Consider the following 72089-nt stretch of genomic DNA (forward strand, 5'->3'; position numbering starts at 1 on the left):
GTTTTTACTATGAAAGGCAGGAGCTGTAGGGATTCAGCAGTAAATTAAATGGCACTGTTTGGTCATAGACCATTTGAATTCATTCCCTCATGCCCATAAGCCATCCTCTTTAGATGAGCTGCCCCAAATTTACACTCCATTAGGACTGTTTTCTTTGCTGCCCTCCTCTCACGTTCCCTGCCCACAGCAGCACTTCCCTCCTTGCCCATTGTCAGTCTGCTGAGTCCGAGGGAAGCTACCCAAAGGACAAACTGTCCCCAAATGGCGAGCAGAAATGGCAGGCTGGTCTCTACAGACTGCAGCAAAGCTCTTATCTCCTCCCGCACTGAGCTCTGAGAACAGAGACGCAAACACAGACAAGACCAATGAACACTATTGTGAGGGGATGGCGAGTTGACAGTAATGTCACTCCCTGTTTGGACCAAACTGGCTTACCTCTCTCTCTCTCTCTCTCTCTCTCTCTCTCTCTCTCTCTCTCTCTCTCTCTCTCTCTCTCTCTCTCTCTCTCTCTCTCTCTCTCTCTCTCTCTCTCTCTCTCTCTCTCTCTCTCTCTCTCTCTCTCTCTCTCTCTCTCTCTCTCTCTCTCTCTCTCTCTCCTGTTTTTCTCCTTCTCTTTGCTCTCCTTCTCGGGTTAAAGTAAAGAGGGCACATACAGAATTAGGTGCAGCTGTTAGTAGCTCAGTGCAGCTGCTCTGCTGGTGGACTTAAAACAATCTGTTTACCAAACACTGACAGTATATGCAGGAATATACACTGATTTTTCTTACCAAGTGTTGAAATTCCAGCTGCTATTAATGCCATGCCCCCCTCCCAGTGAGTTCAGCTGTCGTGTATATAAACACATAGACTGACTGAGTGTGTGAGTGGCAGTAAACACTGGCATAGCCATCTGGCACCTCCACCTTCCTGACTATCGGGTGTATAACTACAGACCATCAGCAGAGTATACTGGCATTTAAGGCATGTAACCATGGAGACAAGCCTTCACTGTGCCAGCGTCGCTCAAATATGTAACGGCGGCGCTAATTTAACATCAATACTGAGGCAGACAGCAGGCAGACTCAACAAGTCCAAGGACTGGACTGGAGCTTTGCTCTCTGTGTGGCTCAATAGGCCGTGTGAAAAGCCCATCTTTGTGGTCAGCTTCGCTTTCATTATGAGCTGTTTGCGAACACAAACACCTTCTGTCAAAGGCGTGATTGGCATCCCTCTTTGCTTGGCCACACGGCATGCGTTCTACAAAAGCAAAAACTGTCTTTTTCAAGACAGACTCATTTATCTTTCTGTATCCATTTATTTATTTTATTTATTTATTCATTAGTTCTGCGACTATTTTAGCAAGATGGCTGGTTCATGTTGATGACAGTGACAGTGTACAATGCTGAAGAGGAAGTCTCGCTTGTGGTGCTCAAGTGATGTGCAGGACCACAAGCCCTTTGTAAGGGAAATGTATTATTTACACACTGTACGGTGCAGCTTACATCAGTACAGTTATATTTTTGACACATTTTAGGCATCTTGTTGAGTTGATGCTTTACCGCCTATGGACTGGTGTTGAAAATTAGCATGTGTGCTTGCACCCAAGCAAAGCATCTGGTCTGTCCACTGGGACATTATCAATGTAGCCTACTTATGATGTCCATATCCTTTTCCACATAATGTGAAAAACACTATAATAATATATTTAAAGCTCATAAGAGAAACAGGTAGACAATATAGAAATATGTGTTTGCTTCTGCAGATGGTCAAGGTAAAGAAAAGAGCCAAACTAAAAGGGATCATTAGTACAGCAGTGATGGGCTGACTGTGCTGAACAAGAGCAAATGATGCTGCTTACACCAACTGACTCCACAGAACAGGGAGTAAGTGGGTGAAATATTTGCTCATGTGTTAAATGGCAAAGTTGCTTCATCTGTCAACCTTGTCGAAATTGAACACGTAGCTGTGGAACACCAGGCTGAGTCAGACGGTGTCTGGACAAAACATGACTGCCTCTGCACCGTTTTCAAACACACGAGTAACCCAGGCAGGTACTAGTCTGCACCGTGCCTAATTATACTGTGTATTATTGATGAAACTGTCCTGGTTGTCAAGAATGAATAGAATGTCCCTGTTTTTCATCACACAATCATGTCATATATCTGCTCACTAGGGGGTGTTGTAATATTAAAAATTTAAAAAGAGTACATTCAGTTGATTCAGTTGATGTTAATATATCTGTGTTGGTCAATAAGGTTCTTTCCTTCAGTTAAACCTAATGTTTATGCTGTGGTTATTTACTATTAGCTAGAATCTCAAGCGTAACTCAATACATCATTCAATGAATTTACTGTATGAGTGCATTTTAGATGTACGTGGTTGTTAACATACAAAGAAAAACCTGTATATTGGCAGAAAATCTCATGTTTCTGGCTGAATACTGTTGAAGGCAGCTCATACAGGCCACAATACATTCTGCCTGGAGTTCTCTCTGTTAGAGGGCTCTCAGGCTCTCCATAAAAATGTGTCCTGCCAAGGGATTATGACGTATGCTGATCTGTTTAAAGCGTTAACACACCAACAATACAAGACAAAGAAACAGCTGATTCTCTGTGTTCGAGACAATTTGGTTTGCACAGCAATGTTTGTACTGTCGCATTCAAATTTCAGAAAGGAGGATAGCGGTCATGTTAAAATGCTTAAATGAACTACAAGCTTTACACTTCCAAAGTAGTTTTATGTTGTTCTCATCAGTGTACATGCAGACTGTATAATCTGAGTTGTGAGTTTTTGTCAGTAGCTGTTTGTCCTTCAGAATGGACACCTGGAGGCTCAGCCAGCCCACATTAGCTCTGAATTGAAGGATCAATGGATATGAATAGGAATGCCAATGCAATCTAGTGCTTGTACGGGAAGCATTAAAATTGACTGGACACAATTGATGCAGGTTAAAATGCCAATATTTTTTTTGGATGAGAGGGAAATGAAATTCATAGAAAAATAGCAGATCTCAGATGTGACTTTGGCTCGGTCTTCAGGCTGTTGTTTACTTATCGCTGTGTGTCCTTCACAGTCTTTCTCCTCTGTGGTGTGCAAATGTGCATTTTGTTAATACGCTTAATGTACATGTCAGAATTCATCTTTTATCATGATTATCAGATGTAGTGAGCAGTAGGAGTAGGTATTGCACTCCCTTCAATAAGCAAAACCAGAACATATTCATATTCATCACATATGCATAGCAATAAATAATGCATTATGCAGTTATTGTGTTCTTGTTTTAAGGCACGCTACATTTTGACTTGTCTTGGCAGTCTTACTAATAACATTTATCATAGTGCTGTCCTATTCATGTGTCCTGGGAAGCCATGACTGTGTAACAGTGAGCCAGAATGCACAAACTCTTAAACTGAAGCAGCTAAGTGAATTCAGCCATAATTCATTTCATTATTTACACCTGTGATTTTCCTACTGTGACATGTCACAATGTCTAAAGAATGCCTATTGCCACAGCCAGCACCTATTTTCTTTGGTGTGCATTTACCAGAGAAGCCATGCTGAGTTTATAATGTTTTGTGAGCATCTCTGCACCAAAGAAAATTGCAATACATTTTCCAGTCTGTTAACATTGTGTACCTTTGCATGCATGTTGCTGTTTTATTATTACTCCTGTCTCCATTTGCCCTCTGAAACATTCTTCATAAGTAATACATAAGGTAGTAGGAGCAAGCACACCATCACCAGCCATTAAGAAGCACTGTATTTATTGTAAATGTATCATGCATGAGCCAGTAGGTTTCTCAGCTCCTGACAACATTTGGCCTACATGCTGCTGTGGCTGCGTGGAGAGAACTCTCCAGTTGATTCTGCAAATTGCATCCATGGCACGCCTCATGACTGTTGATTGAATGTAATTAAGTTTTCCTCTTCTGCAATGAAGGGATTTTCTTACTCCCATCTGTACACACTTGGTAGGAAAGAGTAGAGATTTGTTTTGTGTGTGTGGTTTGGTGGTATCAAAATATATGTTTCTTTTACTATATCTATTTCAGTATGTAATAGACATTCATGTGAAGGCTAAAATGATTAAGGGTCCACTGCCATGGCTAAAATGGCAGCTTCTTTTAGTCAGTGCTTTCGAGAACATACTGGAGAACCTTGAGCAGCCTCCTCAGATGAATAATGCAGAGGCTATCGCTGACAAAACGTGTTTGAGTGCTGTACTCTGGTCAAATCATGATGACTTACCGGGTTCTAAACACTGTTTTCTTTTTGCGTCTTTTGCCTAGGAGAATGAGCTTCAAGATTTCCTTCAGGAGAACAAGCACCTGAACCTCCAGTTGTTCAAAAATAGCCACAAGGCATCTGAGTATGAGAAGGTAAGCAGCAAAAAGCCATACTGTATACATTTCAGCATTCATGTAGTGATTGTGCACATACAATAGGTTCTGAAGGTCTGAGAGTCTTAGTATAAGTTAAAGTATAAGCCTTATACTGTATATTGTTTCATCTAATATGTATTATTAGATGGAAGATACATCTAAAAAATTCAATGTTAAACCATGTTAATGGCTCTCTGGATGACAACATTGGTCTGCTCATGCTCAAATGTCGTTTGGTCAGGCACTTTGGTCTCCACCGAAATATGTTAACAATTATTGGATAGATTGACAATAAGTGTGTTTCAAATTTTGTGACAGATGATGAATCACATCAACTATGGTGATCCCCTGACTTTTCAACATAAGGGGGGGGGGGGGGGGGGGGGGGGGGGGGGGTTGCATTTGCACTGTGCAGTTATAGAATAGTGATTTTTGTTTGAAAAATATAAAATTGATATCATTTTTGTTATAACGAACACAATCCTTATGCTCTGAGAAAATGAGCTATAGGGAAGCAACACGACACTTAAAGTGCAAACAGTGCACAGCCATGTTGTGACCAAACATTGGTTATGTTGATTACATTTTGATTAATTGTGAAGCTGTTTGTTTCATTTATAGCCACCATCAGATCAAAGTTCAGTTGTGTCAGTACAGTACTCTGTCTCATGACTCGACTAAACAAGTGGCCACTAGCCTTAGTTATTGCCCCCAGTCACTCTATCAGATGATTTTCTTGGTCATACTATACTGTATCTTACTTATAATAATACAGCCCGAGGATGCTAGGTAAATGAAACCGTTTTCCACTTCGTAGAGTATCAATGCATGTAATGAACCCCTCATACTACTGTCCTCATCTTCCTTATAGGCCCAAGACCTTAAAGGCCTTAGAAACTGATAACACAAAGTCAAAGTAGATCAACAAACAAGGAGCACAAGGCTTCTTCATGGACAGAAAGCCAATTTCCTGCAGGAGCTGATTGGCAGGTAGTTGCTGTTGGGGTTGAAGAAGGGCATAATGCTGGTTATTGATGTCTTATCAGTACTGGGGTGTCTCTTGGAGCAGCTATCCTGAACTGTTATCACACTGACGGATATGAGAGCAGCACTCTGCAGGGCAGTGCGGATATTAGCCCTTGCTTCCACCCACGTGTTCTGATCCCTATCGTATCTGAATGAACTAGGAGGGGCTACAAACACCACCTCCCTATGCCCATAATAGACTATTGACCTGCTTCTGCTGAATCCAATACAGTTTTGTTTTATCTGTCCACATTAGTTCTGACAGTCGCTCCCCTCCGTGCAGGTAGTGTTTTACTGTATGGAGGCGGGCCGTTCAGAGGCACGCTCACTAGTTTGCTGTTTGTGTTTTGCTTTGCTGGTGTTTGTTGAAACGCCCTCCTGGAGGAATCATTAGTCATTCATGGCTGCTCGGAGGAAGGGGCTTTACCACATTATAGCTGCAGGAGCCGGTCATGTCACTACCGATTACGGCTTTTAAGAAGCTGATTGAAAAATACTGCCTCTTAAGAAACAATACAACCAGTCTGTGGGAATGATTACGAAGAACATTAAGAAAATGCAGAAACAGAAATAGTCACATTTTTCAGACATTGCTCATAATGGCAGGATAGACCTCACTGGTGCTGTATTGATGTACAATATTAATAAAATGTGCAATTGCTTCATTCTGTTGAATGCTTAGTGCTCGGTTAACAATGAAGCATGAATAATGTATTAATGTTTTGGTCTACAGCTACTGGAGTCAGTGAATTATGTTCCTCTTGAATTATAATAACATTTAAATGCTATTATCGCCAAAACCAGCCAGCTCCCATGTCTAGCCTGTAACAACTTCTGCCTGTTTTAAAGACTTGCTCTGGTTGGCATTAAAGCAAATCTTTTTTTTATACCAGGATGCTTAAAATCAACACTGAATACCAGGAAAATAGTAACAGCTGCACAATGGAAGTCAGTCCAAAGCAACAGCTCTACTTTACATTATATCATGTTCAGTCATAGTTGATATTGTATCAGATATACTGATTCAGTGTTGTAGTCAAGTGGGAGACCATGTGGTGTCATTGGACTAGAAGATTATACTGAATGGTGTTCCCGACAGTTTCTCCACCCTAGAAAATGGGAAAAGTGGAAAGCTGTTAGTTGAACTACTGCTGCAAGTGTCACAAGTGAATCTGTCTGTATCATTTGGCATCATTTAACAATACAACACAGGTGGGTGTATGACTAGTAAAACCACAACCTAACAAATAGTTCATTTTGTGAGCTGCTGACTCAGTGACACTCACTCACTTCACCTCCAGGTCCTCAGTTTGAATCACAGGATGGTTTTTCCATTGAGTGTGCCATTTTGCTCTATTGACTTTTTCCAGCACCACCCTGTAATGATGACACTTTTATTATAGTCTGCAGTTATGCATTCAATTTAAAGCTGTTGACATTGGTTTCCATCATTCACAACATGGTCTGATTAGATAATGGTAATGGCACAGATTTTGAGCCACACTTATATCCTGTGGTGTTTTTGATGGATAGTAGCAATGTTTTGATGAGTGAGTTGCCATTTGGATACAAGCACTTTGACACACACACTCCTGCTAATGGGTTCACAACATTACACTGAACACCCAGTGTCAGTGATGCACCAAAATAAGGAGAAAGGCACCAGTGGAATGCAGGAAGACGAAGACTGCATGTAACTAAGGCTCCACCCCACTAAAAATGGCTTAGCAAATGTTTTATGAAGAAAGAATATGTGTGTTTTGATGAGGAACATCAAACAAAACTTTCTTTACCTTTTTTCTCAATGCAGCAAATACCCACGCCGGACACCTGCACTTAGTAGTAGGTAGTTAAAGGGATAGTTCACCCAAAATTCAAATTTCACTCATTATCTACTCACCCTCATGTCAACTAAGAGCTGTGAGAATTTTCAGAGTCCTCCGTGCCTTCTCGGAGTTACAGGGGGTCCGCGCAGCAGTATTTGTCCATATAATGGTTGTCAATGGATACCAACTTTCTTCGTCCAAAAAGACACACCAAAAAACATCCAAATACCTCCATACTGCTCGTCTGTAATGTCCCTCTTGTATTGAACCCCCGACATGAGAAATTGTTCGGAAAAAAATTAAATAAGTCTATATTTTAAGCTTGTTGTTCTCATGTCGGGGCTTCAATACAAGAGGGACATTACATACTGTACAAGCAGTATGGAGGTATTTGGATGTTTTTTGGTGTGTCTTTTTGGACGAAGAAAGTTGGTATCCATTGACAACCATTATAGTATAGACAAATACTGCTGCGCGGACCCCCCCGTAACTCAGAGAAGGAACGGAGGACTCTGAAAATTCTCACAGCTCTTAGTCGACATGAGGGTGATTAGATAATGAGTGAAATTTGAATTTTGGGTGAACTATCCCTTTTTAAAAAATTTTAAAAAATGGAGCAGTAAATGTGCAACCATTTATTCATTTTCTGTGTTAAAATTCTCATCTGTGTCAAGAAGGTGAACAGTATGTGTTACCACAGCTTCACTGAGCAAAAAGGAGCGAAGCCTCATTAAATCTGTGGGTGTCAGGAGAAAATGGGCAGGTCAGGAAAGTGTCGCCTTTCAATACAATCTCTCTTATATCCACCTTGCAAGACATGAAGCTGCTAGTATTCCTAAAAAAATGTTTAAAGATCAGTGAGGAAATGAATAAGTCCAGCTGCACTCTCAAACCCAGTCACTTTGCTGCTTGCTTGTCCTGTCTGCACAGGTGAAGTCTGAGTATGCCCAGCTCAAAGAGGCCCTTGGTGCTGTGACGCAGGAGAGAGATTTAGCCCTGTGGGAGAGGAACCAGCTCCAAGGCAAACTGGAGAACCTAGAGCAGGTGCTCAAGGTGAGGAAGCTGGCTCCGAGGGTGGACGCTCTCTGTCGGGCCTGGGCGCATTTCCTAGTTCTTGTAGTCCGTCTTTCCTGGGATCCTTATTCAGGTGTTTTTATGGAGCCTAACCCTTTGCCAGTTGCCCCTTCTCCTACCTGTGCTACACTGCTTCCATCTGGTTATCTTCCACTATACTGTCTAATGTCCCTGACATGTCTGTTGCCTTCCAGTGTCGTGTTGGGAGTTCTGACCAGGAGCTGTGAAAGAGTAGAAGCTTGGAGCAGTCTGCCCCACTTCCCTTTCCTATTCCACCCTTTGATGTTCTCCTACCCTCCTTAACCCCCCCCCCATGCCTTCCCCCTGACCCCCTCTGCCCCAGCTAGGTTTATAAGGTATCACTGCTATGTCCATCTGTTAGGGAGCAGTCCTACTCAGTCCCATTCTGAATGCTTTCTGTCCACCTCAGTGGCTGTGCTTATCTCTCCCTTTACCCGTGGGCTGCTTACCAGACATACGTATGGTCACCTGGCTATATGACCACAGCACTGTGGAATGTAACTTTTGCATGAGGCAGGACAAAGAGTTTGGCTTTGTGACAACTGGGAGGGGGAAGGAAGAAGAGATCTAGAGAGTGGGTCACCCTTCATGATGATAATGTCACCCACAAGTTTGATGACATTACCTATCTTAGACCTTAATTTTTACTGGCATGAAAATGTCATTTGCTTCTCTCACCTGACAGTGTTGCAAATACTCACATATATTGGGAGCAGTGACGTGACTGGATGACACGGGCATATTGTATTATGAAGAACCTAGCATTCAGTCCCTTGTATTGTATGGCTTCTTTTGTTGTTATGGATGACCACAGACAAGTGAGCACGCTATGGAGTTTGCTCACCCTTTTCATGTAACTTAAAACCCTGTATTGATCATGCAAAGACACATCGCTGAGGACAGCTTTTCAAACAGTCCCAGTGACCAGACTTCTAACAGGTATTGTGTTACCTAAAGGGGGCAGCAAACCTGACTGTGGATTGATGTTAGTGTTTTTTGTTCACACAGCAAAGCATCTCTAGTCCTCATCCATAAGCACCTTTGTGCAAACTTGAGCTGATCTCTCCTGCGGATCATTTGACATAAACTGTTCTCACATGGCATTTTGCTGTGGCCTAGTTTATGTCTTGGTGTTAAGGGTTTAAAAGCTCAGTACACTGTTAACCAGCCTCTCTGTATGTGTGATGTGTGTGCACATGTAACACCTGTGTTGTCTCTGAGTGTGGGGGAGAAGACTGGAGATGCATTTTGTGTTGGCTCAGTGCCGTTGGATTTTAGTTCCACTAACAGCAGCCCTCTCTATGCTCCCCCCCCACAACCCTCCCCCCCGGCTCTCCACCCCTGCACCCCCTGCGGACAGCATATGCGTGAGGCTGCGGAGCGGAGGCAGCAGCTAGAGTTGGAGCATGAGCAGGCGTTGGCTGTACTCAATGCAAAGCAGCAGGAGATTGACCTTCTTCAGAAGGTAAGGCAACTCAGGGTAAATCACACTCGCAGCACCAGAGGGTGGGGCTTTCTTGTTTGCCCAGCTGGCGCTTGTGCCTGTGTCATGGGTCAAAGAGCTTTTTTGTCGAGCACTGGTGCGATACATACAGTGCAACAAAGGTGAAAGTCAATTCAAAGACTATACCATAGAGAGCAGGGCAAAGAACAGTGCTTTCTACAGGCCACAGCACTCGCTCCTCTCAATATTCTCGCCGCTTTCCCAACGCATCCTCTCAACCCCATCGCTCAGCTGTCTATCATTCTCTAAACCCTAAGTGCTCAACATTTCAGGAGCGCTCTTGTTTGTTACAAGTGAGCGAATCAAACGTTCAAACCCCAGAGTTGATATGACACTTTTTAGAGGCTGGCTTAAACAAAATGCTGGCCCAGGCCCACGTGATGCTCGGTCTTCCTTCTCTGTGCACTGGAACTGACTGTAATGTCAAAGCAAGCCGAGCAAAGGCTGAGATTGCTGATAGTGTGAACGTGATAGGAATTGTCACCAATGCCTTCTTTAGAAACTGTGTGTGTGTACCCCAGTGTAGCTGTTGCTGCAGTGTTGCTCTAACTTCACAGTCAGCCTTTCACAGGCCGAGTTCTCAGCTTCTCATTAACAGAAGCTCATTATGCCTTATCTTCCTTCAGACACTGGCTGCTCTCTGCATTCTCCTAAATTAATTGCCTGCAAAGTAGATTTATGAAATTGTAAAGTCCACAGATGCTGCCATATTCATGTGGAACACTTGTTTTTCTCAACAGATGTTTCTAGTTCCCATAAGAAAAATGGGCTGTATTATGCTGTGTTTCTGTCCAGTGTTATGCTTCTATAATACCAAACCTTATTTCTCTTGAATTCACTAGTCTCCTCATTGATGCAACACAATTTAAAATTCATTCAAGATTCTTTCATTTGTCACAAGGCCACTTTTCTTAGCTTCGACAACCATTGACACAAAGGCGTGACAACATGTTCATCTTTTTGAATGACCATGTACAGTAGGTAACTTTACAGAATGATACAACTGAAGAAATAATTGTGGGAAACAAGTGGATAAGCACATTGCCCACACTTTAATAGTCAAAAGCCAGTTTGTGTTGCAGGTGGTGATGTAAATGAAAGGATATGTGTCTTTGAGGAGACCAGAGTAGAGAGAAATGAACCATACTGAATTTTAAAATATGATTCCTCTATGGCTGCATCTGACTCTGAAGTCTGTAATAGGACACCTTTAATTTAGATGTAGCCATACAGGTAAGTGTGTAACCTGAAATATAAATGCTTCCTTTATTATATTAGCTGTCTTGCATGCACACAATTGTTTGATGTTGGATAACTCACTGTTTTAAGGAAGCTTAAAAAACACAAAGCATAAGAGGTGAAAATGGTGTAAGAAAAGCCACAATGTCTAAAGCTGGTTGTGAGCTGAGTTTAAAGGAATTAATTTCCACTTAAGTCAAGGCACTGCTTGCAAATGTTGAATATAAGGAAAAGAAATGTACTACCCGTAGTTTCATCCTTCATTGCAGCTTCATACTGTGTGGACAGATGAGTAACTTTCTTTTCAACCATTTTCACCCTCAGCACCAGTGAATGAAAAGCTTTTTTATTATGTTTCTCAAGGCCTTTCATTGGTGTTTTAAACTGAAACTAAACTGCAATATAAATGAAAGTGAACTGAAACACTGCACCCTGTGTTTCCTAGGCTCAGGTTGAGGCTAAAAAGGAACATGAGGGCGCTGTCCATCTGTTAGAGGTGAGCGTCTGGACTCGGGGGGGTGACGTGACTGTGTGTGTTTATGTGGCTGCTGCTGGAGGAAAAGAGACTAGACAGCCTGGGGGCAGACCTGTGTATACTTCCAGCCATTTCCTGCTCTACTCACTTCTTGAATCTTTGTGCTCCTGTTTATTTTAGTTCTCTCTCTTTTTTTTAATTATGAGTCTTGGGCTGAGTATATACGGTAACACTTTACTTGAATAGGTACTCATAAGATTGACATAAAACTGTCATAACCATGACATAACAGCTGTCATAAACATCAATGAATACTTATGACAGCTGTCGTCAAGTGTCATTCGGTAAGTTGTGTCACTTTTGATGCAAAGTTGACATTATTTGAGATGTCCTTGTTATGAGAACTTAACATAATTTTTAAAGTTTGGCAATTAGGTCTGCTATGACAGTTTAAATTGTCTTTATGTCAAGTTGTCAGAACAAAAACATCTCAAACAATGTCAACTTTGCATCAAAAGTGACATAACTTACCGAATGACACTTAACGACAGCTGTCATAAGTATTCATTGATGTTTATGACAGCTGTTATGTCATGGTTATGACAGTGTTATGTCAATCTTATGAATACCTATTCAAGTAAAGTGTTACCGTATATTTTATAGTTTCACAATATGTTTAAATTGTCATGTGAAGTTCACCTGCAACCCTTTTTTCAGAAAAGTGAATAAGTCAAACACATACTGTATAGTCTATTATCTATCTTTTATTTAATCTTTCTGTTAGCCTTGTAATTGGGTGAAATGTACTGTATATGCGTGAGTGTCAAAGCAGCCTGTAATTTTAAGAGTCTTGTGCTTTCAAGATGTGTACGAGTGATCGTATTTGTAATTGTGCTTTATTTCTTTCCTACATCTCTGTTCACTGTACGGGTGTGTGTTATGCTTATACAGAACCACTTGGACAGCATGCAGGTATTTCAGAACTGCTTTTATTGATATTTTTACACCTTTCCCAGTATTATCAATATGGTACAGTCCTCACATGTTTACTTTGGTCCAGGATGTCTGACGATCTAACCGCTCATTGCAAAACAATCGTTCACCATGATGCCAGTTTTAATTGATTTGAAAGGTGGTAGACAATAAGTAAAACAAAACAAAAAAAGAGTCAGAATTCAAGTGCGGTGTGTATTGCTTGGTTGCCAGAACATTTCCAAACTGCTTCTTGGGCTTTACCACCGATGTTTCACATTTCCCATCACAGCAAACTCACAAGTGGAGGGCTCTTTGATGACTGACAGCAACAACTGGAGGTCTTTCTGAGTTGATCATAAAGGAAAATTCAGCTACACTCACTTAACAATTGATGACAAGGTTCAGAAAGTTTCAGTATATGGATCGACTCCTGTTAAAGATAAATGCCTGGGGCCTTGCTGACTGACCTCATTTCCACATAATCAAAGCCCATCAACACTGAGTCATACAGATTTAAATTCATAAGACCAGACATGTCTTTTTAAGTGTGTGTTTAGATTTGAAAAAAATACAAATATGACTACAACAAAGAAATGTATTTAATTAGAAAATATATTTAACCATCAAAATAAATAGGAATAAGAAGTCATTGTGTAAAGCTGATTTTAGTACTTTATGTTATATTAGTAATTGTATTTCTATAATAATGTATATATTATTATCAGACTGTATTGACATCAAAGGATCACATTGCCAAACGGTGACAAATGTGATCCTTTTCTGTTGTAGCTTTGCATGTGTGTTATCCAGCATGTTTTAAAACCGGTCTACCTGCCATACAGCTGAGTACTGTATGATGCTATTAAAACTAACGCCTCTTAATTTACTAATTCTGTTTTACAAACGCAGGAGTTCCTTTGTCGTCTTTTCGCTAACAGCATGTTATATCCAGCAACAACCGGTCTGCATGAAATGGACGAAGTGTTTTATCAGAGGAACACAGAGAGTGGTGCTGCAGCGGGTGTTGCTGTGTGTTGGGCAGTGCTACTGAAAAAAATTCCATGGAAGCTTCAGTGTCCTCTGGAGTATCTCTGGTTCAGATTGTTGTCAGTTTCAGACTGAGAGGTGATTTCTGATGCACTGCATAATTCAGCTTGAGAAATCACACTGTAGCACCTGGAATTTCCATTACTCCTGCCCAAACAAATGTTCAATCTGTCATTGATCATTTGTGCAATGGAGTTTCCTGCTCTTAAAGTGTGGCTGATGATATTTTATGTTTTGCTTATTGTTGACAAATCTCAAGAGAAGACCATTCCTAACAATGTTCAGAGGCAAAGTCATTTCCTAAAGCACCTGGGCCACTGGGAGCTATTTTCAGTTGTGGAGTCAAACACATTTGACGCCTCAGTATTTACAGTAGCAGGATCATGATGAAAGCGCTAGCTCAGCAGTGTGGCTCAATGGCTACACCATTTATTTGCATTATCGATTTTGGTCTTTTTGTGGTATAACTTAACAATAAGTAAAAATATAAAGTATCATGCAGCCCATCCTCTCCAACACTGTGCAGTGTGGGATATGCATATGGCCTTAAAGCGAAAGGGCTTTATTTTCAGTATTATTAGCATTAAATGTACTGCATGTGATTTGTATACTGTACTGTCAGTAGTAGTTAAAAGGTCATTCCAAGAAGCTTTTCTCTGCAATGACTGATCCAAATGTTATGAGTGCTTCTGTAAAATTTCATCCCATGTTCTATTTGTGTGTTGCCTGTAGAGGTACAGTATACATTTGTATCTATACCTACTGTTTATATATGTATATGTGCGTACTCAGTATTTGTGTGTTCAAAATGTTCAGTCCTGTATTCTGTGGTTTCCTTATTTTTATTTTGCCTCTTTCTTCTTCCCATCCTGTCTCTCCTGTTCCCCATCTGCCTGCCTGTCTCTTCTTTTCTTTCTGTCTATCGCTCTGCCTCCGTCTCTCACTCCTCTCTCAATGAATTTCCTCCCACACCATCGACAGGCCAAAGTGCGTGAGCTGGAGGAAAAATGTCGGAGTCAGAGTGAGCAGTTCAACCTCCTGTCAAAAGAGCTGGAGAAGTTCCGGCTCCAGGCCGGGAAGTTTGATATCCTCAGCACTGAACCCTTAACTTTATGTGAATCTCCCGGGTCACCCAACAAAACCTTGTCCCAGCTCCTTAATGGACTGGCTGCCCCCATAGGAAAAGGTATGTGTAGGACCTTATTGATGCGCAGAGCTTTAAAAGCAAAAGCAGACATTATTCTTTTACATTTATTTATGTGTCTTATACTGTAGGTCAAAGCTGTGATCACATTTCTAGCAAAGAAAGTAATATCTAGAGTTAAGAGGCCACCAAATGAATGTCAGATTAAAGTCCACCATTGCCCAGGTGCTGTGCATTTGTAACCTCTCTATCATATGAGAGTGACCACACTTCATAGAAAGAGGGTAAAAAAAAAACTTCCTGCTGAAACTTGAAGTCTGCGAGGCTGGGCTTCCAACTTAATCTGCAGTAAACACAAACTGCTAAAGAAATAATCAGTTACAGTGTAGTGTATAGTTTGACTTGAATATACAAAGGCCTCACTAATTACAATAGTATTCATCACTCAACTCTTCCATTAATTCTGTATGTTTAGAAGTGATTGGAAGCTGAAGACTATTATAGTACAGTGTGACATTTACCTACACAGCACCTGTTTAACACAACTATTGGTAAAATTACATCTACAGTATGCAAGTGATATGCTATAGTACAGTATGTCCTTATAAAAGAGTATATAAGGTACTGTACAGCAGTGATGGCTCCACAATGACAGTAACACAATGAAATGATGTGTGAAACCCATGACCAAAAATAGGTCATTGCTGTGATGAAGCATCGAGAAGCAAAAAATCCTCCAAGATAGGGACCCTGGGACAAAACATATCAAATTGGTGTCAGTTTGGTCCTTGACATCAAATTGTTCAAGAATCAAAACAGATGTGTATTAGATTGCGGAGGCCATTAGTGCTGTTCATTTGAATTCTTTTATGTTCCCTGTCTCCCCTTTTGTTTGTCTCTCACATCTCTGAAGTGGACATAGACTTAATGATTTTTTTCTGCTTCATGTTTGACACGAGTTGACTTGTATTGTGATGTGAGGATCTGATGAGAAAAGTTTTGTTTGTTCCACAGGCAATGAGGCTCCAACAAGCAGATCTTTGATATCTGAGTTCATTCGACCACTCCAGATCAGTGGAGACAAGCCCGAGCTCCTCTCTGTCAAGCCAACATTCCTCACTCGCACTCGAGGCAGCAGCCCAGCCCGGGCTTTCCTCTCTGAGGTATCTGATCATGCCCAATTGTGTCCCATGTGGCTCCTTTTTTATTGCAACTTTCTCATAGCTACACAAGGCAAGACTCTCTAAATATCCTGAATGACAATGAGTGGCTGCAGTGTAGAAGAACCACCAATAATTTATAATGATAATAATTTGTAACCTAAACACCATTCAGTGACCTCAACCCGCTGATGTTAGATCTGTTACCCCTCTCATACCTGTGTTATGCTTTCGTACAGACAGCACAGAAAAAATGCTGCTTCATTTTAATCTAAGTAATGTGCTTTGGCTGAACAAGAGAAAATCCACACAGCAGGGATGCCAGAGGCTTCCCGTGTCACTCGTGCAGACTGTTTGGGACTGCTCATAATATTTTTAGTTCGTCAGAGGATATAAAAAAAAAGAAAAGAAACATGTTTATTGCGAACTTTAAAAAAATAGAATTAGTTTGGAAGAAACGCTATGGCTCTGAACATGATCATACAAAATGAGTTTGAGAGTCATCCTAGGTCGAATCCTGTGAAAGCACAAAGAAGGAGCATTTGATGTTTATTTGTATCTTGTTTTGCCTTCTCTAGATGGACAAAGAGCTCCGCTCAACCACCAGGTCCAAACCAAGATTCACAGGGAAGGTCCGTCTGTGTATTGCTCGGTACAGGTATGTTTATACAGCACACAATTTACCTGTAATCACAGTGTACACGGTCTTATTTCTTTTGAAACATTGAACATGTTACGATAATCTAAAGCATCACAATGGATTTGGCAGATCAATATTGACAGGTTTCAAGTCTTTACAGTGTATTAAAGTTCAATGGGCGGCTGTGGCTCACGAGGTAGAGCGGGTCGTCCACTAACCGGAAGGTCGGTGGTTCGATTCCAGGCCCGATGCGTCCATTGGGTGCATGAATGTGTGTGAATGCTTAGTTTCCTGCGCTATGCCCAGTGCTGTATGAATGTGTGTGTGTGAAAGGGTGATTTTCAAAGTAAAACCAGACCAACGTGATGCAGTATGAACATAGTTACAAGAGAATGCTAACAAAGAGAGTTGGGCAAAAGTCCTTTCCATCTTTACAATAAACTAAACCCTCTGATCTGTGGATACAAGTTCTGGTCAAATCTTGCTGAGGTTATTTGCTTTCTCTTGCAATGTTTTAGGCTGTGGACTTAAAGACAATTCAGTGTTTCTGTCTCTAAATTAACCTCTTAAATACCTGTACCGAATAATTGGAATCCTCATAGCATAAATGTGCGAAACAGAGCCAGAGCTTTAAACCCACACTGACTTCAACGCCGTCATATTTGAACCAAAATAGATAGAAGTAGAAACAAACTTCATATTTTTCAAAGCAGCACTCAGCAAAACATTTTACTTGACATACATACATTATTGGAGATGTTCAGTGTTTGACATTAAAACAAATCTGGCACTTGATTTTATTCATTTCTGTTTTTGCTTTAGTTACAATCCTTATGATGGGCCCAACGAGCATCCTGAGGCAGAGCTCCCCTTGGTGGCAGGAAAGTACCTCTACGTTTACGGGACGATGGATGAGGATGGCTTTTATGAAGGTCTGAGTTGGCTTGATAATTGTTTATTGTTTTGACCCTCACATCACCACGATAGCAACTATGTCTTGTCCGTTCCTCAGGAGAACTTCTGGATGGACAGCGTGGACTCGTCCCATCCAATTTTGTGGATTTTGTCCAAGATGAGGGGAAACCCTCTGTCCAGCACAGGGATACAGTGGCTAAAGAACCTGGCTACCTCAACCACAGTAGCCTGGGGTCTCAGAGACTGGGTGTAGGCACAGGAACAGGGACAGGATCAAGCATCAGCAGCATGCTGTCTGACAGTAAACTAGACTGCCTAAGCACCAGCAGCTTGGGCATGGACCTCCTGGGCTCGTCCAGCAATGGGACTGGAACCCTGGATGTCAGCATTGACGAGGTCGGTGAAGACATTGTGCCTTATCCCCGCCGCATCAACCTGATCAAACAACTGGCCAAGAGTGTTATTATTGGCTGGGATCCTCCCGTGGTCCCACCAGGCTGGGGCTCCATCAGTGGCTACAATGTCTTGGTGGATAAGGAGGTGCGCATGAGTGTCCCCTACGGGGGCAGGACAAAGTCTCTTATTGAAAAGCTCAATCTTGCCACCAACACCTACCGCATTTGTGTGCAGAGCATCACTGATCGCGGCCCGTCGGACGAGCTGCGCTGCACTCTGCTGGTGGGAAAAGATGTGGTGGTGGCACCTTACTACCTACGAGTGGACGGCATCACACAGGTCTCTGCTGAGCTCTCCTGGATGCCCAGCAACAGCAACTACAGCCACACTATCTTCCTCAATGGTGCAGAGTACGACATGGTCAAAGCCGGAGGCTACAAGTACAAGTTCTTCAATCTGAAGCCCATGACAGTTTACAAGGTGAAAGTTGTGGCGCAGCCACATCAGGTGCCTTGGCAGCTTCCAATGGATCAAAGAGAGAAGAGGGAAATCTCAGTGGAGTTCTGCACTCAGCCTGCAGGTCAGCCCCCGAAGCATAACTCTCATTCACACTCATGATCCTCAGTAAATGGAAGTAGGAATGGAAATGTTGGTCGACTGGTTATTCTGAACGTCCACCATGTTGGTCCAGAAATATTGCCATGGGATTTGATTCAGATACCCACAAGGCCTGATGAAAACCTCAGAGATGTAAAACCATTCCCATTATTCTCAGCTGTTTTTTTGAGTACCAATGAGTAAATATGATAGTTCACTCTACACAACTTGCTGACCTGAGAGTGGGCAGCCTTGAAGTCATGTAGAGTTCATGAGTGACACAGCATTTCACCCCAAACAACATGATGTATGGTCTCACTCGATATTTAGCATGCTAGATTTCTAGTCAGCATATGTGACTAGAAAGATGTGAAAGATGCTGACGACGAGCATCTTTGAAGAGTTCACACAAAGTGAATCATGTTCACCCCTCAACCACTGACAAAAGCTCTCGATCAGAAACCATCAGCGTTGTCAGAATCAGGCTTAAAACTGTGTATTCTGAGGCAACTTGGCAACTTGGGGGTAGTGTTAATTTGTTGAGTTGAACCTTTGAGAAATTTGTTACTTTTTTCACTCTTCAGACCCAAAGCAACATTGATATTCATTTGGAGGCATGCTTTTAGCCACCTTGAAGGTGTAAATCTCACACGCAGTCTCATTTTTTTAAAATCTTATTTTACCTCCTTTTAATTTCTAAAAAAAAATATCTGACTCAGAAAGGCACTGCAGTATGTTTACTATCTGGTTGCTAACCTTGTCTGACTGCTGTTCGGGACTGAGCAGGTAGTATACTTCCTGATATGAGCTCTCAGACTGGACCAAACTAGTCTTACTCATTTTGGTGTCTGCAAATAGTTTCATGCACCGTGTATTTATGATAAACTCTTGTCCCCCCAGTGTGATTGCTGTTCTAGCTTCACATTCTGTTATGTTTCACAGTCAATGATATTTCACATGGAAAGCCATCCGATAATTTACATTCAACAATCAGTCATCAATTTATTTACTCAGCCACACGCTTCAAGCCCATTACATTTACAAACCTGACAAACATCTCTGCCATTTTCATTTTCCCCAGCCACTTTGAGATTGCCCTCCAGGATTTGTGTGTGTATTACTGTGATAACACACATGCATGGCGCAAAAAAAAAGAAATGGAAAGTGCAGTGAGAAAACGTGAAAGAAGCATTCGCTGAACAGAGCTACACGAGACTGGAAACGAGTGTCTCTGGAAGCCAAGCTAGTGTAAATAGTTAACGTAGATCTCTGGGATTTCTTCTCCCGTGAGACTCGTTGATGCTTTGCTGTTGCCAGCATTAACTTGGGCCTCACAGTCTGGCTGTCTTGCTGCAGGAAATCTTTTCAAGTGAGAATGTCATAAGAGTGAATCTCTTCACAGTCTGATACATTTATGGTGCTATTTTTTGTATGTGATATAGCATAGGAACAGAGGAATTAGCCAATTCTGGGTGCAGACTAGAGATGTCACGATTATAGATTTTCTTGGTACGATTATTGTCAGAGAAATAATCATGGTATTGCGATTATCACGATTATTATGCATCAATACATTTCACAACACTATGAATGTGTAAAATCAAATATAGTCAAAATGTAATCACTTTGAAATATTTAAGTCATTAATTGTCATCTATACCAAATGTTTAAGTTTATTTTGATATTTTTTTTAAATTACAAATGACACGCTAACATTTAAATTCCTACCAATTCAGTGTTATGTTAGGTAAATGGACCAGTATCTGTGCATTTTCTTTTACTGTGGTGCATATCTGCTGATATGGTTCCCATAATCTATTTTAGAAAGTGACGGTATTTAGGAACCTTTCCGAACAATTAATTTTGGCGTTTAATACCACGATTAATCGTGTCACGTGCAGACAAAACGTGCAGACAAAACATCTAGATTTACATTTAGTCATTTGTCAGACACTTCTATCCAAAGGACATGGCACAGACATGTCACATTAATGCTTTTTCTAACTAAGTGCCCAGAGTAATGGGATTATGATTATTTAACCTTTAGTTAGTTAACAGGGAAAGAGACCAAGACCTCACTTGTGAGGTCACTAGGATAAGATGAAACCTGTTTCGAAAATTAGAGACAAAAAGGACATAGCAGAAAGATTATGTAGTCAAGTAATGAGTTGAACAAAGTGCAAGAGGAGATACAAGAAGGACACAAAGGGTCTGAGAGAGGAAGAAGGGGGAGGGCAAAGATAGAGTGATACTGAAGTTTGAATTGACGTTTTCTGTTGGCAGCTGACGATGGAACATGCTGAGAGTTCATTAAATGATCTGTCTATTGAACATGTTAATCAGAGGCGTCTAAAACACTACGGTTATCGGTGGACCACTCAATAAGGAGGGCAGTGTCTGGAGGAACTATATTAGGCTTTCGCACTCAGCATGTGCTTCTCAAACAAGTGACTTCATTAGCTCTTAGTGATGACAACATGTTTATTGGTATTAGTCACAGGAAGCAGCCCCCAATAACCTGCCTGTGTCTGCTGTTTGTACCCAGTACCAGAGGAAGTGACTCCACTGAAACATTCAGCTAAACGCTCATCTCAGTTCTCAGAGGAGCTTGTTGTTTATGACTGGTGTAGTTTTAAATATGAGAAGGGGGGATGAAATCTCCAAACAGCCACTGCTGCTGTTCCAGGACTGTGTGTGTGTTGTCAGCTGACAGTCAGTGTAGAAATGTGATTAAGATTGTGTTAGACCCACACACACACGCAGCTGCACGTTGCAGCTCCAAGATACTGCTGACTGCATCTGCTCACTCTGTCTCACTGTGTGACTGCAGGGGAGCAGCAGCGCTGCACAGATGGGTATGTTGTTTAGTGTGGAGGCAGTGCTGACAGATTGTGGAAACAGCAAACTGTGTTTTTTTTTTTTTTTGATGTTCCATAAAATATTGTCAGCGAGTATCTGGCAACAGGATATTCCTATTCATGCAGTGATGGCAACTGCTGGCAAACTTGGCTTTTTGAACCAATGTAACAAATTTGCCCAATGTCCTACAAATACAGTACATTTGGGGATACACACCACAAACCTGTACAGAGATGTGTATGAATATAAAAAGTCATTCTAAAATATTGAATTAGAAGAAATACTCCAATGTCACTGACTCACTGTGCAACCGAAAATGCCACTGGCAAATGACATTTCAGAGAAATTGGAAATGTTTAATTTATAATAATTTAGAATTCAATTCATATGATCTTTTTTGATAGAGGTCTTTGTAACAACACAAGGTTATGTTGTATGCATTCCTTTAGACTGAGACATATAGCACGGCTCGCCTTGTATGAGAATAATCTTATTGCATAGCACTGTGAAATGGTTCCTTAATGTGGAGTAGACCCATAGTACTGAGGTCAGCACATTCATTTGTGATCAGATTGGCAGAAATGGCTCAGCCACTGTTGAGCTGTGTTTTCTTTTTCTCTCCTTATCCAGTGTGTGTGTTGTGCTCCCCAGGGCCCCCTCTCCCTCCCCAGGAGGTGCAAGTCCAGTGTGGTCAGACTCCTGGTGTCCTGCAGGTCAGATGGAAGCCGCCGCCTCTGACACCTTCAGGAACCTCCAATGGGGCCAGTGTGATTGGCTATGCCGTGTGCACAAAGGGACAAAAGGTATCAAATGTCAAACAAGACGTTCTTTCAATATAGTTCTTAAAAAACGTGCGGCCTTGCCTTCCTCAGCAGGGACTCCTGTGAATAGTGCTCTATTGCCATCTCCTGGAGAAATGATGTAATGTTGATATGGAGCCCCCTGGGGCAAGAGTTGCTAAAGATGTACATTCAACACACCTTTATGTCATGACAATATGGAATAAGCAGTATCGTCCAGTCATTTTTATGAAAAAAGGTTGAACAAATTGCAACAGAAGCAAACTCAACTGATTTTGTATCCTCAACATGTCCTGATAGTGAAGAATCCCATTGGGGGAAATTTTCGAAAAAGACCAAAATATAACTCATTCATACGCCTATTAATTATTTTTCTCACGTGACTAAGGTAAACATTTTTAACCTTTAGATATCTCCATGAAAATTACCCAGTTGATTACTTACATTAAGACAAACAAAACATTTATTCTTTGTCAACATGAGCAAACAGTGCATAATCTAATTATGTATGGATAATTTGCATACATACAACACCAGATCTAAACATTGGTTATAGCAGGTGAAAATGTCTTGTTCCATCTGGTTGACATATTACAGTTAGGCACACTGTAGCTTAATGAGCTAGGGCACTTAGGCTACCATGTCAAACCAGTGCTTCCTGCAGCAACGGGTTCGAATCCAGTCCACGTCCTTTGTTGCAAGTCCTTCCATCTCTCCATCCCCCTTTCACAAATATCTCTCTACCATTAAAGGTGAAAATGGCAAGAATATATATTTTTTAAAGAACTGTTGGATCAAAACAACCGTCAGAAGACAAGTGTCCTTCTGCTGGAGCTCCCTGATCTCAGCAGCTTCACCTCCTTAAGAAAGGAGCAAGTCATACCTGCTCCACTAAGGTGGCGGTCATCTTGAAAAATTGCAGCCATCTTGAAATTTCAAGTGGTTTCTTGTTAAGTGGCCGATGGAGTCAACTCATCCCAATTTTCATGCTAGTATCACCACAGCACCTTCATATCCGTGCAGTCAAAATGGTGGAATTTATGCAAATGTATGCAAATTTGCTCATGTTAACAAACAATTTCAAAAAACTTGTAATACATTTTTTGTTCGTCTTAATCAACTCAGTAATTTTCATTGAGATATCTAAAGGTTAAAATTTTTACCCTAGTCACATGAGAAAAATAATTAATAGGCGTATGAATGCGGTATAATTTGGTCTTTTTCAAAACGTCCCCCTAATGGGATTCTTTGGGGCTTTTTTTTGTCACTCAGGACATGTTGAGTTCATCAGTTGAGTTTGCTTCTGTTGCAATTTGTTCAAGGTTGACCCCCATTTTGGCTTAAAATTACTGGACTAGTATGTCTCTTAAGTCAACAGATATAAAGAGCTACAAGTGCATGTAGTTATGATTTTATGATGGTGTGGTTAAGAGTATGTACTTTTGCATGTCTACGTTCTTAATTGCCCTTTGGTAAGGACTCTCTGGTTCCTCTGTGAATGCAGATAGCAGAGGTCTTGTACCCCACAGCAGACTATGTGACCGTGGAGTTAAACAGGATTCAGTGTCTGGAGGCGAGAGAAGTCATTGTAAGGACGTTGTCGACACAAGGAGAGTCCCAGGACTCGCCCGTGGCCATCATCCCGCACAATCTCCTGGGATCTCCACGTCTTTCCCACAGAACGACCACAGCTCCCCACCCCATCCCTCACCCGCAGTCCCATCCGGTGCACTCGCAAACCCACCCCCCTTACCCATCAACGTACCCCCCAAATCACCCTCAGCCCCAGATGCAGCCTCTGCCTCGAGCTCAGCCCCACACACTGCCCCACTCGCAGCCGCACTCTCAGCCCGTCTGCCACCCTCCTCCTCCTCCTCCTCCTCCTCATTCCCAGCCTCATTTCCAGTGCCACCCCATGCCCAAGTCCAAGACGTTAGTAAGTGCCAGAGACCCAGAAACCAAAGAGCATGAGGTGAGCCTGCGGTCGTCCCAGCCCTGGGAGCGCTCCCCCTCTCCGCTGCCTCCCATGCGCGGAGCGAACCTCGAGCCGCCGCACTTCCAACCGCGGCGATCGCCCTCTCCTCAGAGGATCCTGCCGCAGCCTCAGGGAGCCCCCATCTCCAACACCATCGCCAAGGCCCTGGCCAGGGAAGCTGCTCAGAGAGTGTTTGCCGAAGGGAACCGGGTACGTGGAGACTTCAGTATAGAATAGACTTCATACATAATCTAGTGTAGAGGCTGGAAATCCTATTTCTCATCATGCTAATGGAAATACCTGTCAGTGTGATAAGATGTTTTCTTGTTAGTGTCATTTTTGTCACTAGTGTGAAAGATTTTAAGAATGTGGCACTAAATTATTTGAATCCTTTTTCAGTCTAAACCACCTCATATTTCTCTCATCAGGTTGAGAAAAGGAATATTTTTAGTGATCGGGGTAACGCCTTGCATCCGCTTAACTCAGATGAGGAGGAAGATGGCTACGACTCTCCTCATGCCAGGAGGAGAGGAGCTTCTGTGGATGAATTCCTTAGAGGCTCAGAGTTGGGCAGACAGGTACTTTACAGAAAACACAGCAAACTGCTCAAACTGAATCAAATCAAGTCCTCTCAAATTTTGTATTTTTTTTTTTTTTTTTTTACATCTGTAGACTATAAAGTTATGATTTCTACCTCTTAGGTTTGAACTTTCTCACTCTTGTTGTTTCTTAGCAGCACCATCCTTACCACTACAGCCACAGTGAGGAGTACCACACGGAGAGCAGCCGGGGCTCTGACCTGTCTGACATCATGGAGGAGGACGAGGAGGATCTTTACTCTGAGATGCAACTGGAGGAAGGCCGCCGACGCAGTATCAACTCTCACAACACTCTTAAGGTACTTACTGCACACCTCGAGTCTGTAGTTGCCCTGGGGGAGGACAGAGGAGGGTGGGGAGAAAGACAGGGCTTTAGGGTACCAGGCTCTACAACCAGGCCCCTGGTGGCTTTGATTGGCTGAGCCCCCCCCCCACCCCCACCCCCCACAGCCTGCTCCTCCACCTCGACCCTCCAGCACCGCTCATTCATTCAAGGCTGAGCTCATGGGAATGGCTGTGTACACATTACAGCATGAGAGAGAGAGAGGGCTGTGAGCACTATGTCTTTTATGGTTTTCACTGCATTGTGATGCACCGAAGCAGAATTACAAGGGTTAAAGTCGAATGTTAGAATGTGAGATTGAAGTGTAAATGTTAATATATTATACTGTATCAAAGGGTCATGACATATCAAGTGCATATGGGAATCTCATTTAAGTGAGTACTTAAATGGAAATATTCACTTTTGTTTATGTCTGTCACGTCCTGATGTTTAATTTCTCTACTGTGGATGTAGATGTTAACATTGTCGGTACATGATCCTGTCTTCATTTGGTCTGTCAGTGGGGATGTGTGGATATTAAGCCAATCTGCCGTGTTATGAGTGAGAGGTACTGTAGTTCCTGATTGGTCCTCTGTATTATAGTAGAGCCGGAGCAATATCACTGCAGATTTGTTTAGGCTATCTAATCCCAGTGTTTTTGTTTAGTAATACCTGTACAGTAATGTTGTGTTCATGGAGAGTACTCACCGGTGTATTATCTTCAAATACACCAATACGGCATCTTCTTTTCGTCATCTATCTGTAAATCACTGTTACACATTAACCATCCCCGTCTGTAAAAATATTACTGCACTGTATAGTAAAGCTACGTTTAAGGGAATAGATACTGACCAACTGTTAAATTTGCTTCTGCCATTGTTTTCTGTGAGCACGTAGAGGGAAGTTCTGTATGTTTCACTTACTCTGAGGTTGTTGCTAAACAAGTGTCCTAATGCAGCTGATTCTTCTACTTGCTTAGCGTCATGGTGTTTTTTGTCTAGGTTTATTTTTCCATTTCATCCACAATGATGTTTTCATTTATCCCTCACCCATGGAACTAACTAAGCCCCGCAATTACTTTTTGTTGGAATATTTCTGATTTCCCACGTGCAAATTCCCTTCTCCACATTGAACCTCTGTGCCCACGCTCAGTTTATCACTTCTCACTCCATGTTTGAGCCTTCACAGATTCCTGTTCAGAGCATGCCATTTCCTCCTCACCGAATGAGACTGCATGTCTTACTACATTGCCTCAAATAACTAATTCTGTCTTTATTTTGTCTTTCCCCCCCATTTGTTCTATTCACATTCTGTGTTGTTTCCTGCCTGTTCTAAAAAAAAAAAACCTTCGAAAAACTTTTCAACCCCTCCCCTTCACAAAAATCTAAACTGAACCTTTTGAATTGAACTAACTGAACTGTGAAATTGTGGAACTTTGCCTCCTGTGGTCACGACTGAAGGCATATTACAAGCGTCAGGACTTAGCGGAGGAGAGGGACTGCTGGGACCTGCAGCGGGAGGTGGTCAAGCAGAAGTCTCTGCGCAGCAAGCGGCTCCACAGCATCCCCGAGGTGGCCGAGGAGGAGGCGGACGGCGTGGACGGCATGGGCCACCAACGCCTGTGCTTCGAAGACGGCGGTCGGCCGGGAACGCCGCGCACTCAGCGGAGGATGTACCCCCACCAGGACCCCCACATGCACAACCACCTCACGCCCAGCAAGGCCTCTCGCCACCTGCAGCGCCAACGCTCCTCCCCTCGCTTCAGCGACAGCCGCCACTGCTACAGCGCCGACGAGCGCAGTGTGGGACGCCCCAACCGCCAAAACACCAAGAGTCCAGACAGCGGTCTAGACTGTGGCAGCGAGGAAGAGGGCTCTCTAGGGCGGGGGCATCGAGGCTACTATATCCACGGGAGCCCACTGCGGGGAACGGTGCTCATTCATTGCGAGGGCCCGGTAGAACGGCGGGCGCTGGCCATGGGGCGTAAGAGAACTCTGACCCGCCAGTGCAGCGTGGAGGAGGAGTACTCGGACCTTCCAGCCATTTCAACCAAGTCGGTACACACGGGTGACTTTAGGAACAGGGAGCACTTTGGGCCTGGTCGGGAGGCCGGGCCACGAAGCTACTCCAGGGAGGGGGCCCTGAGCGAGGGCCGGCTGAACGAGCTGGACAGGGTCTATTACAGCCCCCACAGGGAGGCTAGGGCCCAGTCTTTGTCCAGGCTGAACCGGGACCAGCCGCTGGTGTGTGATTCAGACTTTCTGCTGTACTTTCCATCCGCAAGCTGCAGCCATTCTGTTTTCTTAATGTTGTTTGTTTTTCTTTATAATTAAACCCCCCTTCCTTTCATTTGGCATTTTGTTTTTCATTTTACGAGAAATTATCACACGTTCATGGTTGGTCTGATTTGATGTTTTATTTAGTGTGAATTACTTTGCTTGTACTCAGACTGTCAGGTGGATTTTTAAAGTAAAGCTTTTAATTACCTAAAGGCCATTTAATGAAGTTTTGACTTCTCATGTCTTTGAGGGGAAAGGTTCCATTGAGAGGAAAGTCACTGTGCACGGTCTTACCCCTGCTCTCTCTCTGCCAGCTGCTGGCTTCACATGTCGCTCTCCATGCCTCACCCTCCACAGCAGCAGACAGCGCTCCACCTTGTGCTTGGAGCTTTATTCCAGCATCCTCAGCCTCTCATTGCTTCATACAGAGCCAGGCAGATCCTGACTGCTGCAGCCTGCTGTGATTCATCTGGCCTTCAGCCCCATCTCTTGCTTGTCTCTTTCACTTGTCTCAGCAAAAAAAAAAAATCTCATCATGTTCATTATCACTTTCACATATTAAATGGGTTAATTGTTGTTATGCAAAGCCCCAGGCTGAGAACATAGTGGCTTTGCCCATCTAACCACGGCTATCCACTTTCAATTACACTCACAATCTGCTTTTCTTCATTTTCTTCTCATCCTCTCTTTCTGTCTCTGTTTCTTTATCGTCATTTGCTTCCTTTTCTCATCAAGGAGCTGACATGCACAGAACAAAACAAACCAAACAAATGGTCTTTAGCTAAACATCTGACCCTTTCTAACCCCCCCTGTCCATGTTGTTGTGTTGGGGGTTGATTTGATTTACTTGTTTTGATGGTTTGTTGTATTCCTTTATTGTTTTTTTTTATTATTATTTTACCTCCCTAAGGACAAATGGAAATCACATCATTTGCTCTTATGGTTTTCAGTTGTTTAAACAGGATTGTGGGATTGTTTTAGATGGTTTTAAGTGTTGACTTATCTTTACATGGCAGGTGGTGTGTTGTTCTAATCTCTTCTCTTCTGTTTTTTGCTCTAAAGATCATTGGGAACTCAGCGTCACACGAAAGCGCTCAACGGGACTACTCAGTGAGGAGGCCGGTTCACATCGGCACCCCCCCTCAGCGACGACCCATTCCATCCATTGGTTAGTGAGGTCACCACATGAGGAGGCGCGCCCCCCCCCCCCCCCCACCTGCAGGGCCACTGATGTTTGTGCTATTTATACCATGTGTTTCCCTTTACCCATGTGAGCCGAGCTGTACATCTCTCCCATAGAGCTTAAACAATCCATGTAGACCCCTTTTTTATGGGGTGTTTGCACACCCTGTAGCTGTCCATCCTCATGAGCTGGATTCGCCAAATGTCCACACGCAGTTTTGCAGGAAAGTTATCTCAGATCCGCCCCCCTATGCCTGTGTCTACTGTGGGTTAACATGTTTACATGGCCACCCCCCAATCTGACCTCCCTGCAACAGTAAATGCATTGCTGTTTTACACCCAGTGACTCCAGAGTGAAACCTGTTGCCTTGCACACCCAGCCACCTCAGGGCAACGCCATCATGATCCTACTGTCTCAGCATGAGTGAATGGGCCGTGGGGTAGAGCAGAGTGTGTGTGTGTGGGGGATCTCTGACCGTAACGTTGTGATTGGTGTTTTCTGTAGAGATCACCATGGACAGTAACAGTGAGGGGAGTGAGGGGAACCTCTCACCCGTCAAGGAGGATGTTTACTATGGCAGTGTAGCTCGGCGCAGGATATGGCGATCTATGTCCTCAGACGATCAATATGGTATGTGACGCAGCTTCTCTCCAAGATGACAATTCACCTTAACAATGCCAGCAAAGGCCAAGAGTCGTTGTTGAACACATGCAGTGATATGGTTGGTCTTTTGTTCTGTGCTGGTGCAGTTAGCTGCTTTGTTTAGCTTAGCTTAGCATAGCTGAATAAAGCTGACGGGGGAAGACAAGACTGGCCACTTTTCCCGTTGCTGGAGAATGAAAATCCTTTTCCTGTCTGTACCCCTACTCCCTCAATCCCAAGAAACCCCAAACCACCCACTCTACCCATTCACCTTCCATAACCTGGCCCCTCCCTCTCCCACCACAACTAAGCCCACCCTCCTCTTCCTAACCTATTCCGCCACCTCTTCCTTTCCTTCTCCTCCTGCCTTTATGAGCCAGCAGCAGCCGGTTTTCGTTTTGCTAATTTTGCATGAGCTGTTTACAATGCAGTGAGAAGGAAAGACACATTACTGGAAGAGTTAGTGCATTTTTTGCCTTGTTGGTATCACTCGGTTGCACATTCATTTACTCGGCTGCCATCCAAATCAAACATGTTCTACAGTCGAAGCATATTTCACATCTTCCAAAAAGCATAATCTCAGTTGCTTAGTTGGTATTGGTTGCTATATCTCCTGAGCCATTATTCAGACACTCTGCCATTGAAACATTTAACATGGTGATCCATGGGAAGCATGGAGAACTGATATCAGGTTCACCCCTTCCCCCCTCACTGTCCCTGATATCTGTGTCGCCAGGAACTGCTGGGACATTTGATGTATTATCTCCCCTGGGAACATGCCTCCTTTGCCCTTTTACGCTGCACACTGTTTGCAGATGTGGTCTGACATTAGCATGACATTACACCTGCATCTGATGTAGGAATGCTCCCCTCGACATGTCCAGTCTCAGCAAAACATGCATGTTAATCAGCCTCTGTGAGATAAGGCAGTGAAACAGCAATGAACAATAGTGCTGTGTTACTTGTGTCATTCAGTTTCCCTTGCACCCTACAAACTGCTTGACATGTGTTTCCTGTCTGTGCTGTGTTGTACTGTGTCCTATGTTGTATGGTGACTGTCACGCCAGCAAGCAGAGATGTGTGAACGAAGAACCCTGCTGTGCTACGATTGTACCGAGCCCTTCTTGTAAAAAAAAAAAAAAAAAAAACGTTGTGCGCTTCTAGTGCGTGAACACAACAGAAGAAACGAGATTAAAACTAAAAGTATAACTATTTCATTCGATCTCTGGCTCTTTTTTCACACATGAATCTCATCGCCCTCTCCCCTGTCAGCTCTAACAAAGAGACATCTTCTGCTCTCATTGCCTCTACAGCCAGCGTGGCTGTATAAGGCTGGTAGTAGCAGCAGAGGCCTCCTCTATGTTTCAGACGGCTATGGCGGGCGCAGGCACGGGCGGGGACGGCGTTCCCCGGAATACTACGAGGAATCAGAGACGGAGGAGATGACCCGCGTGTTTGTGGCTCTGTTTGACTATGACCCCCTGTCCATGTCTCCCAACCCCGATGCTGCTGATGAGGAGCTGCCATTCAAAGAGGGCCAGATCATCAAGGTGCTGGCTTAGACTGATACCCAACTAAAAAAAAAAATCCACATTGCTTAAATGCTGTCTTAACTACTCCATTTAGTGTTCCAAATCAATTGTAGTTATCTCTATCAATCCTAGTTGCAGCTTTTATGATCTGTGTCTTTTGTCTCTGGCTGTGTGTCTTTGCCTGACGCTTTGGTGTTCCTTCAGGTGTATGGGAATAAAGATACGGATGGCTTCTACAGGGCACAGATCCGAGACCGAGCGGGTCTGATCCCCTGTAACATGGTCTCTGAAATCCAAACAGAGGATGACCAGATGATGGATCAACTCCTCAAACAGGGCTTCCTGCCACTCAACACTCCTGTGGAGAAGTTAGGTCAGACATCGCTTTCCCGACAGAACCCCCAAGACTTGTTTTTTTTCCCCCCTCTTTGACCATCTACTCTTTACGTCTTTCTGGGCGACTTTATGTCCTACTGAACTGTCTTTAACTGACACATTTCTCCTTTCCTCCACTCTTCTCACTTAATTATGTCTTTCTGCTTTCCTGTGAAGTGAACTGCGACCGTTTCAAAGATGGCCGCTCAATAAATCGCAGGTCCCGAAAGTCCAAGAGAGGTCTGTGCCCAGTGAAATGCTCTTCTTCTCCCTGCTTCATCTTTCCTGCTTTTTTCACTCCTGACCATTCTTTTTCATCTGTGAACTTTTGACTAATCTCTCCTATATTTACTTTTCATTAAGCATCCCCCCAGCTACTAACATAGTTCACTTTGAAATCCTGATGATCACACATTGCAAAGACTGATGGAATTGTGCGACGATCATGTACCGTCACTGGTTCATCATTTTATAAGATTACCTCTGAGTACCCTTAACTACTTTTCCTCTTTGCAGAGAGGAACAGGCGGAGCGGCCGACAACACCCGATGTCAACACGGAGAATGGTCGCTCTGTACGACTACGACCCCAGGGAGAGCTCCCCTAACGTAGATGTAGAGGTACCGTCCTCCCGTAGCTGCAGCCTCTCACTTTGTCTTGACCATTCTCTGTCATCATCATCATCATCATCATCATCATGTTAGCAGATGCATAAAATCACTAAACATTTTCAGGTGCACATGCAGTGAGATAAGGATGTTCTGTTTGTCAAATAAATAGTTTGATGTTGTGAGACATGTAGTTATTCACTCTATAGCCAAGAATTTGATGAAGATGAAGTTCTCTCTAACACTAATGTCTGTCTGTTATAGCGCTACAGCAGCTGGTTAGCTTAGCCACGCACAATGACTGGACATTGGGGAAATAGCTAGCTGGGCTCTGTCCACAGTTAAAAAAAAAAAAAAATCCACCAACCAGCACTTCTGAAGCTGATTTATTAATTTGTTACATTTTGTTTGAGTGAGTGTAAAAGGGACAAGTTGTGTTGAATTCACACATTGTCAGAAACAGGAAAACCCTTCAGTGTTGTGATCTACTGTATGCTTAGAAATAGTCTACTCTTTTGGAGCGGTTCATTAACAGGTTAAACCACATAGAAACTAACTGTAAAGATGCTTTTAAATTAACCGAATAAATTTCCATTAATGTTAGTATTGACTCTAATTTATATGCAGTACCTCTCATGGTGAGAGAATCCCAGTGTCTACAGCTCAGAGCAGCACAGAGGTTGACATGAATGGGTTTTCTGATACATGATTTCAGTCTAAATGGTAATAAATGATAACGTCATGGAGATGAGAGTCTGGCACACATAAAATGCAAAAACACAAATTGTGACTTCTACACTTTATTTTATTTATTTTTCGTCTTGCATGCATTAAACAAACAGAATATGTTTGAATAAGTTAAATCAGCTTCAGAGGAGCTGGACAGTTTGACTGTTCCGCCCTTGTTCCAGTCTTTGCACTTGGCTAATGGTTTTCTGGCTCTAGCCTTTTATCTACCAGGTAGAGATCTGCTATCTTTTTTATCTGTCTCTCGACATGACATGATGTGACAAACAACTGATGTAAGTTGAGGTGAGGGCAGTGTGTGCACAGGTGAGATAGAATGAGGAGTTCCAGTTAAAACTGTGCTAGCTAGAGGATTGAAAGTACTTTCCCGTGCTGTTCTTTTGGCCCCTCCCCCTGGTTTCACTTACTCTCACCTTTCTATTGGCACTGCCACCGACACAGTATGAGGGCCACAGACTGAATGAGGAGGTGAGTTGAGGGTGAGGAGGGTACGGTACTGTTCTGTGTGTGTTTCCTCCCCCATTTGTTGGAGTGCAAATAAGGAGGTGGGCAACGGATGGTGGGCCATGGCCCTCTGTCCCCACTGGCCATGAATCCAGCCCCTCATACATTGCCTGAGCCAGCATCTCCCCTCCTCGGTTTGGTCTTTTGTGTCGACCTGTCTCCTACATACTGTACTGTACATACGCCGTGTTTGGTTTGTGTGTTCTCAAGAATCCCATAGGAGAGATGTGCTCACTGTGTTGCAATCCCGTCTTCACAGTTCCAACATTTGATGCATTAACAGTTGCAACAGTCCATCTACTGGGACTGGATTGACACTTGTGTTTTAAAATGCATCACATTGATTTGGAGAAGGAAGCACAGCATTTCAAACTCATCAAAGCCCAGTAGATTTGATGTCTTTGGCAAACTGCTGTAAACAAGAACAAAAAAATACAACAGACAAATGTATCTCTTCTTTGACAGGCTGAACTGACTTTCTGTGCCGGTGACGTCATCACAGTTTTTGGTGAAATAGATGAAGATGGCTTTTACTATGTAAGTTCTAAACATCTCCAAGTCCAATGATCAGCTGTTAGCTTTTTTGAGTACGGTGCAGGAGGCATGACTTTAAATAAAAACACATCTGTGCAAACTCAGTCATAGAGTTGTGGGAGGATTCATTTTGGGTATCCAAGGTCCTTGACTTCAAAGTATTTCTGCAGAGGGGAAGTTTAGGAAACAGTTTGAACACCACCACTATCAGTGGAAATTCTCAAAGTTCTCTGTGTTGACTCATCAGTAAATGAGGCGATGCGATGTATGAGCAGATGAATAAAGTATGTGGGCAAAAGTAAAACAAAAAACAAAAAAAACGAACAACAACAGCAAAGAAAACCTGTGTATATAAAGATTTGAGGAGGAACAGCCAGTCACCAAGCTAAAAAGTCTTCTAGTGCTTCAGTAATGGCATGATGAATTATGATTTATAGGACCCTATGTCATGTCACCTGGGTATCAATCCACCATAACAGCCTACCAGAAAGAAAACATCTATATCTGAGAAACAATGTACAGTAGAAGTAATAAAACCCTTCAGTGATGTATTGTATTAGATTATCCAGGAGACTCAAAGACAATGTTTCTTTTAAGATGAAAACTGTTGCTGAATGCACTCCTTTATGTTCCCACAGCTCTATGCTTACCAAACACATTGCTTAGTCCTTAATGCCATTTCTTCACTAAAAGGGGAAATGTTAGACAGAACAAATACTGTAAACAAGTCTATGAGCCAAACAGGGTTGAATGTTACAATGGACGAACACACTTAATATAAAGTCAACTGGCTCAACACAATAAGGACAGCGCTACAAAAGAAGAGCACTGTTGCTTTATTTTCATGTCTTCTACATGAATCAATGGCTGTGAGCATGCTTTATTCCACTAGTGATGTGAAGTGTTACCTGTGGTCTTTAAGCGTCATACCATATAAGTAGCATGTATACATAGATAAGAGTCAGAGACACAGTCAAACTAACTCATGAAGCTAATGTTAGCTTATTTAGCAACCCATATGTGCTGGATGAGAGTAGATAGCAACGGTAAGTACAGGAGGTGGATTCTGGTTAATTGTATGTCCAAACATAATCCAGTTCAAAAAGAAGTACAAAGAAATTATTTTCAATATGTACAGGAATAAGGTGCTTATTATTATTTATTTGGGTATGTATGTACCCACTTAGTTTATTTGTTGCTCTGTTGGTGTTACCTTCAGTTTGTCTTTGTATATGTGTTTGTCTTTATATGTATATATGACTATATATTAGAGAGATAAAGATTAGTGATATAATATGTTAGAATAAATCTATATATGTATATACTTATATATTAGAGAGATAAAGATTATTGATAATATATTAGAGCTAGATAAATAGATAAATTAATTTATTGTATAGATTACAATGACAATAGATTATAATGACAAGAAAGCTTGATAGATAATCTATGAATAAGGGGTGGAAGTAAATATGTTTTTCTTCTTCCCACTCCTTTTCGGATATGAAAAAAAACAAAACAAATTATCTTTATTTTCAATTATTTTATTTTTGTTCATGTGTTTCTTTGCAAAGTATGTATTTGTTATGTCTGTCCATTACTGTATTATGTTTTATTTCTTTTAACATGTCCGAAATAAACTTAAACTAACTAATGATTATGATTATGAACCTATGCAAAGAAATAGTTGAACTTGATTTGATAACACTGAAACGGAGCAGAAGGTGTCTCACTGCTGTTGTGTCTCCACAGGGCGAGCTCAACGGACACAAAGGACTTGTTCCTTCCAACTTTCTAGAAGAAGTGCCTGATGATGTAGAGGTTTTTCTCACTGATTCAACATCTCGATACCCCCAGGACAATCCAGCACGGATAAAGACCAAAAGGGTACATGCTCCTTCGCAGTACTAGCCCTCTGTCATCCATTTACTCTTTTCAGTTCCCTCTATCTCCTTTAGTTTCGTGTTTGTGCGTGTGTGTGTCTCATTGATCAGAGTACAATGGGATTTCTGACTTTGGAGCATTACACTGTAAATAAATAGATGTCTAAGATCTATGAAAAAAAACAAAAACTTTAAGACTAATACTGGACAGAGGTACTTTTATTTTTCATGTTTACTGCTGTGAAAGGGGAGGAGTTGTGCATTGTGTAATACATGGGTATATTGTATTCATAAAGCATTCTCAATGAGAGTCAAAGGGAGGGGGGGAAGCTCCTGTGACTTTTTACTTGTTCTGTTATGTCTTGAAAAGAGCAGTTAACACTTTTTGCACATGCATATTTAGCATTCTGATACAGATGCTTTATGAATATATTCTGTGTTTGATCTCAAATAATTTCTAATAGAGTAAATAGTTTTGTTGTACTGAAAGATGAACTATGTAGTCTGTAGCTCAGCATGTTCTATAGTCCAGATGCATGAATTCTTGAACATTTTATATAAAGAAAAGATAAGTCTAGTGTAGTGGGACTTTTGTATCTGCTCCTGAACGCCTTGTTTTGTATATTGCTTTCTTGTAAAGTAGCACGCAAAGGTCACATAGCCTATGTTGCCATCAGAGAATAATTTAAGAAGTAATTATTTACTAAATGTAAATATGTGATGTTATTTTTGTGTTTAACAAATAATGCAATTGTTGAAATATTAATAGGTGTCATCGAGATGTTTCTTTCCTTGTGTTCTAATTTGCCATTGTCATAGTGCAAACTATATTGAAATGCCATCACCATATTTTTTTATTCTTTTCCTCACCCGCTTGGCAAAACAGAAGAAGAGTGTTCATTTCACACCTTAAAGGCTCTGTTTCCGTCACGTAAGTGAGCAACTGAGGATACCAAGATTACGCTCCCCTCGTCTAATGCAGATGACATGGGTTCCCTTAGTTTCTGGTATGCAACATGTACACTCAGTATGATGTTGATGTAGTGCTGCTATGCCTTTAGGTAGTTGTTAGGAATCTTCCAAAAACACTCAGTGCTGTGTGTGGGTAGGAGACAGTCACCCTAGCCAATGCATTAGACAAGAAGTATGGTATCTTCAGTTGTTTCTCTGAGTGTTGTACATGACAATGTCCGTCTCCTGCAATAAGTCTCCTGCTGTAACTCATGGTAAGCTAAAAGGCCATTGTTGCACAGTTACCGGCAATTACTGGACATTTGAGTCAAAAGTAAGAGCACTGCAAACATTAGACTTGTGTGAAATGCTGCATTGTAGAGAAGAATTACAGAAAATCTACCAATTCTATGCAAAAACCCAAAGAGAAGCATGAAAAGTGTTGATTCATTTGGTTTCAGAGCCGTAGTGTAAGCCTCTTGCCAAATTTAGGACACATTTTCTCGTATGTAAAACGTAATGTGAGATGGTAAAAAGAAACACAGCAAATGAAATCTGAGAAAATAATCATTTTGGTCGAGGCAGTCAGTATTTTGGTTTTCAAAATCACCTCTGGTTTTGGGAATCAAGATAAACTACCAATTAGACTGCAACAACTGTGACCAATTTAGAGTGAGACTACGCAGCTTTTGCTGAAACTAGAAGCTGTAATGAACTGAGAAAGGTTGTGTTTTGTTTCCTCAGAATTTAACTTTGATCTGTAATGTTTTGTTTTCTTAAAAAAGTTACGCAGTCTCACTTTAAACTTGGAATAATCAGATACTAAATGCAACAGAATGATGATACTAACTAAATGTGTTACATGTCCTGGTGTTTAAATTATAATCACACATACTGTATATAGAAATATAACCTTATATAAATGTAAACATCTGTCTTCCCAAAGTGCAATTTAAAGGAGCCTTTTAGCTCATGATTACAGAAAAGGAATAGTGACTAGTAGTTTCTCTGTAACCCAGTTGTATCAGTAAATATTTCTATATATTGAAGAGGAAGGAAAGTGAATGTGATATAAATATGTCCCACTTGTCCCAAAATGCAATTGTATCTGTTAATGTGAGAGGAACTGCCCTGCATTTGATAGTCATTGTTGGGAAATGTCACCTTACATTGATGTGAAAGTTAGTCAATGTCATGTTGTTGTAGTTTATTCATAGCAGCTTCATAAAAGAAAAAGAAAAAAACACAGTTTCTACCTGACAGAGTGGGAGGGAAAGGTGGGGGGAGGAGGGAGGGTTGTGTGTATCTACACCTGAGTGCACAAGACTACAAGCAGGGAGGTAGACTTCAGAGCTATGGTGGCCCTGCTGAGACAGAAAGGACTTAAGAAAAGGAGAGGAGTAGTGACTGAGGTGTGAGAGACGGCTGGCTTTTTAACACCCTCAACTGTCCCTTACGGGTCTCCCATTAGGTTCCACTGGAAAAATCGGGTCCGCCCAGAAGAGCAGCCTCTCCCACAGTGCGTCCACACATCCCTGGCTCCGGCCCTGCCACCGTGGGGCCCGGCAGTCCCATCAGGGCCCCAGTGGACATGTACTCCTCCAAAAAGAGAAAGGGACTGCTCTCCAAAGGGAAGAAACTATTGCAAAGACTTGGCGCTGTAAAATAATCTCTTGACATACTTGTGAGAGTGTCATCCACGTACTTGTAGTGTTTAAGAAAAAAAAAGAAAAAGAAAATACAGTGGACAGGTAGCATTTGTGAGCTTAGCAAATGCTTTATTCTTGTACATCTGTTGTATACTAGAATATTTGTATTTTGTTAATGCTATCAACGACATATTTTCAACAACACATTTCATATTATGGTCCCGAGACCTCACGGTGTCGGGTGATGTAGTATTGAGTATCTAACCTCCAAATCTCTGGCTGATGACGTTCTGCTGTAGACAAGAGACCCAGCCCGGGGCATTCTCCATTTGCACTTGGTCAAGTCTGAAGACACTTAATACACCACACTACAAGTGTCACCAGTTGTCTCTGTATACAGAAACCAGAATATCATTCAAACGCTGTGGGGCTCAGTTCAACCTTGAAGTCCCGTTTTGATTTGGAGGAAAAAGCAGGTCTTGCTGGGCCCCGGCTGGAGCTTGTTCAAAACAGCCAGTTGCTTCAATAGTACGAGAGGTTTGCATGCTTTACTTCAGCACATTCCCTCCTGACCCTGTGAGAGCGCATGCGATGTGATGGGCTCAGTACGGAAACCTGGAGCATGCAGTACTTTAACAGAGCGTGGCAGTTTACTGTGACAAATCAGAATTTACTCCTACTCTTCTGCCCCATCTCAAAACCTGTCATGGCGGCAGGTGTTTGCCCTCTATAAACATGTCAGACACCTACGAAACAAGCACATACTGTTCCTACTACAGGGTCTCTGCAGTAAAATGAGCCTGAATGGAAATGCCTAATAGATCCAACCTTATGTATTTGCCTTATAATCGCACAATGGTTAGTACTCTGTCCAGTAGAGTGTGAGGTTCCATGCAAACTATTCGTTTATCTTGTTACTTCATAACACAAGCTGTTTGCAGACGTTAATCCTGACTTGTGATGTGCAGGGTATTGTGTGACTGTCGTGATTTCAATAGGACCAGAGATTACACATAACCGACCAAGACTCCTGTGTCTACAGTATAGTCCAAATAAGAAAAATATTCCTTGGAAAGTAGATCATTGATAAAGGTTAAACTTCTCCCTGCATAACTGAGTTCTGGCGCTATTGAAACTTTACTTCAGTTCAGTGTTTTTGGTGCCACACTGATGCACATCTGAGTTAAAGCTATGACTACTCTACAAAGGAACAATATACACAAACAGATTAAAGAACAATTATAAGTAGTTTATTTGTGTGTTGGCAAATGATGTCCTTTTGTTGTACTGCATTTAACTCATAACATGCGACACTTGTGGGCTTCACTAGAAGACTAAAAGTTGGACTCCTTTCACAGTAGTTAACAGTGAGACACAAGGCTACCTCTACACTGCCCCTCGACCCCCAAATCTATTAGATCTGAAATGTTCATTCAAGCCAATCTGTCATTGATGCCTGTTCAGTGTCCCGAGTTATGTTGGTGCAGGATTCAAGTACTGTAAATCAATATAATATATATATCTACACCTTAATGTAGAGTAGTGAATGTATGATGAATTGAAAGCCAATGTATTTTCAAAGCTGCCCAAAAGGATTGTGCAGATGTCCGTCTTTGTGCGTGAAATGAAACAGTCCACTTTTATCTCCACACCATTCTGTTTTCCATTTCATCCTCATGTATTTTAAGATCTAGCCTATTTTTTCTACACACGAGTTGAACTGAAACTGCCAAAAAAGAATGTATGCAAAACATTCTCTAATACTTTGTGTACAATTCTCGGCCACCTGATGTACATCTTTTCCTATTAATGGACCATGTCCTCATATTGCTTCTATTCATTTTGAGTGACTGTTGCTCTTTTTGTACTTTGTCCATTTGTAAAATTGTTTTTAAATGTTTATACTTGATTTTCAAACTGCCTTTTTTGTACATTTAACTTTATAATCAAACAGTGCAAGCTTTCCCCATGGTGTCTTGAAGACCATATTGTTTCAAAGTCTGCAGTTGTGTGCTAGCTTTATGATAAGAGTTATCAGCCTATATTAATGGTTACAAATTATTGTGTGGGTGTGCATGTGCAATCTTTTCTAAAAAAAAAAAAATCTAAATAAATTTGATATTTTGTAATGGTTTGCATGTCTGATTTGACTGAAATAACACCAAATAACATTCCACACAATCTTTTATTTATTTTTCTATTAGAACTTTCTATTAGAACTAAAGAAAGAGGTTCTATAATGAAAGAACAAAAATACTTGCATTGATATTTTTTCTTACTCAAAAGAAAAAGGAGATCCACCAACACTGGTAATGAAGTTACAATCATTACATGTAGTCTTAGTCATTTCAATCCAGGCAGTCCCAGAACTCAGATCAGGTTACATGTACCATTTCACTGTGAACGTCTTCATTCAGTTTACCACTTTGTGAACCTCGAGTGCATTTTTCAAACAGTAAACAGGTGCCATTTGACCTCTGCATTACAGCTTTGTCTTTACAATAGACTTAAAATATTTGGCATCAAAACTTAACATAACACAACTTAACACAACATAAGTTCACATTAACGTCAAGATCCTACAGGTCTACCTTACAGGTAGAAGAGGAGGTCATCCAGCTTCACATTGGGCTCCCTGTGGATACTCTGACCCACAAGGAAGGCCAACTTGTGGGCGTACTGGCAGGGAGCAGGCACTCTGATGATCCCCTAAAGCCAAATATTTATCAAACACATACAATATGTTCAGTATGACTCTGTTTACATCATGACATTTCTGATACAGTATTATATCACAAATTCAATAACAGAATGATTTTTCAACACAACTGTACTGCAGAGAAGCATGTTCAGCCAACCAAGATGAAACAGTATCAGGATTTTAAAGTCAGCTCACCTGCCAGTTGTAGTACATGTGGCACAGCTTATAGGTCAGCCGCTGCATGTGATCAGGCTTCAGTCCACTGGTGTCGTACACAACGTTGTAGTGGGTTGGGGAGACACTTCCACCCCTGACAGCCTGGCTCACAATGTAGTAGTCGTACCTGCCAAATCAAGTTGCAACAATTAATCATGGCCACTAAATACATAAACAAAAAAAGACAAAGGAACAACAAAGAAACTTACCACTCAGGACGGGTGACTTCTGTGTCAATGATGGTGCCTGGGAGAGGGTTGGTCACTTTGCCGCCCATGTGGGCAAAGAACCTGCTGCTGATGCGCTTCTTAACCACCACCACACTCAGCTTGGGCCTATAATGAACAGATGAAGCTCGGTCAAAGAATTCACTGCATAATTTGAGATTTGTTCACCTCTGCATTCAAACCAGAGTCAGTGTTGAAAAACTCACAAGTAGTCGTGACCCATGGATTTGATCGAGTCCATGATCTGTGAAACCTCATAGTTCACCACGCTGTGCAGCTGGCCATCTCCCACTCCATCCCGGTACACAATGATGCGTGAAGGCAGGCAGTTGTTGAACTTCAGATAGTCCTTCAGTGCTCCTGGAAGACAGACAAACGCTTATTGAGACACAGCACAACATTATTGTGCATATTAAAACTGAAAGTTGTAACATTAAGGAAGGCAACTTGCCACTCAAGGCCATCTTCAGTCCATCCATGATCTCCTGACCTTTGTGCTGCAGCACACACTTTGAATACCACCTTGACAAAAACAATGAAAATATCAGACAACTCGCTGGATGTACTCTTGCAATAAATAAAAGACACAGAGGTCATATAAATATTGTGACGCAGACATGTTAACTATTATCGACACTAACCTGCTCATGCTCTGGTTGAGGCTGGCCACCAGAGCACCAATGGACCTTTTCCCAGCAGTCGTGTCATGGTAGCAGTCAATGCCCACAATCATCAGTTGTTTGAGCTGTAGAGACAATCAGTACAATCAAAGGATTACATCATTACTTCCCATTTGTGGTCTTGTGTATTTTTACTCCAACGTTACTCTTAAAAATGAAATGCAGTAGCAAATTTGATTCAGACCCCAGTATTCATCTCCTTTTGACATCCTGTTGAGTTTGTTGTTTAAATGTGAAACCATGACAACTGTTTATAAAACCAGTTTCATTTTCTGCTTTTAAATATGACAAAAGAACTATTCAAAACTCTTTTTCTCCTGACACATGTTGACTTTTATTTGATTCTGATGACTTAATGACTTACAGGGATTTCCACGCTCCACAGCTCTCCTCCCATCTTGCAGGCCATCTGCAGTGCAATTTTGGTAGCAACAGTCATGAGTGCCTGAGGTCGGCTGAGGGTACGGGACACCACACACTGACTGGGAGTGGGGCAGTCCACACACAGGTACTTCTTGACACTGTCATACTTGTCCTTCCTGTTGCTGGGGAGGACCACCACCACCTGACAAATGGGAAACAGTGAAAGGTCTCGCAATGCTCTTAGTAATGTAACATCTCTCTCAGTTCACACGGTTTCTAAGTAACGTTACAGAACTCACTAGACAAGATGAAAACATTTTAATTAACAGACACGATCTGCTCTATTGCCATTCACTAAATGTTTTGTCACTAACCATCTGTACTTGGGGTCCAACATTGTGCTGCAGGGCTCTGAGGAGAGACTCCTGATGATCTTCATACTCAATCCTGAATAAAACATGATAAGAGGCAAATGAAGCCAGGTGATTTTTGAGCAGAAGAAAAAAAAAAAAACACATTACAAATTCACAAATCATACAACATTTAAATCAAGTATTATAGTATGTAATGACTGTTTAAATTTAGAAAATTATTAACTATTAAATGTATTAGTTATTTCTGAGAACTGTTCATTTAACAGATTTTATTCAGAATTATCAGTAGAAATTACAACATAAAGCGAAGGAAAACACCGACTGAAAATTGTACTTGTGGTAGAACTCACATGGTTGCTCTCTGGATGCGGATACCCAGTGGGCCTGAGACTTTGCTGAGGGTCTGCAGGAGGGACTGAGCTTCATTTGTGTTGCGGCGCGTGTAAAACATGAGCCAGTTGTTGAGAGGAGGAGCATGGATCAGAGGCTGTCCACGCATTTCTCTGGACCAGTCAGCCTGACTGGGGTTGTAACCGTACTAGGTGACACAAATACTTGTGTTAATCACTCAATTAAGATCACAAAATAAACCCATTTAATCAATTCAAGAGAGCAAATTTATGTATCCACAAGCATATTTTACCGATGCTGATCCCTGGAAAATCCTCTCCGCTGGGAGTATTCTGCCAGTCAGTTTTAGGAGTTGCTTATCAAAGTTGAGTCCCCACTTATCCAACTCTGCCTGTGCGTCAGTATTCCTATGAAATAATTTTCAGGATTTAAATCAAAGCCTGGGATTATACTGCCTGAAGATGTTGACAGGAAATTTGCTATTCTGACTTCTGTGCATATAAACAGTGTAACACCACAAGCTGTTGACCCAAACATAACTAAAAGAAAACTGTGATAACTACTGATCATAGTTTGAATAGATCTTATAAATATTTAAAGCACTCATTTACATTAACTATGCATTGTGACAGTGAGTACACACATTAACACTGCTACCTCAGCAAGAGATAAATAAATCACTTACTTCTGGATGTTGGAGACAAATCTGTTGAGTCGTCCCTCTCGGTCCACTGGCTCCAGTCTAGTGTGGCTGTTCAGTTCTTTCATGATATTATAGTCAGCTCGCATCTTATCAGTCAGTCCTGTCAAACACATAAATATAGCAATAAAGCATGTGACAATTTTTACTTCATCACTATAGATGATATCAAAACAACAGATTAACTGACATCACCAACCACACAGAGATTTGATTCCACAGACACATACTAATTACTGCATTTAAAAAGTGTGCTGCTGTTAAGGTAAAATGATCTTCAAATCACATTAGACTGTGGGTGGGGCTATAAATGTCTGAATTTAAAGTCAAACACTGAAAATGATGCAGAAACCTGTGAGGTAGCACAGCTCAGGGATGAGCATGGCGGGGCCAGGAGGAGGTGCTCCAGCAGGGCCCATCCTCTTCACGTGGCTGATCAGCAGCACCTGGTTCCCATCCGTGATGTCCAGGGAGTATTGCTTAAAAACAAACAGAAGAAGAATGTGACTGCAGCCACTTAACCCAAATGTGTTCTCTTCCTAAGAGTTTTGAGATTGAGGCATAATTAAATATTTGTTTTAATCTTTAACTTCAAAATGTCTTAAACCCATTGCTTTACTTCTTACACTTGTATAAATGTTGTTTGATACAAATATACATCAATGCTTCTGTTTGATGTGTGACACCTACAGTCTTGTAATAGCTCTTGAAGGAAATGTCTTTGTCTCCCTTCTTGAATGTGTTATTGGGAGTATGATCCCATGCAATGTCGTCAATCCTGTAGGTTTTGTTGTTGTACCTACGAGATAAACATCACCAATATTAACATTCAGAAATGAGGTGCATTAGGATTATACGAATTAATATTTGTGAGGTGTGGTGGATCATACTTGGTGAGGACGATGAGTCCAACAAGCTCCTTAGTGCAGATGTCAGGGAAGCGTTGAGGTCCGTGCTGCTGCCTCAGGTTGGCCATAAAGTCTAGGACTGTCTCACTGCGCAGGACTTTGTGGCTCACATCAGTACACAACATGATGGCAGATTCATACTGTAAGATGGTGGTGGTGTAGCCTGGCCAGATGGTCAGCCTGAGATAAAGGACAGGATCACAGTTTTTCATCATTGAAAATTGCTCATTAAAGCCACTTTAACTAAACTCTAAATGCTTGGGTTAGGGTTACCTGTGTTGCGGGATGTTGAGTGGATCGTTGGGGTTGTAGTAGTTGCGGCCAATCTGTTGCATGTTGAGCATTCTCAGGATCCTAAAGAGACAAAATATCACTCATTTGTGATGCTTGTTAGTTTCACTCATATAAAATGAAGCATGTACTGTAATCATTTACTTCCAATTGTACATGGATTAACCACATCTACACATGTCCTAAGTAAATCAATTATTGAAGGTTGTTTCTTTGATTCGCATTTTCAATATTTCAGTCCTATTACACTGATTTTTTTATTTTTTATTTATAAAATGGGAAAACTTGCCTCCTAAAGATGATGTTGTAAAACTGAATGCACACTGGTGAGGTAGGCGGCAGTTCATTTGTCAGAGTGACAGTGATCTGAACCTTCTCCCCATTCCTCGTTTCACTGTGGAGCACAGTCTCCTAAACACAAAGTGAGACAATTCTATGAAAAGGCAGAAAACTTTCACTGTACCATTGTTATTACTGTTGTGATGTTGGGCTAGGTTTGGGACAGTGGAATACCTTGCTGTGCAGTCTTAGGGGCAGAAACAGCAGAGCTCCATCAAAGCTCCGTGCTGAGCCAAGTGCTTCCTCATGCTGGAACAGGAGGGCAGATCTCAGACGACGAGACTCCATTGGTGGTTTGAAGTCCACGTGGTACTGATACAGAACCCACTGAGGACGGGACAGGATGCGAAAGTAGTTTGCCGTCAATGGAACCGGCGTCCCACTTGTTCCTGTGGAAGCACACACAAGTCAACATGTTACTCCATCATCTCTCTGACTATCAAATATATTGTATTTTACACGATGACTGACCACTCTTTGAGTCCTTGACGTGCTCCATTGCCTGGCGAGTGTTAATCCCGGCATCATTAAAATCCCGGCGGCGTCCACCTCTTTCGCCGAGCTTCACCTGTTGAAATCCAGCTGAAATCTGCAGAACAGCTGAAAAAACAAATACAGACCTTCAAGACCAGTGAATCATTATCTGTTTTGCATTACCACACAAAATAGGCTACACATACTTGCACTTATGTGTACAACCTTACACATTGCACAAGACTATTTGACCAAATAAAGTATTCAGCATTTGTCTGTACCTTCTGCAGAAAATGGACCTGGAGCACCTTTCTGGCGCCCTCTACCAACCAGCTCTCCCTCTGCCGGGGGTGCAGCGGCTGGTGCAGGCTCTCGAGCCTGGCTCTTTGTAACAGAGAATGCACAGAGATATGGAACTATTTAGAAAATGGTTTCATTTCTGTCAGAGTGAAAGTCAGCTGTAATCTGCTTCTGAGGATTTTACTAGTTGCATTTGATGTAATTGAGCTGAATATGCAGATATCCATTTAAACCTACAGAGAAAATTACAGTAAAGAACTTCAATGTTTTAATATCAAATACCAAGGAATCGAAATTACTCAGATGACTGGGCACCAGATTCAAATTATCAAATTACCACAACCTGAATATTTGACTCACACACACACACACAAATATTATAACAACGTTTAAGCCTTCATGTAACGTTAGAAATCACCAGCGATTTCACAGCAGGCTGTGTTGGTACTGCCTGGGCTACCTTACTTACCCCCCCAGGCGCCGTGTCCTGACCACGTGCTAGGCCTCTCGATCTTGCGCGTGCCCGACCAGTCATTTTGGGTCTCAAATTTTGCTAAAAAGAAAAAAAAGGGGGGGGTGGGGGAATACATTTTTTATATAAACATAAAACACGAAATGCACGAAAAATTCAAAGTACAAAATTTGTTTTATTTTATTTGTATTTAATTTTTTTAAATAAAGAGCCATGCCGTTTTCCTCCAACTGCCTCATGGCGCCGAGCTAATTTTTCGGCTGGGCCACACCTCACGGCCATGGTCACGCTAGCTGCTAACGTTAGCTAAAGATAGCATGGTTACAACAGCTAACATCTAGCAATGGATTTTTTTTTTCTGTGGCATGGTAGGACACTGATAAATTACTGTGATTCGGTTCGGTGTATTGGCGTTTTGGTTAAACACAGCTGACAAACCCTACATTTGTCTCATGTTAACTTAGCAGACTTTAAACTCAGTAACGTTAACCAATGTTAATTAGCAGAGGTGCTAAAATGTGGCCTCACTAGCGAGCTGCACTGGTACAACTTTGCTCAAATATAAAAACATCCGATTCACTCGCACAATTTTATGCAACTGTGACAAAATGATGTATTGATTTGAACAATATTACTCACCTTTGAAAGTTTCTTGAAACTCCGTTTTCTCCCGATTAATCAAGTTACCGCAGGTGTGCACTCAATGATAAAAGAAAGCGCCGCGCCAATGTAATTATAGGCCTTTTCACCGAGAAAATTAATACGCGTCCAAAAATGTTTAACTTCCTCCGTTTACATATCGTATTGCTGTGAATTATTTCCACAGTTGCTCAGAATTACTCAATCTATTAAAGACAGTGCAAAATTCCTGCTGAGATAATCAAAATTAGAAAAACCCAGGGACTACTTTTTGTAAGCGCACCGATCCATTTGATGTGATCCCTCTGTGCATTTCCCACGGTGCTAAATCAACTGTGACCACTAGATGGCAGCAAAGCTCGTAGGGTGGATGAACTGATCACTGTCTAGATTTTACCAACACCCTACTGACAGTCAGATGTCACAGACCTCTGATACTGTGTAGAATTATTTATCAATAAGCAACAAGCTGATATATATACACATATGTCTGGTTTGGCAAATTCTGTCTGTAATTTTAAAAGCCTTTAATACCCATGTTCATGATAAATTGTGTACATTTATGTAGAACTTTGTTGAAGTATGCTGGCAATAGATTTAACCTATTTCTATATGCTGAAGTCCTTTCAATGGCCAGTATGCTTTTCAGTACGGCACAAATTGACTAAGACTGAGGATATGAATGAAATTTAAGTATAACTGTAAGTTTGTTCTCAATTGTAGCCTGTTGACTGACAGACCAAAATTGAATGGCTGATTAAGTATAAATTAGCTACTTATCACCATTTTATGATGATGTGCACATTCAATTAAGACATGGGGACTTGCTCAAAGACTAACAAGGCCTTCTATCTGTTGTTGATCATTCCCTCTCTTATACATTTTAACTTGACCATGATGAAAAATGACTGCTGTAAAAAAAAAAAAAAAAAATCCTCTCATGCACTTCTTTTAAGGCATACCTCATCATGAGCTATTATTTCTTACCAAACTTTCCCTCTCTTCTCCATATCCTGCCATTTGAAGCAGAACTTGGTAACTCAGAGGGCATTTTTAGGAAGATGTACGCAAGTCTTTCATGTCTGAGATCTAAGAGTGATTACAGATTCAGACCCGAGGGACCCGCTTCAGTCACTGTTTACCTGCTGGAAAGAGGCCGTGCAGGGATGAAGAGCTAGGCAGGGACATCAGTGTCATCGAGTCAAGTCACACTGAGACACAGAAATCCACCAGGGTGTATTTGTCAATGAGCCTGTGCACAGTTACAAAAATACAATTCACCATTACACACATAGTAATAATATTACATTGTGAAAATGCTGAACAATACACATCTGACACAAATGGTACAGGACTGTATAAAAGCTTTGATTTAAAAAATGAGAAGTTTCTTCAAAAACAACGCTATCTCTTAAAAAACAACAAAGGCCATTGAAAAATAGTAAAAGCGAAAGAAAAAGGAGAAAACATGGCTGGGGAGAGGGCTGCAAGCTGAGCGGTGTGAGGCTGAGAAAGGTGCACCCTGCCAGGGACGTTGATGAATGCGCTTCAGGCTTCAAGCTCGCCCTGCAGCCCCCAGCGGTCTGGATTCCACGCTTACGCTAATCATGCTCTGCAAGATACTACGGCCCTGAGCTGATGAAAGGAAACATGCAGCACAGTCAGTATATTAAACTGGCTGCACTTTCTCAATATACACACCCTTCAGTCTTCCATTATTATCATCACAGCCAAGGATGTCATCATCATCATGACCATCGCTGTCAGGAATATGTTTTGATGCAGTATTTGTATGATACTCATAGCGTTCAACTTCAATTCCTGTTTGAAACATAAAATACAAATCAGGATCAAAGCTCCTGTTTAAAAAAATAAATGAATGAACAAATAAAAATCACAGTGGCCACATGAAGCCTGAACCCTGATTGCAAAATCAGAACAAGAGGGGATTCTGAATAATAAGGATCTACTGTGCCATGATATCACTAAGCGGGTTAGGAAAATTAGATTATTCTCTTGCCTGCCGTGGAACCTAATCTGCTCCGCATCAGTCTGTTCCCCCTTAAAAAGACACAGGTAGTGCACGGCACACACATGCAAAAGCTCACACAAATTTGGACCTTGGGTATCTTGAATCTGAAACAAATTGCTGTTCTCTCTGTAATGAAGACAGAAAACACTATAACAGTTTCAGGCGTTGTCAGTGATGGCGCACAGTTGGTATTGTCAAAATCACTGAGGCTCACTCCCAACAGCAGTCCTCCAACAGAAGGAGAAGATCATTTCCAGGCAGATTCTGAATGAAAAATACCATAAGGGATGGTTCCTTCCCCAAAACATTAATGATTCTCCTTTATAGATGAAAAAGTTTGTTGCCTTAAATGATTAATACACCATAAATTGTACTCTATCTATATTGAATACAGCAAAAGTCAGGGTAAGGAAAATATTTGAATGAGAGCTACCCTATTGGAAATGAAATAAGAAGCTGAATTTTTGCAGTATAGTGACTCTCAAGACCATGGTTGTTTTGGCTGATTGATACTGTGCATCTGATATATATAAAATATTATAAAAGAATGACTTGAACACATTTGATTTGATGCAGATTCGACATCAAATGATCATTGTGCAATTTCCTCCACCAAGGAACAATAACAGCACAGTAGTGGACCTTGAGTTGAGCTCTATCTCCCCCTCACTATCGTCATCTGAATGGGAAACATTATGTCCTTCATATTGCGGCTGTTGACAACATTGTGTTTTTTTTTCAGTAGGGAAACCAGATTTTAAAATTGTTTATTTATTTATTTTAATCTTAATCATTTCATTTTATGTGCAATTTTGAATGTACAATGCACACATATTCTTTCCATTTAGAGGCCCTGGTATATTACAGTATTGTGAAAAGAGTGATAAAGTAACATCTGCTCAACTTATTTCATGTTGACTCATACTTTCAAGAGTTTTTTTTTTTTTTTATCTATCCAAAATTCACACGCGGACCCTAAAACTTTGGGCAACAAAGTATCTGGCCAGGGGCAGACGTCAAGAGCTTGTGGGTCAAAGTGACCAAGTAGTGACTCAGCAAGGAACAGATGAGGGAAGTTAAATCATTGCCACATACAACTGCAACTTTCTTGTCAACAACCCATAGCAAGTTAACTAAACAGCCACAAACAATTAACCCACATGTGGTAGAAAAAATGTTGCCCTATGGTGAGGAATGAGAAACAATTTTCCTAACGAGATTTGAAGAGTTTATTACAAAATATTGTGTCAGACTAAAATGAAGCCAGAAATAAACATCAATGATCATTAAACAGAGACAGAGTCACACTATTTGGCCGAATAGGGTGCAGTCTCTCTCAGCCGTGAAGGTCTCAAGAGTCTGGAAACCACTGATGGTGAGACTGGTCCTTATATAGAGTGATGGTCATGTACACATATCTAAACAAACAGTTCAAATTCCATCTAAGGTACAATGTATGTTTATAGAAACCAGTCAGTTAAGGTGAGCACTATTTGCTCAAATCAGTTCATACTGTTAATTCAAATAACCCTCACCCAGATTAAAAGAAATTGTTCTACAGATCCTAAAAAACAAGTTTTCTATTACACCACACACTATGGCTGAATTGATTTATAAAACTAAAACATTAAGTGTCTACACTAATCATCATCATGGCTTTCAATATACAGAAGCTTGTATTCATGAATGATTCAGTCCCTTATCCACACTTCCTGCAAGCATGAGTGCCAAGGACATATTCCATTCAAGCTCTATTTTGTTCAGTATTTGGCAAATACTGCTTCCTGTTCATTTGATAACAAAACCCTCTGGCTGGTGGCCTTGACATGTTAGAGATTAGTGAATAATCTAGACACAAAAAGATATGAATGAATGAGCATGGATTTGTCCCTTGAATACTGTAAAGGTGAAAAGTAAACGTTGCCAATCAAATGTCAGCTTGCTTAGTGGAAGTAACGGAAAGACGGAATTTTTTTAAAGACGTTGTGTTTGTGAATATGCTTGGTGTGTGTGTGTGCTTTTCTTTTTTGGCAAGGTGGGGGGTAAAGGCAGCGGGAGCAAAAGCAGGAGGAGGAGGAGGAGGCCTGTGCTGACCATAGCAGAGTCCTGCAGAGGCAGAGCCCCCTCTGAGCCAGCCTCAGTGAGGATGCCATGTGATCTCTGAAAAGTCAACAAGGGTTGGTCCACAGCTGGGCTGCAGGAGAACAGAGAGCAGACACGTAGCAACACCCTCCTGCTGGGAGCAGCCGAGGAGACGGAGGACGCGCAGCCTGCCTGTGAATCCACTGTAGATTTCTCTCCAGTGCAATGTGAGCAGACACGGAGGGAAGGAATCTCCCACAATTCAGCTTTATCTTCACAGAGGCAACTACTATTTTTCATACTCGCTTTAATTTCCATACACGGTTGTGTCCTAACCCTCGCACCCCTACAGTCCGATTCTTTAACAATCGCAGCGTCTGCTCCAAGCAAACTCGCGATCCGTCTCCTCTGTGCCCGAGAGCCACCGTACAATGGGGGGCACTGCAGCTTTAATTTCCACAAAAGATTAAGTTGCCTTCTGCATCACTGAAACTTTCTTGAAGTTGAAATCTCAGTGGTTATTCCTCTCTTTGTCCAAAGAATCAGCTCGAACAAAGGTGCAGTGAAGCATCAGCAGTAAAGAATCTAATAAACACAATGTGGGAATAAAGCAGAGGGGAGTGAGCATCAAAGGCAGCCAGGCACAGCATGACTGGCATTGGTCTGAACTCCCAACCTAGGACACTCAGCATGCTCTTCAGCAATCGCCCCCTTTAGACCAGTCCTGGTCAGTAATTAAAACCATCATTCCCACTGCCTCGGTATCTCATTAGCCACAGGACCCCAGGCTTTCATCCCTGCTTGTCCAAAAATATCACAACTCCACACCAGCAGAGATGAGCTCCGCACAAGCAAAACACACGTCTGTGACATCTCTGAGCTGAGCTGAGCATTATCTAACTTATCATCCAACTCCAAAAGAACAGTGGGAGATCACACAAGCCTGTCCATTCATGTCCACTGTAATTATTATTGCACCTATCAGAGATGACTTAGAGGGAAGCTGTCACCCTGCTGCTGGTTGATTAAATCTACCTGTGCAGCAAACAAAGAATGAATGCAGATATGAAAGAGAAGCCAAAACCTAACTGTGACTCATTTTCTCCGCGGGGAACGAGGCGGACGGAGAGTGCTTTTGTATAATTTTGCTTTCAGTCGCAAACATCAACCAGTGTTTGTGACTGAAACCCATTACAAAAAGAGGACAAACTGAAACATTTGAAGCTCCTACGCTTTCACTATCAAAGGGAGGATTTGAAGTGGGCGAGTATCAGTTGCAGTGGTCAGATTTAGCACTTTGGCTGTAGATAAAAAGAAACTCTTCTTCCCATGTTTAATTCCGTATGAGCCATGACTAACTCATGTAATATATTGGGCTTCTGAAGTCAGTCGATGGCGTCTCTCACTCTCTTTGTGTACTGTAGGCTGAAACGTTTGTGTCACTGTACCTCAGCACCGAGATGCAGGTCAAGAAAATGTGTTGGGCTGGGTTTATTCTATTCCCATAGTAAATCAGTTCTTCAGTATAGGAGCAGTGCAGAGCTACACTAAAACCTTAATCCATTGCATGTTATTAACCTACTTGGCATCACTGCAAAGCTGTTTTAGTGCTTTCAAATGACAGCAAAAGAGCTAATGTAAAAGACAAGATGTCAGCAAGAGCAGTATTGTGTGTCCTGCAGGTAAACAGAGGCCTATCCGTCACTCATATGGTACATATTGAATAGGTCATGAGCAACAACATCTAGTTCTGCAGAAAAAAGTCAGAGGATCTACGGATGGTTTAATAATGAAGTTCCAAAATGTTGGTTTTGCATTTTCGAAATGATTATTTGATCCTCCATTGACACGCTGCTAAATAGTTGCAGTGCCAGCATGCCCCACCCAAACAAATATAAAGCAGGATCAGTCTGTTCGGAAAGAGCGCTGTTTCATCGCCCTCACAAACACGCCAACCACTCCTCCCACTCCTCCCACTCCTGCTGCACAACTGTGTGTGTGTGAGCAGCAGTATATGTATTTGAGACAGAGCCTCCCCTTTCTTTGGCCATGAGAAGCCTCTGATCTTTCAGTGACACAAAGACTTCTGCAAAATGAGGATGAGTTCTCAACCTTTGTAAAAGCAGCCAGTCTGAATCCACTGTACTTTGAATAACAGCAGCGCATTGTTTATGTAAGCATTTGCTCAAAAAGGCCTTGATGCCACAAAAACCATCATAGACAGGGTCCCCGTTTCCTCTTCAGTGCCATTATGAGTCAGACGAAATTAAAACCCAACCACAAGCTGGTTCTCAGCCAAATTCAGCTAACTGACTCTCTCCCGCTCTGTTTCTTTGAGAAGCCTTTGATGTTAGCAGGGGGCTTTTGCACTCGCAGTGATGGTAACGAATGATACTTTAAGCGATTCTTTTTTATCCGGCGAGCTTAATGAAAGATTAATGGGTTTGATATTTTCCCTTGTTTATATTTTATTTAAAAAGTAAGCCGTGGTCCTTGGAACCTGTTAAAAGCTTCTTAGTAATGATTTTATGGATCAGTGGAAGTCATATTATGGTCTTTGCCTCGAAATGCAATCACAAGTGTTGATTGTCTTCTCGGCAACATCATCTTTACATGAAGAGCACTGACCTTGAGAGCTGTGCCTACGTCTTTGTCTGATATGGATGGAGCATATTGCAGCTGCAGCAGAGATATGTTCATTTCCATATGTTCTAATTCGGCTGGCTACAGACTCCCCATTTCACTCTGTTTCACCGCTGAAGGGATGAGATGATTCAGACTAAGTGGATTTTGCAGTGGCAGTCTATAGATTTCCCCTCCAGCATAAGATATTGCTCATTGAATGGATGATTTGATGATACAAAGGGAATGTACAGCTGCCTGCCAATCAGAAAAGACTAGTTCTTCAGTAGCAGCTGACTGCATATTGTTCATTGTTTACTTTGAATACACCAACTCATGTCTTATATTATTGCTGGATTGCAGCTACTGCTCCCATAAGTAGTCCTTCACTTAAACGGTTCGGTAATTATTTCTAACATTATGCCTCTGTAATGTTATCACACTTAAAGCATAAGAAGATTTTATTCTCTTCTCTCATCTTTTTAAAGATCTTGAAAAGTCTTTTCCCCTATGAAAAGCACAAAGAGATTGAGATCAAAGAGCTCCTCTAAATATTATTTTTAATGCATTGTATTTGACTGATCAAGCAGTTTTGCTGCTTTTACGGAACATAGCCTTTCCTGAAGAGGTACTTTTCCCCCACTGTGAATACAGTAAAGATCATCTGCCAGTGCTCTTTAAAGCATGAATAACTGTGGTGAAGATAATCTCATTTCTTGATTGGTTTCTTTCTTCAAAGTGACATTTTCTTTTTATTTATTCATCTATTTAATTATCTTTTTAAAGGCACACTGAATTTACACATGAAGTTCAGTTTAATTGTTACGAAACATACTGTCCTCTCAAGGAAAACAAGAGCATCTGTCATTTCAGCAAATGCCAGAAACAACATATGCTTATGTTCTGGTGACAATGTCCTCCAGTTGTAGAAACCGGGGAGGAAGAAGTATTACTTTGTTCATTTTCACACTGTAATCAAGTGGTTATAATTGTAACAGGGAACAACAAAGGTCCCCTCACCTCTTATGTCATGACAAGGAAAGATGTAATTAAGTCGCATTATCAGAAACTTAGGATCCAGTGCTTTTGGAGCTTGATTTGTGTATTGCATGCCTTATGCCTTAGAAAACAGAATTTACGTTTTAAGCAACCCATTTCACAATTAAATGATCACGCTTCCTACTGCGTGACATCTGTCTGCCAAAAATATAAAAGCAGTATATTCCCAAAATTAAATATGGATAAATCTGCTGAGCCGCTTGTTTTGACACATTTTTTGTAGAGAATCTAAAAATTCCCTTCAGACGGAACTGGAAACAAGCAGAGTGGCATAGGTCCACATCAGCAGTGGCAACCATTATTTCCTGTGGTCTGGTGCTTACTGCTTTAATGTGTACAGGATGAATGCATGTGGTGTAATCAGGAGCCCGCAGGGCCAGTAAAGGACCTAGTGCAGGCTGACTATTTCAGCCACAGGAAGGATGTGAACCCTGAGAGACAGGCTGCATGAGTGTTTGTGTTTGACTGTGTGGGAGCACTGAGAGACAGAAGAAAAAAACAGAAAGAGAGTAAAAGACGTAACAGACTGGGGGAGTAAGAGAGCGTTTAGGGGGAGAACAGTATGTTTCTGAGTGCAAAGGCCTCCTCTGGCCCTCAGGCTATACTGGCCTCTCTTTCTGTCTCTCTCTTTTTACTTTCTCTGTCTCTCTTTCTCTCCCTCTCTCCCACCTCTTGCTCTGTGATTTATGCCTAACCTCTATAATTACAGTGCCAACCGCAGCAGCCATCAGGTTCAGATGGGGTAAGGCACAGACATGCCCCATCACCTGAGAGCAGCGACTCGCCAGCTCTGCTGCTAAATACAGCTGCAATTTTCCCTTCAACCTAATCTCCTTGACATTGGCTTTAGGAACATATTTGTGTGACAAGACACCGCAGAGGCCTACTGCCAAACATCAGTCAATTGTTTTCCATTAAAAGACACAGTAAGGTTATGAAGAATGTATGTTCTGTGATTGAATCAAATTAATTTCTGTTGACTGATTTTTGCTCAGAGAGCTTTAGTTGTGGTAATTTTACTGAGGCCCATTACTATTAAATAAACTAGTGTAAGGTACAATATAAGCACATGCTAATAATGCACATGACATCACCTCACCTGACATGTAGCTTAACTTTTGCAATAGTCCATTACTCCACCTGTGAGATGAAATAGGATTGGTGGTTATTTGGACTTGTTGACCTGTAGCGCATATTCACAACCTGACATGACATGTTCTTGGATTCAAAACGCTCACTTGGATCCCACAACAGAGAGGATATATATCTGTTAGCATGTGTTTTGTGGATGGAAGCTCTTGGACTTTCAGAGCCTGCTCTTCTTTGCACTGTATATGTATAGGGATGTCCATGACACACCAGGCATTGTCGGTGGACAGAAAGCTCTCTTTGGCAGCCCCCTCCGTGAAGCAGCGTGATAGAAAGTCAGAGAAAGAAAAGAAAGAGAGGAAGAAAGAGAGAATGTGCCCACATGAGTGTGACATAGTGCTGCCGGACTGATTTGCTCACCATGACAACCATGCACAGGAGGGTGAGGGGATGAGGGACCCCCAGGCTTTTTGGCCCGGGACAATACGGAGAGGCACGGCTGTCTTAACCTCAGTGACATCCCCGTTGTCGGCGGGTCAAATCCTTGAATATCAATGAACTGACTCGGTGCCCCTTGCAGTGGTCCTCATAAGTGTCTGACTCACATAAGAAGCTCTGGCTGTCGACTCTGACCTCTCCCGACCTGCTTCCAGCCTCCTGCCGCATTCAGACCAGAAAGACTGATTCCACGGGGTTAAACAACACTTAATCAACACACACGCATTCCTGCTTCCAGTTTAACTTCGGCTCTGTCAATTTGTTGTCCGCTGGAGCAGTGATTCCCAAACATGGCTACTTACTATGAGGGTACCTCTGTTTCTGCCAGAGGTTAGCCTATTTGAAAGACATTCACATATTTGAGTTTGGAAGAAGAAAAAAAGGGTTTGGGGTTAAAAACAGTAATGATGACAAATTGACTTGATGCTGATGCTTTGTTTAGTTATTGCCATAGCCTAATAATAACTAGAAAGCTGGCTTCAATAGTCAGGCTGCACAGCACATATACCTCCTCAGCTATAACACACCAAAGCCATACTGTAGGCCTATGTTGCTGTAGAGAATGCAGGAAAAATCAGTTAGCAAGCCAGAAGAAATGTCAAAACAATAAGCTAAAAGGCTAAGTAAAATAGTTTACATAGTTACCTATGAGAGGACATTTAAATTATCTAAAAAAAAAATTAAAAAAAGTAAACTGAAAGTAATGGATAAACATTGTTAACAACAATTAATAAAATGTTGAAAAAACACTAATGAAATAGTTAGCTAATAAACAGTTGAAATATGATTAGGCTATCCTAAAGTTAATGGATAACAGACAAAAATGTTAGCTTGAAGGGGATATATGTTTGAGGTTTGATATTCTTACAAAAAAAAAAAAAACACTCTTCTGAAAGCAAACCTGTTGTGTCTATTTCATGCTAACATGCTAACCAGCTGGCTTCAGTCCAGTATAGCCTAGGCCTGTTTTGTCACATTTTAATGCTGAGTCACTCTAGAATCCAGGAAGTAGCCTTCAGCTTCATTTAAAAGAATTCACAGGCCAAGGTTATATCATTGTAGATGCATTGATGACTGAAATAAAAAACAACAACAATGAAAATGTAATAAAAATGAATAATTTGGAACGTATAGGTTAAGGGAAACATCTGATCAGATCTGGTTTGACTGTCCTACACTTCATAGGCCTCCCTCTCGTCGCCAGCCACCTCCTGGCTATCCATTGATGTTTATGAATGTAGTGCTTCATTCATCAAAAATAAAATACATTGCCCGCGCATGTCGAAAAATGACACTAAATGGATCCTGGCCAAGCGTCCATGTGTGACGAGATGGGAATGAGAACGGGATGGTTTAATAGAGCGTTTTGTTGTCTGCAGCACTGCTCCTTTCTTTCCTTTGAAGCGCAGAAGAACAGAGGCTTGTCTTCATGTTGTTTTGTGAATCTAGCCATGTTAGTTCAAAGAGTTGTCCGTGACCTGAGGCAATGATCAAACAAAGAACTAAATTTAGTTCTTCATTTCCATGTCAGCCATTGTAGCTTATGATGCACTGTACAGCGAACACACTCATGGGCGCGAGCGCTGTGCAGTAAATATGTTGATACATAGTTTGCATGCTTTTGTGGAACACCCTTTACCACAGAGTATGATGGCATTTGATTTGGGCCTCTCTTGTACTTATGACAGCTGTCTTATAGACTAGGATCAGATTCTTTTATCTGGCCATGTAAATCCTTAGCAGGCTTACATCTGTTCTTAAAGACTTTGACAAACAGAAGTATGACGTATATGAATGTTTTTGGAAGTGGTCCCAACCCATTATAACTAAAACTACAGGTGCATTTCATTCAAGTGTTGACATGTTTATGAACATAAACAGACCTCGAGCAGCCACAAGTATCACTTCAAAAGCTCAGGAAATAATTGCAATGTGAAAAAATGTCTCACAGCCAGTTAGTCGGTATGTAAACGAAGACAGCAATGTGGCAACAGTGTTTCAACAGGGTTGTCATAGAGCAATCACAGTTTGGTCCTTTAAGTGGGCTGCTATTTTCCACTCAGGCCAGATAAGTGGGTCCTGACCCCTTCTCTGTGTAGATTAGCCGCTGCTGCCATCACTCCCATTACTATTATCAGGACCAGACAATCTGGCCCGCCACCAATGTCCAGGAAACCAAGATTCTTTTGCCATGCTTTAGCTTGATTACTCAAAGGAACACATGCACCGGTATCAGATACAGTTGCAAAACCCAACAATAAAGTCATTTATCATCTCCTCAACTGTTCCTCAGTACTTATACCAAATTGCTTCCAGTCCTGTCACTGCATAAAGCAAGCTGGGAGCAAAATGGGACATTGTCTTAGACCGCTGTAGACCACATGTTATGTGTTGTGCATGCCCGTTCATATTAACTTGATGCCCCAAGAAAAAAAACAAAATCCTTTGCAAAGATTTTTGCCAGACCAAGGAGTGTGCGGCCAAAACCTGAGCAGTAAAAGCGCAAGTAAGCTAACAAATAGTTTAAGTATGTTACCTCATATTTTACAACTATATAAAAAGCTTTTTTTTTTTTAAAGTAACCGTGCACCGCAGATGATTAGTTCAAGCCAAATACTGTATCATTTTTTCTTTAGCTTCCCTTCTGCTGTCACCATGTGTTCAAAGATTGGAATGAAGATCTCCCACTCAGCCTCTCGTGGGTGCACTGTGTGTTGCTTTCATTTGTGGAATGTCACACTGTGCATTTAGTGAAGTATAGTAGGCTAAAATACAACTCTCATAGTACACCTGTAAAAGTAGCAAAGCATTGGGTTAGCATCCTTTTTGGACAGAACCAGTGTTGATATAGTAAGCTAAGCAGCTGCAGGCTGAGAAATGAAACCAGATCAAATTTATAACTTATCAACACATCGATAATACTGATACAGTAAAATAATATGTAGCATGATGTCCCTAATAAGGCTTCATAAGCTGATACTAAAAAATACACTTTAATGATGACATTAACAGTACAATATCAAAAATCTAGAATGAAAAGGTTTTACTCAGAGTGATAGTGTTTATAGTGGTGTCACCTTACATTTAGTCACTAGTGATTTTCTTATGATTGATCAATTATTATTCATTACAATAAGAAAATCTGTAAAAAAAAAAAAATACAAAATACAAAATAAAAAAAATAAAAATCTCCAGGAGTCCGTTTACATAGACCACTTAATACACTGCTTGGAATTTACAATAAGATCTGAAGTCATGTTATGCCAGTAAGTCACAATGGTAGATAGTGCAAATGTGCTACTGAGTATCTTCTATCTCGCTTTGTCACTGTCCATTGCTGGAGCTTATGTAAAAATAGTCAAATGTCTGCATACAGTGTATTCTGCCAGCCGGGCCAGGATGTTTTCTCCAAGTTTATGTGACAGCTGATTGTGTAGTTTCCTTTCATGTTCTCCCCCTCTGTGCCAGCTTTCTTTGTTAAGTTTGCTGAGAGTGTCTTTGAACCACAGGCATTTTCTCTCAGCAGTGTTCATGAGCTCTGCCAGATCCATCATCATCCCTCTCCCTGTGCCTATCCCTCTATAGTTCCTATACTGTCTATAAACTCACACGCACACACACACACACACACACAAATATATACACATAGACGGGTCTCCTGTTGTGCTTGCTCTCCCGACTCCATCACATCAATCCTGTCACTGCCTTCATAACATTTCTGAAAATCACTTGCATGTGACAAACACTTGCATGGGTACACAAATATGTACACACAAACACACATGCAGTCAAATACATAAATGTGATGAATGTCATGTAAATCATGAATTTTCAGAGGAAATTGAATTGAATTATCAAATTTTTAAGACAGAACTAGCAACATAGATGAGATTGTTTGTGTGTCCGTATACTGTTTGTGTGGGGGGTGCTATTACATTGTCCACAAACAAAGGAAAACCATTCCCACTCCTGCTATTCTGCTGTTTTAAAACAATCAGGGCTCTTTGTGACATGGATTAGGAAGGTGGCAGGTTAGTCTTCTGCTAAGTCACCATGGTGAAAATCTGGTTTCCAGCTGACGCCAGACTGCTCACATCCCTCTAACCGCACAATCTCTGTGCCTTCTCCCTCATTGCAGCCCATCGGTGCCAACACTAATTCTTCAATACAATCCTTTTTTTTTTTTTTTTGCATTTGACAGTGTTGTACTGTATGCTGAACACAGTATCTATCATTGTGGTGGTGAATAACATATGCATCATCAACTGCTGTTATTAATAGTCTGACATTTTTGGCCCAGAATGAAATGGAGAGACTGATATGTATCTATCATTAAAGTTCCTTTAAATATATAACAAATACTCTATATGGTTTTCCCCACATCAAAAGTGAAAATACAAAACAAAAACAAAAAACTAGAACAACAACAGGCACAAAAAAAAAAAAAAAAACACAAGGAAAACTGGAGCTAGAAACACATCTATTTTTTAACCTCATTGAGAAATTCTAGATCAGGCTGTGGGCCCACATCCACCAGTGTTAGTAGCAGGATGTGAGAGAGCAGAGTATCAATATGGTCAGTGGGAGAAACACTGGAGAGAGACAAACTCATGTTTGAGCCTCAGCCAGACCGAGACTCATGAGTGAGGAGTTTTTTTCTTGTGACAGAAACTGGCAACTAGAAGACACATCACAGTGGTGAGCTTAGTAGTTGTTTGTGTTGTTGGTTAGCTCGTGACTGACTGGCAGTAGCTAACTCAGTGCTGTGGTTGTTCTGACCAGGGTTTGTGACCGGAGACAGAGCCGTGTACACAGAGCTGGTAGGAGGAGGAAACACTGGAGAGACTCAGACTCAGGATGAAGATTCTGTTGTGACTAGTGGTTGTAGCAGAACAGTTGACATCTCCTACGTTTATGATCTTTGTTTAGTGTCTTGTTAGTGGCAGTGACTGAAAAAACGTTAGAGGTCGTGTTCATACAAACTCTGGCTGTACTGAGGTTTTGTGAGTCTGCCACTACTTCAATGGGAATGTCCAGCAACAACATTGACTACTCATCATTCATTTCTCACATGATGTCTTGTATTATATAAAAAACACAGACTGGACATGTTATGTCACAAACTGGCTCAGTGAATGTGACAAAGTTTAACAAAGAACCAATCATTTATTATAACTTTTTATCTCTTGATTGCCCAAGACAAATTTCTCCACTCTAGGGGACAATAATGGCTCATCTTATCTTATCTTAAAGCAGAAGTAAGCAGAATGTTTGTGTTAATATAAGTCTTAAATAGTTCTATCTTCCGACAGCAATCACTTAATATAGAGTGTTTGGTCTGAAACACGGGTCTGTCAGTCACTCTGCTCTGCTGTAAGCCGAGGAGAAAAGTTTCCTTGTATCCTACAACCTTTATCCAATGAGGAGAGAGAACGGCATAAAGGGGCGGTCCTCTCTGTGTGTGCAGCCAAGGGATGCGCGTGAATGTGGTGACGTAGGGACGAGGGCGGGGACTGCTAACTCCATCTGCTGACAGGAAGTTAGCCAAAACCACCGGATCGCTTACTTCTGCTTTAAATTAAAATATAAACCAGATATACAATAAAGTGTGAAAGTCTGTAAGATTTACCATACACGAAATGCAAACCAAACCCAAAAAAGGATGTCAGCAGGTGGAAGGTAGAGAGAGTGAGAGCACATGGCCCAGCTTTTATAGGGTGTATGGCCCAGGTGAAGTGAATCAGCTGTCGTCACATTTAACGAGGTAATAAATGCTCTATAGGACTGTTTGTGTCAAAGCAGCTGACCTACTGTAGCTCTGTCTGAAACTAACTAAATCCTAACTTCAGATATGCAGGGAGGCAGATTTTGTTACATTTGGATAGAGTGGGCCTAGCTTTTCCCCTTTAAGCCGAGCATACCAGCTGTTGGATGTAGCTTTATATTTAGCATACAGACTTCAAAGTGGTATTGATCCTCTCATCTAACTCGGCCACTTCATGAGATTTTGTGGCCTGATATGGTCAGCTATCAGCTGAAAATCCCCTCGCACCTGTTATCACATTTCCATATGTTTCACAGTATGCAGCGCATTTCAGTATATCATAGTTAGAGTGTATCGCTCAGTGATACAAAAGCAATTTTACTTGTGGCTCTGAAGGTTGTTCTTTTTTAATGAACTCTAAGTAATTATATTTGATGAATTGCCACCAGTTATTAGATTTTCTCTCTTACATTGTTTGCCAGCTATCAGTCTGCGTGTTTTCACATGCACCAAACAACAACAAAACTTTAGAGAAGAGAGTCGGGCTGGATGGAGGGGGTTGGCACACAAAGAGCACTGTCTGGGAAGTAGCAGGAGTTGCCATGCTCCGGTCTATGTGATGTTGTATTCAGCCTAACTAGTCCTCAGAGGAAGTGCGCCGCTGCCCTGCTTGTATGGAGGGGGAGTGTCTGTTTGCACAGGTCTCTGTCAGTTAACACTAATCTGCCTGATCTCCACCTCAAAGTCACTCACTTCTCCACATGCAAATAAACATATTCAGTCCTCTTTCAAACCAAAGCCACTATCAAACACTTGTTTGATCAGCAGAGGGCCTGCGAGGTAGTTCATTATGCATTTGAAAAAAAGTGCCATGCCCCCGCCTTGCTGGGAGAGGAGAGGACTCATTGTTGCCAGGTTTTTATGTAATTACTCTCACCTTCAGCAGTAGCTGGGAACAACTGCCTCCACAGCAAAAAGAGATGTGTGTGTGTGTGTGTGTGTGTGTGTGTGTGTGTGTGTGTGTGTGTGTGTGTGTGTGTGTGTGTGTGTGTGTGTGTGTGTGTGTGTGTGTGTGTGTGTGTGTGTGTGTGTGTGTGTGTGCTGTTAGGCTTGTTACTGCAGATTGGGCGTATACATGTATACTGTACTCTTACATTGCCCTAGATTCTGTGCTATACAGATCAATCCAGAACATGAAGCCCACCCACACTTCCTTCAACCATAATTCTCAGTTCTCTAGATTCATGTAGCAGAAGAACTTGAGGGATGAGAGGCTGCTTTCATTGCATTCTATGATAACGCTTTGGTCTGTGAAACTTGCAGTTCTCTGTGTAAAGTTTTTTTTTCTTCTTCTTCTGCAACGCTCTTACTCCAACTTACTTCTTCAGCAGGAAAACAAAGCTGTTTCATTTGTCATGATGCAACAACTATTTTTCTTCTCTAGCACAGCCGAAGGAGGCAGAACTCTCCAAAAGGCGACAGATTTACATTTAGAGCAGCTGTCTAATAAGAGAAACGAGTGCCAAGAATCAGTATGGGTCTAGCACATTAGGAGCATACATGTTGAAAGAAACCCACACACCCCCTGAGCACCAGCCAAATTCCTTTGTGTGTATGTTGTGTGTGTGTGTCATGTAGGAGGCTAAGCACTGCTTTCCAAACAGACAGGCCTGAACTAGTAAACAGGTGCTGCTGGAGCAGCTGAGGATGAGGACATGGGGCGTCTCCACAAAAACCTGATCAAAGAGAAGCTGCCTCAGCCGCCAGTCATCCCAGCAACGTGATTTATGTCACCGTGTCAGAGAACTTTATGAGTGCTTGCAAAAGCAGCAGACAAAGTAAAGGTACACGGATCTTCCACAGCTTTGAATAGCTACAACAACATGGCATGGGGGAGAAGTGTAGTCATTTATTGATATGGAAGCGTAGTTTTAAGGTTTTGACTGGTGATGATGTTTCCTCGCCACTTTCACTGTGCACCCAGAATCAGCCTAATTGTTCTGTCATTTCAACTTTATGTTCGTAATACCGCTCGGTTCCACAAAGACACTTAACATCAGCTCGATTACAGAGTGTGAAAAGCTGAAAATCCTGGCTCACTTGCAAACCAGTCAGATTAAATTAAATCAAGCGATTATCAAAGGTTTGATGCTGCTGCAACAACACTGATCACAAGCAGAGGCCTCCTTTTTGTCAACACATCATAGGCCAACGCAGACACTGATATCTCCTCCATGGCATGGCAGAACAGCACGAGTGGCAGGAAGTGGATGAGTGTCCTGGTGAAGTTCAGAGCTAGGCGAGTCTGAGATTCATCAGCCTTTAGTCACATGGCTCTGGCGGGATTCCCCACTTGGTCGAATAAAACATGTCAAGGAACATCAACAACACCAGACGGAAGATGTTTCTCTAAGCTGACAGACACTCCCGGCTTGATAACCTTTGGTCTGATGAAGTAAGATCTATACTTTTAAAAGCCTAAATCCAGCAATACATATAGTTAGGTGTGATTCCAAAAGAAGAAGAAGAGAAAAAAAAACCTTTCTTGCCAGCAATACTTTGCCCTTGCTCTGAGCAGGATTTTTCCCTTTGAAGAGGGGAGAGGAAGAGAAGTGAAGCCTGCTTGGCTGAAGAAGCCCTGGAGGGGGGTGGTAACTGTCATTTATATTTACAGCCTTCCCAGACACCTTGGGGGCTGTTATCCAGGTGGCCTCTGTTGAAGCTCTCAGAAGCACTCACACCTTTTTCGCAACTCAGAGTATCAATAGACACTGGCTGACTTTGATTCAGCCACATAGAGGTTGTGAGTCATGTGCTTTTGACTGTTAAAACGGGTTGGGTTGACGCTGGAACTTGAATGCCCTCGGGGATAAAGCATTACTACACTTCTGAAACTTTATTAGACCAGAGAGGACTCTGCACCACAGGTTTAAACTCTCAAAAAGATTTGAAAGTGAGGCAGATAAAGGTGGAAAACTGCATCTTTTTTTTCTCACATATCTGGAAAAAAATATATCACCATGCTTTCATTTCCATTAACCTCTGACAATCTATTAACATTCCTATATGCCTCTTAAATGGTTTACATACTCATAGATGTAGTCGATGACTAAAAGTATCCATGTTTTCCTGTTGCTCTGACAGCACTGTCAAGACAAAAGTCAATTGGCGTTGCCTGGTTTCAAGACTAGACTTGTGGTTCTCAGTGCAGGCACCTTCAGATTGTTGACAGGGTAAGGATGGTTTAACACCAAACATCTCAGGATACCACACAATGTACTAGGTTTGCTGGTGCTTTAGAAAACCGCTTCAGTCAATATGTAACTACTTCAAATCCAGGCCAGATGTGTCTTTAGAAATGTCACTATGCCCTGCTGATAAGAAGAGCAGCGATGACAGATATTCTGTATTTTGGTTTGCAGCGATCCTCTTTTCAAAGTCAAACCCTTCAAACAGTCTAATCCTGTCCTGAATGAGAGCTGGATTATTGTATAACCCCTTCATTGATACGCACAGACACATGCAACACAGCCAGGAAGGGAGAGAGAGAGAGAGAAAGGAAAGGAGTAGAAAGGAGAGAGTACTTTATATATATAGTTATATTCTCTTTAACTGAGGTTAAAAACTATATAGACTTATATGAACAACAAATTTAAGGGCAGTGAGGAATATAAAAAAAAATCACTGGCATGTTGTCAAAACCTATATGAAGCAGCATGACAGCTAAAATATTTGGCATTTTATTCCTCTAATTTCACCTTTTGATGATGTCATCACTTCCTCTTCCTCTTTCTCATATTTAAATACAATACTGACTGAAATGTGCACCAACAGGAATAATTGTGATTATATGTAAATAAAACAAACACTGTTTTAAAATCTAAAAAAATTAAAGCAAGTGCACAAAACCTGAAAATCATGTGTTGATTATTTTTTTGTGTTATTTTTGGTAATGAAAAGATATTAAAATTAAAAACCACTTGTAATTTTATATAAAAGCACTGAAGAAATCTAAAAATACACATAAAATGTACTTTGTTGCCTGTATATACACAGCAAATGGAAAACCATATAGGTAATCATTATATAGCCTACAGCTATACACATATATAGTGTGTGTGTGTGTGTGTGTGTGCGTGCGTGTGTGTGCCGGTTAATAAAACCGGTCAGTTAACACTACGGTCAAAATGTCTCTGTCTTTCTCTGTTTATGTTGTCTTCATCAGCTATTATGAATGGCAAATATAATGTTAAAACCCAGCTCTAACATACCATCACATTCACAGAAATGGATCAATAATATTGATTTTTATGTTGTATCAAAATGATTCCTTTACACTCTCAGCATGTAATGGTGAATGCTGTAATTGCAAAAAGAAAATAAAAAGCTTTATGCCGCAAAGAGAAAAACAACACAGTTGCAATACACAATTCCGGCTTTACAAACATTTAAAACTAGAACGTTTTATTAATTTTTCTATAAAATCTCAGGGTTTTTTTTCTTTAGAAACATATACAAACGTTCTCTTGTGCTATAAAACAGCAAAGAAAAAGAGGATGGAAAACTCAACAGCATGTACAAATAACTTTTCAATAACGAGTGCTTGATTAATTTATGGCGTGAATTTGCCTCACAATGGGCAGTTCGTAAGGTCTCGAGCGCTTTTCAACAGCTGCTCTCTCTCCAGTTCAAACATATATGACACAGCATCGGCTTCAATGAAAAAAAAGCCTCCAAACACAACACTCATCTCTCTGACCATTTGCCTCCATTGTCTGTGGGGTCCTTTCACTGTCTGTAATCTGTCACTAACAGTACAAGTGTCTTTTTTTGTCTGAAAGGAAAACAGCTATTGCACATTATTCAAGTAACCCCATGGCACATCCAAATGGTTTATTCCACTCTTTTTGTCTTGGGAACAATACGATTTTTTTCTACCAAGTTCCTCAATAGGATAAGTGAATCCAGGGGTAGCAGATTCTTTTTTTTTCAAACAAAGGCAGCTCTTGTTGCATGAGATGGCTCAAGATACAAAAAAAAAAAAAAAACTCACATTGCATTATCTTCAATGCATTTTGCATAAATAAAACATGAACCTTGTTTCTTTTGATGGCACTCTGATTACAAAGTCTCATTTAGGTAAGGGCATTACAAGTATTTTTGGGTTTATACAAAGAGAGCCAGCTCACACACATGTTGGAGGGGGCCGTGTCGGCTCATACTTAGTACTGTGCCCTTTGAGGGGTGGGTGAGGTTTGATGTAAGGCCTACTGCTGGTGAACACACTGGCTGCCTTTCTCCTCGCCCTCTTCTTTAGCTTCCTGCTAAACACATTCTGCCAGGACTGCAGTGTCTTTGAGGTCCAGATCCACATGCCACTTGTGATGCCCACCACCAGCAGCATGAAGATCTTCACCATGAAGATCTCCACAGCGGGGATGGAAGTCTTCATGATGCACTCGTCCGACTCCGGCCCGCTGTTGTCCATACACTTCTGCTCGGCTGCCAGGATGCGCCAGTAGTCCATGTTCAGCCTCTCGTAGAAATAGCAGGCGATGACGCAGGTGGCAGGGACGGTGTAGAGCACGGAGAAGACCCCGATGCGTACCATCAGCTTCTCGAGCTTGTCTGTGTTCTCCCCCTCTGTTTTCATTATCTTACGGATGTGGAAGAGGGCCACAAAGCCGGAGAGCAGGAAAGAAGTGCCAATAATTAGATAGCAGGAGAGAGGAATGAGCACAAAGCCGGTGAGGGCTTTGACGTCCATGCTGCCCACGTAGCAGACGCCCGTCAGCTCGTCTCCGGCCACTTTCCTCATCACCAGGATCATGATGGTCTTTACGGCCGGGATGGCCCACGCTGCCAGGTGGAAGTAGCTGCTGTTGGCCTCGATGGCCTCGTGACCCCACTTCTTCCCTGCAGCCAGGAACCATGTGAGGGTCAAGATAACCCACCAGAGGGAGCTGGCCATGCCAAAATAATAAAGGATGAGGAACACAATAGTGCAGCCGGTGCTCTCCAGACCTTCCTGGATAATATACTGAACCCCATTGTCTCTATCGCAGGCTATTCTGTCGGCTCCCACAAAAAGTCGGATGAGGTAGCCCACAGAGTAAACACAGTAGGACATGGAGAGGAAGATGATCGGCCTCTCTGGGTATTTGAATCTCTGCGGGTCTATGAGGAAAGTGAGCACAGTGAAGGCGCTGGAGACAAAGCAGAGGATAGACCAGATGGCTATCCACACCAGAGAGAACTGCTTGTCCCCCTGGCTCCAGTAGACGTCCACTTCAGGGTAGCATTTAGGGGCGCACGACTCGCTCTTCTCCACAAAGTGGAACTTGCCGTGGTTGCCGCACGTCTGCTTGCTGCCGCTGTCCTTCAGGTGCAGGTCCTGCCCGCCCAGAGGCCGCTGTGGCCTGAAGTCTGGAGGCTGGGTGTGTGAGACTTTGGGAGGCTCGTCTGAGCCGTTGTTGGGCGCCTCCATGCAGAGGTTGTTTGGGTCGTTCTTGATTGGCAGCCTGGAGCAGTCCAGAGACTCAGGCCACGGGAAGTTAAACTGTTCCAAGATAGGTGAGCATTTTAACTTCACCTGCTCACACATCACCCTGCATGCTGGGATGGGGTTGGACACCTGCTCTGTGCACATGGGAGCATACAGTGAACACAGGAAAAATCTGAGATGACTGTGGCATCCAAACTGTATCAGTGTTGCAAACTCCTGCAGCTTTATTGCTGCCTCTTTTTGGTCAAAATGGCCCATGAGATTTGGCATGCGAGTCATGTTATAGCCAATGTCTTTACACTGGGGGATGTTGATGTGTTGACATCTCCCTTCTCCTGACCAGTCCGGGTCTATTGAGCTAATAGCTGAGCCCCTGCTGCTGCACAGGACCAGCAGCACATAGATGAAGCACAGTGCAGCAGAGGAACACATTCTCCCCTCTTGATTCATGAAAAAAAAAAAAAAAAAAAAAAATCGGCCAATTGTTCACAACTACCACAACACACAAGTTTCTGTCATCAAAAAGCCTGTGTGCAGGGTCAAAGTGGGGAAAACTTATACAACTATCTGCAGGGAGAACATCGTTTTGGAGACTTTAGTAAAAACATATTTCCCGCGATGGTCCGCAAATGTTGAGTGTCTGTTTGCAGCGTGCGTCCAGGTCCATGCCTTCAAAGCGCCCAGTCTGTGGCTCAAGTGCTGGAGCTACTTTAGTGTCCTGTGATTGGAAGACAATTTGCTGTGTGTCCCGATGTGTGTCCTTCTTCTCCTCTCCAGAAGCCTCACTGCTCCGTCCTCATGTCTCATGTCACTTTTCCGGACTATCTGCGCGTGCAGCGGTGCGATCCCAGTCCTTGTGCGACAACTTGGAAAAAACAACTGAAATGATTTTTTTCCTCCTCCTCCGGTCCTTCCTCGCGGCTCTTCGGCGAGGCACCCGAGACTTTAATTAATCAGTCCGCAAAATAAGTCAAACACATATCCCCGGTGAAAACGCTGAATGTGTCCCAGAAACGCAGGATTACGCTCTTCCCGTAAACAGGCTGATGCTGTTTGGTGGCAGCGCTCGTCTGAGCTGGTCGGAGCCTCCGTCCCGGTCTAACCTGCCAAAAGATCCGCCTTCAAAGACAGCTACTTTGCATAAGAAAGATGACACTGACACGCGGATTATTTTCAAATCGTGCGGAACAGCTTGTTCATTACAGCAGTTTCAAAAGGCTCACAGCAAACTTCCCTCTCTCTCTCTCTTTTTTTTTCTCTCTCCCTCTCTCGCTCTTTGTGTTTGTGCTCAGCCACAAACTTCGGCTGCAGCAGGACACAGGACTCATTTTGGAGAATCCCACAATGTTGCGCAATAAGGGGTCACACACAGATCCAGGGGAGCATCGACATCACAGCTTTGAGCTCATCCGATTTCACTGCTTTACTGCGTTTACAACAAGTTTCAATATTTTCAACTTGCTGTGCACATTTCTCTCAATGTATCTGGCTATAGGCTATATAATATAGCCTATGTGCCTATTGCATGATTTAGAGCAACGGAACCCTTGCTTTTTGCATTTATTGCATTTATTCATTAAGTGATTATAAATAATATATAGCTTATTTAAACTTAACCTAAGGATATGCATTGTATAATAAAGGAATCCATACCACAATTAATTTAATATTGTCTCCACTGCATTTTTTTTTTTCAACCTTTATTTTACCAGGAAAGTCCCTTGGTAAGACATGACTGAAAACGCATGCTTCTAAAAACAGCTGTTCTCTAGACTAGAGACACTCAGCATCACATTGACCAGTAGAGTAGGTGCTAACCCTAACCCTGACCACAATGTAAAAATACGGTATTACTGTGCAAAAATGTTCAAAATGTACAGAAATGTTGCTAAATAAATGCTCAGTATGCAGAATGCCTTCCTTCACAGTATTATGATAGCTATTATATTATTGGAATTCCTATTTTTGATGGATTTAGGTGTAAGCTGGGTTTTAATGCTGCAGACAGCTATTCAAAGTGGAGCCACTTCATATGCTATTTATATAATTTAGTCAAAAATGCACTGTATTTTATTCATATTCTGTACATATCTGAACTGGCAAAGTCAAGTAAATCTATGCAAGTAGGAAGTCCTCCTTCCTCTGCCTGTGGTGGAACTGAGGTAGAAGGAGCATGAAATTAAAATACTAAAGTTAAGTATAAATTCCTCAAAACTGACAGTTTCTGGAATCCATTATTAACCCCCATAGAAAAACCGAAATATGATAGAACAGACCCTTCTTTGCCAGCAAAGTCAGTTTAAGAGCCAAATGATAACATGCATGAATTATGCTTTAGTGTGGAGTTCCCATGTAAGTAATGATATATTTATTGATATATTTTATACATGGCATGTTTACACATACACAAGCCAGACAGACCTGCTGTGGGTAAAACATGTCAGTCTTATTACTTAATCCAGACCAGCTGAATATACTTTCTGTAGTAGTCAGTAGTCAGTTCAAGGCAAGTCGCTTGAAGACCTGGATGAAACTTGTTGAAAGCACCAGAACAACCCCTCACGAGGGAGCGTGCGTGCGTGAGGGTGTTGATGAAAACATATCCCAATATAGAATCAGTTCAGAGTGTGGGGGATCTGTGTGCTCCGGCCAAATTCAACAAAAACCTTTCAGTCATTTCCTGCCTTTTTTAATGAAGGATGTAAACCAGCAAACAAACACGAAGGTTACAATCCTCTCTAAAATGCCAGCTCAAAGTGTTGACATTATTCTATTGTCAGGAGTAATCTTGCATCAATAATTCAGATGCTGCTTAACCTTTCACAGGGACATGTGTATTCTTACCATCACCCCATGGACAGTTGCAATAATTTCTTATTCAGATGTGTACACACAAGGCACATGTGACTTCAATGCACATTCAGTTTTGTTTTGTTTTTAAATTTTGGAAAGTTTAATGACAATTTTACCATTTATATTCCCTCTCTGAACCCTTGATTCTGACTCTAATAAGACACTTTCCAGAGTTTGCTCCACCATTAGTGTCACACTGACCTTAGAGACACATTACAGCAGTGGTTCCCAACTTTTCTTTTGGCTTGTAACCTCATTTTGACATCACAAATTTCTGGTAACCCCTGATAATTTTTTTTCTTTCTAGAATTTGTTTTTGATCATGTTTATTATACTGTGTTGCAAATACAGAGTATTCAGATTAGTGCATAAAGTGACATTTTATTTTCCCTGAGTTAGGCAAGCTTGTATTTACAAGGCTGAAAATTAATACTGAACAAACAATCTCTCAAACAATGAATTATGAAAAAAGAGCTACTGCAGCATTGAAAGATGGAAAATATCACAGTGTACAATATCACAACTCAAGTAGCGGTCACTTGTGCAGTCACGTGATTGCGTCTGTCAATCAAGATTTGCCAGCTTAGATATTTTTATACGCTACATTCTCGATTTATATTCGAGAAAGTGAAATTATAGAATACAGTCGTTTAAGATTGTGTGTGGTGCTTTTAATCATAATAATAAAAAAAAAAAGTTAAAAAAATA

General features: G+C 41.7%; 3 protein-coding genes across 7 annotated transcripts; 1 reads left to right on the top strand and 2 right to left on the bottom strand.

The window, feature by feature from the left end:
- Positions 1–9668: 9668 nt before the first annotated feature.
- rimbp2b (RIMS binding protein 2b) lies at positions 9669–37862 on the top strand (the record flags this gene model as incomplete). Its single annotated transcript, XM_083978848.1, has 23 exons — positions 9669–9773; positions 11497–11547; positions 12478–12498; positions 14530–14734; positions 15707–15855; positions 16431–16510; positions 17315–17424; positions 17505–18383; positions 21911–22062; positions 23564–24244; positions 24463–24612; positions 24768–24932; positions 26416–27198; positions 28297–28402; positions 28922–29047; positions 30428–30609; positions 30796–30964; positions 31144–31206; positions 31483–31586; positions 32763–32789; positions 33291–33362; positions 35112–35246; positions 37665–37862. Exons 1-23 carry the CDS (start codon positions 9672–9674, stop codon positions 37860–37862), a joined length of 4710 nt encoding a protein of 1569 aa, XP_083834974.1. The 5' UTR covers positions 9669–9671.
- A 2572-nt stretch (positions 37863–40434) lies between these two features.
- On the bottom strand, positions 40435–46301 carry piwil1 (piwi-like RNA-mediated gene silencing 1; the record flags this gene model as incomplete). 5 transcript variants are annotated; one of them, XM_083978765.1, is made up of 20 exons in its annotated part: positions 40435–40551; positions 40739–40886; positions 40969–41094; positions 41193–41346; positions 41441–41508; positions 41628–41731; positions 42031–42231; positions 42404–42476; positions 42754–42941; positions 43047–43161; positions 43440–43557; positions 43807–43933; positions 44145–44253; positions 44345–44542; positions 44636–44716; positions 44943–45064; positions 45167–45381; positions 45464–45592; positions 45748–45844; positions 46236–46301. In XM_083978765.1, 20 exons carry the CDS (start codon positions 46299–46301, stop codon positions 40435–40437), a joined length of 2556 nt encoding a protein of 851 aa, XP_083834891.1. The 5 variants fall into 5 exon arrangements, with proteins under 5 accessions (XP_083834891.1, XP_083834892.1, XP_083834890.1 ...); XM_083978766.1 differs by having other exon boundaries at positions 45748–45825; positions 46232–46301; XM_083978764.1 differs by having other exon boundaries at positions 46227–46301.
- Positions 46302–67208: 20907 nt separating this feature from the next.
- fzd10 (frizzled class receptor 10) lies at positions 67209–68976 on the bottom strand (the record flags this gene model as incomplete). The annotated part of the gene is made up of 1 exon (XM_083978817.1): positions 67209–68976. The coding sequence occupies exon 1, from the start codon at positions 68958–68960 to the stop codon at positions 67209–67211; it is 1752 nt and encodes a 583-aa protein (XP_083834943.1). The 5' UTR covers positions 68961–68976.
- Positions 68977–72089: the final 3113 nt, after the last annotated feature.

The sequence above is a fragment of the Trachurus trachurus genome, assembly GCF_905171665.1.
Source record: "Trachurus trachurus genome assembly, chromosome: 9".
Classification (NCBI taxonomy): Eukaryota; Metazoa; Chordata; class Actinopteri; order Carangiformes; family Carangidae; genus Trachurus; species Trachurus trachurus.